The 51,064-nt window shown below is 61.2% G+C and overlaps 4 protein-coding genes across 11 annotated transcripts; 2 read left to right on the plus strand and 2 right to left on the minus strand.

Moving 5' to 3' along the window:
- Window positions 1-708: 708 nt before the first annotated feature.
- Window positions 709-4,446, plus strand: FGF22 (fibroblast growth factor 22). Of its 3 annotated transcripts, none has more exons than XM_002761515.6 (3): window positions 709-967; window positions 3,355-3,458; window positions 3,531-4,446. In XM_002761515.6, exons 1-3 carry the CDS (start codon window positions 754-756, stop codon window positions 3,723-3,725), a joined length of 513 nt encoding a protein of 170 aa, XP_002761561.1. In that variant the 5' UTR covers window positions 709-753; the 3' UTR covers window positions 3,726-4,446. The 3 variants fall into 3 exon arrangements, with proteins under 3 accessions (XP_002761561.1, XP_035141760.3, XP_054106189.1); XM_035285869.3 differs by having other exon boundaries at window positions 3,554-4,446; XM_054250214.2 differs by having other exon boundaries at window positions 3,355-3,874.
- A 2,675-nt stretch (window positions 4,447-7,121) lies between these two features.
- Window positions 7,122-22,553, minus strand: RNF126 (ring finger protein 126). Of its 4 annotated transcripts, none has more exons than XM_078361295.1 (10): window positions 22,386-22,553; window positions 11,902-11,960; window positions 11,238-11,301; window positions 10,648-10,811; window positions 9,375-9,437; window positions 9,189-9,258; window positions 8,555-8,648; window positions 7,931-8,046; window positions 7,659-7,843; window positions 7,122-7,370 (listed from the first exon to the last, which is right to left on the minus strand). In XM_078361295.1, the coding sequence occupies exons 1-9, from the start codon at window positions 22,458-22,460 to the stop codon at window positions 7,694-7,696; spliced, it is 855 nt and encodes a 284-aa protein (XP_078217421.1). In that variant the 5' UTR covers window positions 22,461-22,553; the 3' UTR covers window positions 7,122-7,370; window positions 7,659-7,693. The 4 variants fall into 4 exon arrangements, with proteins under 4 accessions (XP_078217421.1, XP_035141748.1, XP_035141749.1 ...); XM_035285857.3 differs by having other exon boundaries at window positions 10,567-10,811; XM_035285858.3 differs by having other exon boundaries at window positions 7,122-7,843.
- Window positions 22,554-34,305: 11,752 nt separating this feature from the next.
- On the plus strand, window positions 34,306-41,537 carry FSTL3 (follistatin like 3). Of its 2 annotated transcripts, XM_054249402.2 has the most exons (6): window positions 34,306-34,440; window positions 35,656-35,841; window positions 36,875-36,997; window positions 38,465-38,680; window positions 39,753-39,980; window positions 40,071-41,537. In XM_054249402.2, the coding sequence occupies exons 1-6, from the start codon at window positions 34,338-34,340 to the stop codon at window positions 40,139-40,141; spliced, it is 927 nt and encodes a 308-aa protein (XP_054105377.1). In that variant the 5' UTR covers window positions 34,306-34,337; the 3' UTR covers window positions 40,142-41,537. The 2 variants fall into 2 exon arrangements, with proteins under 2 accessions (XP_054105377.1, XP_008985109.1); XM_008986861.4 differs by lacking the exon at window positions 36,875-36,997.
- A 1,329-nt stretch (window positions 41,538-42,866) lies between these two features.
- On the minus strand, window positions 42,867-48,140 carry PRSS57 (serine protease 57). 2 transcript variants are annotated; one of them, XM_035285860.3, is made up of 5 exons: window positions 48,035-48,140; window positions 47,509-47,662; window positions 46,201-46,345; window positions 44,535-44,798; window positions 42,867-43,265 (listed from the first exon to the last, which is right to left on the minus strand). In XM_035285860.3, exons 1-5 carry the CDS (start codon window positions 48,111-48,113, stop codon window positions 43,059-43,061), a joined length of 849 nt encoding a protein of 282 aa, XP_035141751.1. In that variant the 5' UTR covers window positions 48,114-48,140; the 3' UTR covers window positions 42,867-43,058. The 2 variants fall into 2 exon arrangements, with proteins under 2 accessions (XP_035141751.1, XP_008985110.1); XM_008986862.5 differs by having other exon boundaries at window positions 42,955-43,265; window positions 47,509-47,672; window positions 48,042-48,140.
- Between the last annotated feature and the right edge of the window lie 2,924 nt (window positions 48,141-51,064).

Below are 51,064 nucleotides of genomic sequence, written 5' to 3' on the forward strand. Positions count from 1 at the left end.
CAGGGCATGGGGCAGGCAGGGGAGGGGTGGGGGCCAACCACCTTGCTGGGTGGTTCCCCGTGGGTCCCGGGGTGTGGCTTTGAGGAGCAAGTGTGGGTGTGAACAGGGCCGCCGCATTCCTGCCGCCTCCGATGTGCCCTGCCAGCCGGCTACCCACAGTCTACCTGGCCATCCTCCCTCCCGCCACCTACCTGCCCAAACACAGGTCCCCAGCCGTTGCCTGCCCCTATACCCGCATCCCCAACTCTGGTGAGCCTGGCTTTCAGGAAGGTGCCACCTGGGGGGGGAGAGGTCCCACCACGGCGTGCCCAGGAGCCTGGCTGGCAGGGGCTGGCAGGGGCAGGACCTTCCGCGTCCCTGTCTCTCGTTGCCATCTTCCCCGCGTTCCTCGTCTGGGTCGTTGGTCTCTCTTTTCCGTCTCGTCCGTCTCCCTCTGGGTCTCTGCGGCCTGCGTCCCACGCTCCTGCCCCCGCAGCCCGAGGTCCTAGCCCGCCCGGGGACTCGGCTGACTCACGGACACGCCCCGCGAGACAAACACACGCGCGGAGGCCGAGCGTCCTGCACGGCCGCGCCCCCTCCCGCCCGTGAGGCGCCCCATTGGTCAGCACCTTTTCCTGCCCCGCCCCCGAGGCGCCCCATTGGTCAGCTCCTCTGCCGGGCCCCGCCCCCGAAGCGTCCCATTGGCCCCGCCGAGCGAAGGTAGAACCCGGGACCCCAGGAGCGGAGAGCCCGCTGCGGACCGGGCGCCGGGCCATGCGCCGCCGTCTGTGGCTGGGCCTGGCCTGGCTGCTGCTGGCGCGGGCGCCGGGCGCCGCGAGAACCCCGAGCGCGCCGCGGAAACCGCGCAGCTACCCGCACCTGGAGGGCGACGTGCGCTGGCGGCGCCTCTTCTCTTCCACTCACTTCTTCCTGCGCGTGGACCCGCGCGGCCGCGTCCAGGGCACCCGCTGGCGCCACGGCCAGGACAGTGAGTGCGGGGCGGCGGGGGCCCGGGCGCGGGGTGGCGGGTGACGGCCAGCGGCATAACGGTGACCCGCGCCCGCGGGGGAGTCCCCGAGGCTCCTCCGTGCAGCGTCAGCCTCAGTTTCCCCCGACTGTGCGATGGACGCAGCCCGCCTCGTGGGAGGGTTGGGCTGTTAAAGCGAAGGCTGCAGTGGGGGGCCCGGCTCAGGGGTGGAGAGGGTCCGTGTGGAACAGTCCTGCGGGCGGGGCCACTCCATCCGCAGGTGGGAAACTGAGGCTCCAGAGGAGCTGGGGCAGGCCCAGCTGCATGGGGGCAGAGGTCTGGGTGACCTCCGGACCCCTGACATCACAAAGTCAAGTCACACGGCCCGAGTGGGGGCCTCTCTGCTTCTTCCCAGACACCCCACGTGGCAGGTGAGGACAAGGAGGCCACAGAAGGGACAGGACCTCCCCAGGGTCACACTGACGGGTGGCGAAGTGGGGTCCCCGTCCCCAGGGCCTGCCCAGCACACAGCAGGCACTCAGTGTGAGTGGACTGGAAGGAGAGGAGAGCCAGGCACAGCAGGGGATGTGGGCATAACCCAGAGGCCAGGGGAGTCTGTGTCCCTGCTGGGCAGGGGCACTGGGGAGGGGGCCAGGGCCACTGGCGGCTGCCTGAATCATCCTCTGCCCTTCCCAGCGCTTTCATCTGGGCGCCAAGGCCCTCATTAGGCTGCACGCGACGAGGGCGGATGGGGGACTGGCTGGGCCGGTCCATCCGTGGCGGGCATGGCCAGGCGGGGTGGCCTCGGGCCAGGGCAGAGGCCTGGCTCCCCTGCGTGGACTGCAATAGTGATGGGGTCAGGGCTAGCTGAGAGCTCTCCTGACATGCGTGCACTCGCTGGTCACCCATCGGCACCTCATGGGTGCTGTGCTGCACATGGGGGACCCAGCGGTGACAGATGGCCACTGCCCTGGGGCTCCCAGAGCAGGTAGACATGTGAACAGGGTGCAGGTGGGTGCACAGGAAAGAGAACGGTGGTGCTGGGACCACCCTGCTGGGGAGGGGAGGCGTGGAGCGAGGAACAGCGGGGCAGATGGTGACAGATGCCAATGGAACGGTCTCCAAAACATTCCCACGTGCTCTGGAAGGCTGGGCCGGGCTGCCCTGAGGAGCCTGCCCTTTGACAGGGAGCTGGCCAGGCACACGAAGAACTGTGCACCTGGCTGAGGCAGGGGCGGGCACCAGGGTGAGGAGTGCGGGCCGGGCCCAGGGTCCTTGCTGGACAAGACACTTCTGCTCAGGCTGGGGCAGGGCTCACCCAGGGCCACCCATGGATGATGGGTCCAAATCTGGCTTTGCCACTCCTGGGTCTGTCTGCCCCTCTGCAATGTGGGCACAGCTGGCACCTCCCACCTGGGGCTGCAGAGGGCACAGAACAACTGTCATACAGTCAGTGCTCCAAGCATGCTTGTGGTGTTCCATAAATCCCCGGCCTCCAGTCCAGAGCTCTGAGCCCCAGTGACTGCGTGGGCTGAGCTGCTGAGCTGTTAGCGCCGGGACTGGGGGCTCCATGGGGTGGCGCTTGTCACTGGGTCCATTTACTGTTAGCAGTCCGGGCAGGCCCTGCCCCGCTGACTCCCACATCCCTCTCCCAACCTTCCTTGTGTTTCTGCACCCCAGGTGTCCCTCTGGGTGTCTAGGACCCCCAACACCCCTGCACAGATGCTGCTCTTGTCTGAGCTGCAGGGACAGTGCTGACCTGGCTCGGTGGGCTCTCCCTTGGGGTCCTCATCAATCCCTGCACTCCCTCCAGCTTGTGGGGGCCATCCTACCTCCCGTTCCTTCCGACTGCGCCTTATTCCTCTCTCATGTGCTGGGGGTGCTCCTGGTGTCTGTTGTGGACCCAGGAGGATCCTGGGTGTCCCTCGTGGTCTCAAGGGTGCTCCTGGGTGTCCATCGTAGTCCCCTGGGTGTCCATCGTGGTCCAGGGGCAGGGGGGTTCTGGGTGTCTGTCATAGTCAAGAGAGAACTCGAGGTCCCAGGGGTGCTCCCGGGTGTCCATCGTGGTCCCCGAAAGGATCCTGGGTATCTGTCGTGGCCTGGGGGGGGTGCTCCCCCCAGTGTCCATCGTGGTCCGGAGGCTGGGCGGATTCCCAGGTATCCATCACCGTCTCGGGGTAGGGGGCTCCCGGGTGTCTGTTGTGGTCAGGAGAGGACTTGTGGTTCCAGGGGTGGTCCCGGGTGTCTGTCATGGTCTCGAGGCTGCTCCCGGGTATCCATCATGGTCTAAGGGTGGGGGGGTCTTCTGGTGCCTGTCGTGGTCCTGAGGACCCTGCACACAGCACGGTGGACACCCAGCAGCGCTCAGTGTGAGCAGGTGTGAGCCAGCAAAGCCCTGCCTCCCCCAGGCGTCCTGGAGATCCGCTCTGTACGCGTGGGTGTCGTGGCCATCAAAGCAGTGTCCTCAGGCTTCTACGTGGCCATGAACCGCCGGGGCCGCCTCTATGGGTCGGTGAGTGCCGGGCAGGGCTGGGCGGCGCGGGTGGGCGGGTGGGGAGGGTCGGCTGCCTCACCTCCCCATCAGCTGCTCTACACTGTCGACTGCAGGTTCCGGGAGCGCATCGAAGAGAACGGCCACAACACCTACGCCTCTCAGCGCTGGCGCCACCACGGCCAGCCCATGTTCCTGGCACTGGACAGGAGGGGGGAGCCCCGGCCGGGCAGCCAGACGCGGCGGCACCACCTGTCCACCCACTTCCTGCCTGTCCTGGTCTCCTGAGGCCCCAAGAGGCTCCCGAAGTTGCCTGGGCCGGTGGCGAGGGGCCCCAGCCATACCTGTTCTTCCCCCTGCTGGCTCCGTGAGCAGAGTGCCCACTGTGTGCATGCACTGGGGACACAGCACAGGAGCCCCTGGGGGAGCCCCAGCCTGAGGGGCAGGCGGGCGGCCACCAGTCAGGTCCAGTCCTGAGATGGGACCTCGAGGAGCGAACAGCGCCTCCTGGGCTGAAGATGCAGACGTTGAAAGGTGGAGGAGGCGTCCCAGGCAGGGCCCCACAGAGGCAAGCGCTCAGGGGAAGGAGCCGGGCTGGGCAGAAGAGAGGAGGGAAGGGGAAGGGTGACAAGGGGCCAAGGAGATGGTGACATAGACCCTGAAGCGTTCCTGTCCCGGGAATCTACAAATGCAGTGTCTGACGAGGACAAAAGGACCTGCAGGTGGGACGGAGACGGGCAGGCATCGGGGTGGGGGGTCCAGGGCCCCAGTGTCCTCACGGGGTCCCCATGCAGGAGGCAGAGGGTGAGAGCCAGAGAGAGATGGGAATGGGCTGTGCTGTGGCCATGACAGGCAGGAAGGGCCCCCAGCCGAGAGATATGGGTGCCTTCAGACGCTGGGAAAGGCGGGAAATGGTCCCCTGGAGCCCCCCCGGGGAGGGACAGGCCCTGCCCTGGACTCTGCTCTCCAGAACTGCCAGAAAAATAAATGTTTTGCTTTAAGCCGTCAACTGTGTGGTCCTTCGTTATAGCAATGTCAGAAATTCTGTGTCTGAAATTGTTTCAATGATGAAATAAGCCTGTGTTCCTCCGCCCCGGGAATGTCAGAGGCTGAGGGCAGGAGCCATGCTGGTGCAGGGCAGGCCTGGGGGCTCTGTGCCACCATCCTGCAGGGTGCAGGGAGGGTTGGTGGGGGTGGCCTCACTGGTGCCCAGCACCCTCCTGACATCCTGATTCTGCTGGGGCTTCTCCCTGCAGCCCTGGGAGTCATACTCTAGTCAGAGAAAAGGGCAGAGCCCAGAGCTCAGGTCCACCCCTGCTCCACAGCCTCGGGCCAAGCAGCGACCCCCTGGGCCCATCTCCGGGTGTGCCCATGGGGTGACAGCACCATTGCCCAGGCGGGGGGCATTCCTCCTGGTGAAGGGGACAGTCCCCGGGGATGGCCAGGGCCCCAGCCCCAGCCGCCGCCTTCCACAGACATCCAGGACAACTGGGCTGAGGCACCTGCCGGGAGGCACTTGGCAGCCTCAAAGAAAACACCCTCTGGGAAGGGAGGGCTGTGTCCACCCCGAGAGCCACGGCTCACCCTGCAGAGAAGGGGACCCCTCCCCAGGGGACGCTTCTGGCTGGCATGGAGTTGGTGGAGGCTGCGGCCGTGCTGGGCACCCTGCTGCACCCAGGACGGCCCCAGGGTGGCAGTGTGAGGGGAGCTCTGCCCCCGCTGGCAGCTCAGAGGGCATCGCTGTTTGAGTTCTCTTGCTTGGGGCTGTACAGGTCCATTGCGGAAGTAAACCCACGGCTGGCACCCACGCAGGAACATTACAGAACGTTACATGTACTGCAGAAAGAGGGTCAGCAGTTTGTTCTAAACCGGAACATGAAACGAGCGTGCAGCCAGCAGTTCTGGGCACCGACAACCCGGGACAGAGACCCCTGTTCAGAGAAGCCAGAACGCAGACGCTCTGAGCAGCTGATTCACAGGCCGGAACCTGGTTGCCTCCGGCCTCCTCAGGCAGTGGGGCAGGGGCCCCACAACAGAGAGAGCAGCAGCCCGGGGGGCAGAGCACCAGCTGCTCTCCAGGAAGTCGCCAGCAGCAAAAATGAGCCAACCCCAAACAGCTGCAAACTGTGCTCCCGCTTACGAAACTCCTGAGTGGCCGACAGGGAGAGGGTGGCAGCAGCGCCGGGGGCCGGGGACGCAGTACTGCGGGCCTCGAAGCGCCACCTCTGCCCGTGCAGCAGGCTCCCGGGGTGGTGAAGGCACCAGGGTCAGCCACTTGTTACCGCTGTCTCATCTTTCAGCAATGCGGCCTCACAGCCCCCACCAGGGTGCCAGTGTCCTCTGGGCACAGCACCCGGAGGCTCATGCCTGGGTTGGGCGACCTGGCCGGTCCTGCTCCTCCGGCCACCCCACAGGAGGAAAGTCCCAGCCTTGCGTGCAGGCATGTCCCCGAGGCACCTCAAACAATGGCCCTCCAGCTAGGTCCCCAGGCCTCACCTGCCCAGCTCTGCCCTCCAGCTCCAACTCCCAAGAGGCAACATAGACACCTAGAACCCAAGCCTCCCTCCCTAGATGCCCCCGACTCAAAGCTTCTGTCTTTCCAACAGGAAGCTGGCTTCGGCCTGCAGGAGCCCCCGCCGGCTGCTGCATGAATCTCGCAGACTGGGCGCCTGAAACACATTTGTTCTCTCAGTGCAGGGGTCAGAAGCCCTGAAGTCAAGGACAATCCGGTCGCCTCCCTACGTTGGCGTCCTCAAGGCAACCTCATCGTCGGGCGCCGAGTATGTTACCTTGTGAGGTGCTGAGTCTACGGGTCCCGGGCAGGCGGCCGGGCCATCCTCAGGGCTGGCACTCTGCCCTGCTGGCCACGGTCGCTGAAGTCACAAGACTTCTCTTGGGCTCCGTGACCGCGAGTGTGTCCACCCGGAGGGCTCCCATGGCACTGTTTCAGCAGCAGAAGCCCAGAAGCTGCCAGGGTGTGGTTCAGACAGGCGGGATCCGAGTTGCCCGGCCGAGGGGGCTGACACAGACACGTCTCGGGGCACGGCAGTGAAGAGCATGGAGGGAGTGGAGGGCAGGAGTCTCTGGAGAACAGGTGGGGGGCGGCGGGAGCACGTGCCTCCCACTCGCAGGAGCAGCCTGCAGCAGAGGGACACGGGTGGTCCTGCGGGGTCTCCTCTGTTATCCATCTGCACTGCCTGATGCTTGTGTCCTGGGATTGTGGGATCTTCAGCAACGGAGATGATCGCACCGCCCCGGCTCTCTGAGCCCGCACGTCCCCATGCCCCGCCAGCTGTGCCCACGCCCGCTGCGCCCCAGGCCAGGCATCCCACCGCCCTGGGCAGTGAGGCCCGGCTCTTCAGAAGGGGCGATCGAGGGGGAGGGGGAGGGGGAGGGGGAGGGGGAGGTGCAGGGCCTGACGCTTTAGCGCTGGTCTGCATTTCTGGTTTAAAGTTCACGGCCCAGAAGCACTGCCACCCTGCAGAGCATTGCCAGGGCGGCCCTCCTGGGCCCAAGCTTGGGAGCTCGCTAGTGAGCCCTGGGCCCCGAGCCCCAGGCCCCGCAGGAGGCACAGATGCCTGGCGGCAGACGCAGCCGTGCAGAGCCCAGCTAGCCTCGCATCTCTGTGGCCCTTTCCTGACACGCAGGCGCAGAAGGAAAGCCCAGCCACGCCACCTGCTTCTCTTTGTAAGTGGTGTATTTTAAATAGCTTTCAAGATACACATATTTTTTCCTTTAAAAAAGTCCGCTGGAGCAGTTTTGTTCTTGAATTTTGCTGGTCATCGTCATGGTCCCGAGCCCCCAAACTCTGGGTCGTGGAGGCAGCCGAGGTGGAGGCTGGGGGCCCACACAGCCTGTCCTGGCGGTGCTCGCAGCGCTGGTGGAGCAGCTGGGCCCCGTCTTGCCACAGATCATGCATGGCCGCCATCTGAGCTAAAACGTCCATTTATTTCAAAGCAGTAATAATTTAAAATTATAAAAATCTTTCCGCCGCTGAACGTTTAGAGGGTGAGGTTAGACAGAGGACGGGGAGGCTGGGGTGCCCCAGAGGGGACCGTGTGGCCCACGCCTTCCCAAGCCAGGGGGCCGGTGGGCCAGGCCCGGGTCTTGCCCTGGAACAGGCCGGGCCTGCAGTGCTGACCAGCCAAGAGCAGCACCGCTGGGGCACCCGGTCTGCGGGTGCCACGTGGCGCCGGCTGAGGGTGGGGGAAAGGCCCGCACCTTCCCTGCAGCCTCGGGCGCCAGCTGACGCGGGCTCAGGAGTTACTTGTGGCGTTCTCGGTGCTGGGCGAGCTGGAGGAGGAGGAGGACGGCGACGAGGAGAAGCTCACTGCAGTCAGGCCTGGGGGGTTCGTGGCCGTGTTCTGTCCCGTGAGGCTTTTTCGGCAGACGGGGCAGCTGTCGTGCTTTGTGGGGACAGAGGCGAGGGCGGGAGAAGGGGCGGGTTAGAGCGGGCAGGCGGTGGCGGCGAGGGCGGGCGGGCGGGCACTCACCTGCTCCAGCCAGGGCACAATGCAGCCATCGTGGAACAGGTGGTTGCAGGGCAGCTGCCGCACGTGCTCGCCCAGCGCATAGTCGTCCTTGCACACGGGGCACTCGAGCCCAGAGCCTGTGGCGGGGGGGAAGCGGTCACGGTGGCGTGGGGGCCTGCCAAGCCTTCCAGGGCGGGCTTCTCCACAGCCTCGGCCAGAGGCCACCCTCGAGCTCAGCCAGGGGAAGAAAAACTGTGTATGCCCCCTGGGCTGCTGGAAGGACCTGGACGGAACCCTGTCCTCTAAGCCGACCTTCAGAAAAATGCCCCAGGCCAGGCAAGGTGGCTCACACCTGTGATCCCAGCACTGTGAGAAGCCGAGGCGTTGGATCACCTGAGGTCAGGAGTTTGAGTCCTGCCTGGCCAACATGGTGAAACCCCATCTCTACTAAAATTACAAATATTAGGCAGGCATGGTGGCAGGTGCCTGTAGTCCCAGCTACTTGGGAGGCTGAGGCAAGAGAATTGCTTGAACCCAGGAGTTGGAGGTTCAACTCCTGCCCTCCCGCCTGGGAGACAGAGCGAGACTCCATCTCAATGAAGACAAACACCCTGAAAGCTGAGCGGTGCGGCTGGGCTCTCATACCTACGTGCTCCTCAGTGACGGGGACGGTGGGGAGGGCCTGGATTTTCTCTTTATCTGCCGGTGGGGGGCCCGTGTTTTCAAACTGATTGAGGAGCTGAAAGACAAGAGGCGACAGTGCGGGAGCTCCTCAGGGGCCCGGCCCAGGGCTCGGAAACTTGAGGCTGCAGAACCTGCAAAAGCACCGAGGCCGCGTTTGTCCTGAGTTCAGGGCCCCTGGAGCCCACCCCAGGTTGAAGGCCACCGTGGCACCACGTGGCACTGCCCTGCTCCCAGGTCCCTGCTGGCAGTGGTGGGGTGGGCTGCTGTGAGGACAGGTCCTGCCAGTGACCAAATGTTTCAAGGGCCCCTCAGTGAGGCCGGGAGTGGCAGCACTTGGAACCAGGTCAGGGTGCGGCTTCTCGGGAGAGGGGCTGAGGGACCGTGCGGCTGGGTGAGTCCTCTGTGTGGTTTTGCTACAGCGCTCCTCCGCGTGAGCTCAGGAGGAGAAGCCCCAAGGTTGCCGAGACTCAGATGCGGCAGGAGGAAGGCCGGAGCTGCCTCCATGCCTGATCCCCCTGACCTTGTGGGGCCTTCTTGGGTCTGGGCAGCCCAGCCCCGAACACAGCAGGCACTCCAGGCGGTGGCCACACTGTACCTGTGTGATGATGGCGTCCAGGCCATTGGCCCCCCAGGCGTAGTCCATAGGGTTTGAGTGCAGAACTCCCCTGGGGGTGGAAGGTGGGGTTCGAGTGGCTGATGGGCGGCTAGGGCAGGTGCCTCCCCCACCCCACTCACCAGGGGTACCGGCTGGGGGTGTGGACAGGAGCCCCCATCTACTCACCAAGGACCCAGGCTGGGGATGGTGGCGGGCGTGATGATGCCATTAACGAGCTGCTGGATGATCCTGGAACAGAGGGGGCAGTCACGGGGTGAGGCCACCCCACATGCAGGAGAGGACCAGGCCTGCCAGGTCCGTGGTGGGCACCCAGGGCAGAGCAAGCTTCGACTTCTAAATTAGCTTCGATTTCCTTGTTTTATCATGCACTCTGATGCCCACGCTGGAGAGCAGCTGCTCCATCCTGGCTCACTGCAGCCCCGGCCTGCTGGGCTTATCCTCCGCCTCAGCCTCCCGAGAAGCTGGGGCCACAGCAGAGCTCCACCGCTCCTGGCTACTTCTTTAGAGTTAGAAACAGGGTCCCTCAGGCCAGGCGCGGTGGCTCACGCCTGTAATCCCAGCACTTTGGGAGGCCGAGGAGGGTGGATCACAAGGTCAAGAGATCGAGACCATCCTGGTCAACATGGTGAAACCCCATCTCTACTAAAAATACAAAAAATTAGCTGGGCACGGTGGCGCATGCCTGTAATCCCAGCTACTCGGGAGGCTGAGGCAGGAGAATTGCCTGAACCCAGGAGGCGGACGTTGCGGTGAGCCGAGATCGCACCATTGCACTCCAGCCTGGGTAACAAGAGCGAAACTCCGTCTCAAAAAAAAAAAAAAAGAAAGAAACAGGGTCCCTCTATGTTGCTAGGCTGCTCGTGAAAGCCTGTTCTCAAGCCATCGTCCCTCCTCGACCTCCCAGAACACTGGGATCACAGTGCTGAGCCACACGCCTGGCAAAACTAGCCACTTTTAAAGATGACTTTTCCAGCAGGTGAGACACGCAACCACAGGAGCGGGGCCCCAGCGATGTCCCCCAGGCTCTGGTCCAGGCCAAGGCCAGGATAGCATTTGATCACATGCACGTGGACAGCAGCCTCCCATGCACGTGGGCTCCGCTCTACGGTCAGCCCACACACCGGAACCAGCACACTTCTGTCTCCAAAGGGCCGTGTGGGGCCCCTGCTCGCAACGGGACACATCCCGAGGCTCTCGGAGAGTATGGGGGACAGCGCTGGAGCGCCTGGCCAGGCAGTCTCTCAAGAGAGCCTACAGATGACATGGGGCTTCCATGGAACCCATGCTGGATTCTAAGCACCAGAACCTACAACCTCACAGTGTGGGGTCCTCTCAGCCACCCCCGGGGCCCCCTCACCCTTCCAGCGTGGGGACGCCTTCGTGTCGGCCGGTGGCCCGCCGCGTGGTGAGGCGGGCGCGGGGCTGCCGGGCGCCGTACCGGTGCCGGGACTGGTGCTCTCGCTCCCGCCGGCTCTCAGGGTCCCTGCCGTCATCAGCCTGTGCCCCAGGAGGGAACGCGGGGATCTCGAAGCTGTCGTCAAAGATGCCGAAAGCAAACTGTCCGTAGCCCTGAGGCAGCGTGAACAGGTGCTGGTCCACGTTCTGGGGAGAGGAGCGGGGTGTGACCTCGGAGCTGGCTCAGCGGCTGGGGCAGCCAAGGGGGCTCAGGCCCGTGCAGTCTGCTGGGGGTGCCAGGGGACCAATACAAAGGAGAAAGCACGCCGGGCCCTGCTGGTTGCCAGGTGGGTGGGAGAGAAAAAGGGAAGCGGGAATCGGGCGCAGCCTGCCCCGCCAATGTGAGATGGCGCAGGGAGACGCCTCGACAGAAGTTTCACTTTCACCTGAGAAACCATCAGCCCAACCAAGCAGCATGGGCCACCTGTGAGCCCCGGCCCTAGCCCCGGCCCTGGCCCCGGCAGGGACACATTTCCTCTGCTGTGCTGGCAGGGGGAGCCCTGGAAGGTGAGGTGGGTCCCAAGCAAGGCAGACAGGCTCAGGAGCACAGTGGGGTGGGGTGCCAAAACTCACCTCCAATGGCGGCCGGCTCTGGTCCGTGGGGGCTGCAGAGGGGGCAGAGCCATTTTCTGTGCTCCTGGGGAGAGAGTGCGTGTCAGCAGCAAGAGCCGCCCGGGTCCCCACGTGCCAGGCGCTCCCTCCCCTCAAAAGCCTGTGATGGGAAAGCAGAAACTGTCCTCTGCACAGCTTCCCGCCCACTACCACCTCAGGACGAAACCCTGCAGTCACCACGGAAACATCACAGACTTAGGGAGTCCCCTGGGCCACCCTCGCCACAGCGCCACATGGAGCCGACCCTGACGTGTGTGGGTGGCCTCACGCCAGCATTAGCGCCGTAACCCACTGTTTCTTCCCTCACCTGTAACCCACAAAGTGTCTCTGTAAACCGGTGCAGACCCCAGCAACCTCCCGGGTGTGAGGATGTGCACAGAGCCCCCGTGGCCCCTACCCCAGAGGGCCTGGGTCGCACATCAGGTGCTGAGGCTGGGTGAAGTGAGTGGCTGCACGGGGCCCTGGCCCCGTCCCGGCCATCACAGACGGGAACAGCATGCTATGGCCCGCACAGAGGAAAATGCTCTGAGAGCCACGGGCACCAGGCCCTGCTGGCCACAGACCCAGCGGGCTCCCCTCCTCCTACAGCGGCTCTTCCAGCCTCTTGAACGAGGGGCTGCATTACCTGGTCTCTTCCGGAAGCTCCTCGATGAAACCAGACTCGCATCTTGGGCAGATATAATCCTGCAGGAGAGAACAGGAGGCTCGGTCACAATGACGCCCGGCACCACCTCAAGGTCACCTGCAAAATCCCCTCAAGGGTGAGGACAGAGGGGCTCTTGACCCAGTGGTCTCTGGCTGGCCAGGCACTCGCAGGCAGGGGCCACTCCCAATCCGTGGGTCCTGGCGGGCAGGGCCTTCAACAAGGCCGAGGAAACCTGGCTGTGCTGGCCACCAACTGAGTCTGCTATGGCTCCCAGTGATCTAGGCTCCCCCCAACCTGCCCCCACCATGACAGACATCACCAGGGCCTTGGCACCTCCGTGCACAGGAGGCACTGCCTGGACGCCAGAGTGGCATTTCCAGAACGCTCTGACAGCCCCACACCGCCCATTCCCCTGGCTGGGGGGAGGCCATGCCCATGCTGGCCACACCCGTGCAAGACCCCATCCCCAGGTCCCCCTAGAGCCAAGGCCAACATGTTGATGTCCCAGAGAAGCTGCCAAAGGACAGCTGTGTGTGAGCCCCAAACCCAAGTTCACAGCTCCCCAGCACTGGCCTCAAGCCACAGCCTCGCCAAGCAGGCCACACACGGTTTGGATGCTGTACCCTGCAGACCTCGCCCTGGGCTGGAAGGGCTGCTGGAGGCGCCAGCTTGCGGGCAGGCCCCTCGTGGATGGCTTGGCCCTTGCTGATAGGGGACCACCAAGCATTCGTAGGACTTGGGCTGAAAAGTGTGTGGCGCCTCCAGCCTAGCAGGATCCAGGCAGATGCCAGCGCCACGCTTCCTATGTGGCCCGCAGAACTGGAAGCCACATCAACCTCTCTCTGTAAATGACCCGGTCTCAAGTGTTCCTTACAGCAATGTGAAAACGGCCTTAAAGAGCACGTATCATGTCAGGGACTCGCACCAGGGTCCCAGGTCATCTCCAGGTAAGAAACACAGACAGAAACAGGGAGAGGAGGCTCCCATGGTGTATGGGGCACTGCTGTGGGGGGAGCCAAGGCGAACCTCAGGCTCTATGGATGCAGGTTCCACAGGGAACCCCAAGCTATGGGGATGCAGGTTTCCCAGGGGACTCTACGCTCTGAGATGCAGGTTCCACGGGGAACCCCAGGCTATGGGGATGCAAGTTCCATGGGGACCCCAGGCTCTGAGATGCAGGTTCCATGAGGTCCCCAGGCTCTGAGATGCAGGTTCCACGAGGACCCCAGGGTCTGAAGATGCAGTTTCCATGGGGAACCCCAGGCTATGGGGATGCAGGTTTTGTGGGGGACCCCAGGGTCTGAAGATGCAGGTTCCATGGGGAACCCCAGGCTCTGGGGATGCAGGTTTCACAGGGGACCCTAGGCTCTGAGATGCAGGTTCCACAGGGAACCCCAGGCTATGGGGATGCAGGTTCTGTGGGGGACCCCAGGCTCCAGGGATGCAGGTTACACAGGGGACCCCAGGCTCCAGGGATGCAGGTTCCGTGGGGGACCCCAGGCTCCAGGGATGCAGGTTACACAGGGGACCCCAGGCTCCGGGGATGCAGGTTCCGTGGGGGACCCCAGGCTCCAGGGATGCAGGTTACACAGGGGACCCCAGGCTCCGGGAATGCAGGTTACACAGGGGACCCCAGGCTCCGGGGATGCAGGTTACACAGGGGACCCCAGGCTCCGGGGATGCAGGTTCCTTGGAGGACCCCAGGCTCCGGGGATGCAGGTTACACAGGGGACCCCAGGCTCCGGGGATGCAGGTTCCGTGGGGGACCCCAGGCTCTAGGGACACAAGTTTCTTGGTGGCTGGAACTTGGCCAGCTGTGGTCCCCTCTCCAGCAGGCAAGATCCCAGCCCCACTCGCTGACTCTGGGGCAAAACGGGGGCCTGGAGGGCAGTGCCCACGGGCAGAGCCAATAGCTGGGTCCTGCAGCCCACACTGCGCCATGCCCGCCTCACTGTTCCTGCTGCTGAAGCACAGGCTGGGCGGTTAGAAGGGGCTGAGGCCAGGTAAGCAAAGGACCCCAGGAGCACGCGAACCCAGCATGAGGGGAGAAGAATGGAGGGTGACGAGACATTATCTACAACAAATAGAAAGTGCTGGCTGGGTGTGACGTCTCACACCTGTGAGAGGCCGAGGTGGGTGGATCACCTGAGGTCAAGAGTTCAAGACCAGCCTCGCCAACATAGTGAAAGCCTGTCTCCACTGAAAATACAAAAATTAGCTGGGCGTGGTGGCGCTCGCCTGTACTCCCAGCCACTCAGGAGGCTGAGGCGGGAGAATCGCTAAAATCCGGGAGGCAGAGGTTGCAGTGAGCCGAGATTGAGCTACTGCACTCCAGCCTAGGAGACAGAAAGAGACTCTGTCTCAAGGACAAACAAACAAAAAAGACACCCTGGCTGGGTGCAGCGGCACACCCGTGACCCCAGCACTTTGGGAAGCTGAGGTGGGGAGATCATCTGAGGTCAGGAGCTTCAGATTAGCCCAGCCAATATGGCCAAACCCCATTTCTACAAAAAATACATTAGCTGGATGTGCTGGCGTGTCCCTGTAGTTCCAGCTACTAGGGAGGGGGAGGCAGGAGGATCGCCTGAGTCCAGGAAGTCGAGGCAGCAGTGAGCTGGGGTCCCACCACTGCACTATAGCCTGGGTGACAGAGCAAGACCCTGCCTCTAAAAAGAAAGAAAGAAAAAGAGCAATAGACAACCCAACTCAAAGCAGGCGAAGGACCCGTAAGGGGCACGCCTCCAAAAGCATGCACTGGAAAGCAGCTCCCACCACGAGTCCCGTGGAGCCGGCCAGCATCAGCGAGATGCCCCTTCCCAGGGCAAGTGAGGAGGAGGCGCACAACCCCGTCCAGGCCGGCTGGGAGCCCAGAAGTCCCCGAGATGGGATTACCCCACAACCCAGCATTTTCCCTCCAGGTACACATCAAAGAGGAAGAAGACACTTGTCATAGTGGATGGTCACAGTATCACCAGCAGGTGGAAACAGCTCAAAACAGGCTCAACCACAGAGAGGAGCGAGGTTGAGACCCCGGCCAGGGCAGTGGGGGGTGGCACACCCTGAGGATGTCCCGCCCAGTGAGGGACGCCAGACACAGAAGGCTTCACAGCGTGTGGTCCATTTCTATGAAATGTCCAGGACAGGTGGATCCAGAGACAGAAGGGATCATGAGTGCCGGGGCCTGGGGGAGGGGAAGGGGAATCACGGCTGACAGGGACCAGGCTGGTCGCTTTCTCGGGCGATGAGAACGCTCTGGAATTGGACTGCGGTGGTGGTTGTACAACTTTATTCATCAACCACAAACATTTTAAACAGATGGTACGGTGTGTGAAAATATCGAAATAAAGCTATTAGAATAAGTAGGCCCAGTGGTCCCAGCTACTAGGGAGGCTGAGGTGGTCGGATCGCTTGAACCCAGGAGGTAGAGGCTGCAGTGAGCCAAGATGGCTGCAACAGAGTGAGGCAGCGTCTCCAAAAGAAGAAAGGGCCAGGCGCGGTGGCTCACACCTGTAATCCCAGCATTTTGGGAAGCCAAGGTGGGCGGATCCCTTGAGGTTAAGAGTTCGAGACCAGCCTGGCCAACATGGTAAAACCCCGTCTCTACTGAAAATACAAAAATTAGCTAGACATAGTGACACATGCCTGTAGTCCCAGCTACTCAGGAGGCTGAGGCAGGAGAATCGCCTGAACCCGGAAAGCAGAGGATGCAGTGAGCTGAGACTGCACCATTGCACTCCAGCCTGAGTGACAGAGCAAGACTCTGCCACCAAAAAAAAAAAAGAGAGAGAGAGAAACAGAAAAAAGAGAGAGAGAAAAAGAAAGAAAAAAATGAAAGAAAGAAGCCAGAGGCGAGCCAACACCCACCACCCACAGTGCTCAGGAGCAGGGACGGCCCTGCCACAGTGGCTGTGGCTGTTTCCCACAGGCACAGGTTTCTTGGGGGTGTGTTTAGGGTGTCAGGACTTAGATGCCCCACTTAACTACCTGAACCCCTGGTTTTTGCTGATGTCGGGTTTATCAGGGCTCCTCTGGGCTGAGGGTCTGCAGGCATCCACCCGCCAGCTGACTGGGAGCCCAGGGCCACTCCATGGCCTGTGTGGCTCTCTGGGCCTGGCGTGGTGGGCTCAGGGCGCAGGCTCTCCCTGCATGGCTGGCTCCCAAGGCTATCGCCACCCAGTCCACCTGGAGCAGCTGCGCTGGCCCCCACTCAGGACAGGACGTGCGTCAGCTGTGCCACCACCCAGACTGCTCTCTCTCCTGCAGGTGCATCCACCGGGATGGGCAGCCCTGGAAGGACCTGAGAAAGAAGCCGTCTCCCTCTGAGGAACCAGGCTTGCCAGCCCCAGCCCCATATCTCTCCCAGACAAGCGCGGAGCCCCACGTGCGCTCAGAGGCCCTGCCGCTGTGGTCCTGACGTGCCGAGCTCAGCCCCTGCTCATCACCTGGTTTCCTATCCTGCTCCGTCACCTGCACTGCCGCTCGCAACAGCCCGACCTGGCCACATGTACACTTCTCTGCCCCAGCCCCGGCCTCCCCTCGTCCCCAGCTGTCCCGCCCACAGTAGCCGTAGGACCTGGTGCCACCGCGCTGCCCAGAACCCTCCCTGCAGCACCCATTCTGCGGTCAGGGCCTGTGCACATCCACCTGCTGCTGGGACACCCAACCCAGGGGGTTCAAAGGTCACCTCTTTGCTCCAAGCCTCCACCCTGTCATAGAGGATGGCCTCGACACTCACTGGTGTCTAAAATCCGGCTGTCGTCAAGGACACCAAGGGCTGCCACCCAACTCCTGGGCTCTGTCCCTCAGGCCCCCGGCCAGCCCCTCCAAAGACTGGAACCCAGGCTGCTGACAGGTGGATTGCAGATGCCCAGGGTGGAGGCTGAGCCTCTGCCTGCAGGTGGTGGGAGGGGCTGCACTTGGGGTCTCCAGCCACCCTCTTCCTCTAAGGGCACAGCCCAGAGACAGCTTGGTCTCATATCAAACCGCAGAGGCCACAGGTAGAAGCGCCCAGGCAAGGGGGCCTGGATGAGGAGCTGCTCCACCTTCTCCTGGGGGCGGTGTGCACTGGGGGCCCCCACAGAGGCCCCACTGGAGCCTCTGGTGCTAGCGGAAAGCAGCTCCCAGGAGTGAATCTGTTCACCTCTCCCTTGGAGGACAGGTGGAGGAGACCAGATCTCCCCACATCGTCACCATAGCGACAGCTGGCCAGGCAGCAAGGGTAGGAGGAGCTGCACAGCCCTGGGAGAGCCACCACCGCATCCCTGGTTGGGACCTGGCAGGGCGGCAGGGGCCCTTCATCCACAGAGCTTGCACGTCCTGAGGGCCCAGGGCCAGGCACGTGGAGAGTGGGCTGGGGAAATTGCTGGCCCCAGATGACCGCCCAGCGACGGTGACTCAGGCCCCGTGGGCAGCAGGCACCTCAGGCAGCTGTGCGCATCAGGAGGCCCCAGGAAAGGTCATGGTGCGGCCCTCGGCGGGAGCCCCAGAACTACTGCTTTCCCACAGGATGCCCAGAACTTCCCAGCTGATCCAGTGTGTGGGCCCCACAGCCCCAGAGGCATGGGCACGTGCAGTGCCTTGCACCCCCTCCTTCCCGCCCCAGCAGCAGCCACCACACCCCACATTCACACCTTCTGTCCCTGGGCCTCCTGGGATGGGCTGGACGGAGAAGGCATGAGCAAAGCCGCTGCCTGGACCTGCTGGGGCCTGTGGGTGCTCCGCCTCACATCCCAGAGGTGCCTAGGCCCAGGCCTGGAACTCTGCCTTCTCCTTTCCAGGCGGCTTCAGGCACTGCCGTAGAGACCGGGACCCCACACGTGCCCATACGTGCCAGTGCTTGGGTGCTACAGCTTGGCAGAGACTCAGAGGAAGGTCTTCATGGTGGCAGAGTTCCAAGTGGAAGGAAATTCGGCACCTGCCCGCTGCAGACCCCCGTGCCAGCCTGCCCAAGAGGGCGGGGCCAACATCCATAGGTTCCCTGGGTATTGCTAGCACCCGATCCCAACGCCAGGCTCCATGCTCACAGGGTGCTGTTGGGAGCCAGTTCCCGAGAACCCAGCCATGTGGAGCCACTCCAGGGTGCCGGCCGGAAGTCACCGTCACAGTGTCTGGCACAACCGCAGACACACACAGAGCAGGCGGCAGCCAGAGACAGACACCACACAGCCTGGGAGGACTCAGGCTGTCGTCTGAAGATTGTGGCCAGGGCTACTCAGGAGGCCCGGGAGGGCCAGGCCACTGCAGGGGTGAGGAGAAGACAGGGTGGGCTGGGGGGCAGAGGAGAGGGGGAGACAGGGTGGGCTTCGGGGCAGGGGAGAGGGAGAGACAGGGTGGGCTGGGGGGCAGGGGAGAGGGGGAGACAGGATGGGCTGGGGGGCAGGGGTGAGGAGAAGACAGGGTGGGCTGGGAGGCAGGGGAGAGGGGGAGACAGGGTGGGCTGCAGGGCACGGGAGAGGGGGAGACAGGGTGGGCTGCAGGGCACGGGAGAGGAGACAGGGTGGGCTGGGGGGAAGGGGAGAGGGGAGACAGGGTGGGCTGGGGGGCAGGGGAGAGGGGGATACAGGGTGGGCTGGGGGCAGGGGAGAGGGGGAGACAGGGTGGGCTGCGGGGCACAGGAGAGGGGGAGACCGGGTGGGCTGGGGGGCAGGGGAGAGGGGGAGACAGGGTGGGCTGGGGGGCAGAGGAGAGGGGGAGACAGGGTGAGCTGGGAGGCAGGGGAGAGGGGGAGACAGGGTGGGCTGCAGGGCACGGGAGAGGGGGAGACAGGGTGGGCTGCAGGGCACGGGAGAGAGGCAGCTGGGGAGACTTCCTGCCCAGCACCAATAGTGACACAAGCAGCAGCAGCCTTCACTTCCCGGAGGCTCCCCACCCACGCCAGCTCTTCCCCACCGCTGTGGGCAGCAGGATCTGTCCCCTGGCACTTGGGGACACTGAGGACGGTGCAGGTGCTGGGGGAGGGCGGTCAGCAGGCAGAGCTGGGACTGCCCTAGGGACCACCTGGAGACAGGGAATTCAGGGCTGAGGCTGGCACCCAGGGCCACCACCCACGCCCACTCGGCTATCGGGGGCTCAGTGCCTTCAGCGAGTCCCCGCCCACAGGGCACTCTCTCCCGCACCCCACAGCCACAGTACCGCAGCCAGCACCTCCTCAGCAGGGTCGAGTCTGGGTCTGTGCAGCAGCCGGCGGTTCCCGCAGCCACACGCCTCACTCCAGCTGAGGCTGCCTTTGCTCAGATACCCAGAGGCTCTTGTCATCGCCTTTCTTTTTTTTGAGACAGAGTCTCCCTCTGTCACCCAGGCTTGAGCACAGTGGCACGATCTCAGCTCACTGCAACCTCTGCCTCCTGGATCCAAGCAATTCTCCTGTCTTAGCCTCCGGAGTAGCTGGGATTACAGGTGCCCGCCACCACGGCAGCTAATTTTTTGCATTTTTAAGAGAGGGGTTTCACCATGTTGGCCAGGATGGTCTGGAACTCCTGACCTCAAGTGATCCACCCACCCCGGCCTCTCAAAGTGCTGGGATTACAGGCGTGAGCCACCGCACCTGGCCGTCACCGCCTTTCATGGGGACAACTGCCACCACCACCAGAGCCCCCTACTGCAAGAGGGGAATCTCTGCTCAGGGCGCCCTCACAACGAGCCACCAGGAGAGTGGCCAGGTACCAGCCACTCTGCACATGCACCCACTGGATGCCACGGGAGGAGATTGCATCACCAAACACGCCTGGCAGGTAAAAGACTGAGGCCAAGGCCGCACAGATCAGATTGGCCCAGCCGCTCAGGGCCTCAGCCTGATCCCAGAGCCCAGAATGGCAATGGAGGCCTGCAGCAGCCCAGCTGCCTGGGAGAAGCCACCACACACAGGCATTCAGCCCCGGCAGGCCTCCGGGTCAGAGGCCCGTAGGGGCTTCCTGACACCAGCCTAGGTGTTTCAGCAGCAGTGGCGCCACCTCAGACTCAGCCTCGGGGCAAGCTCACCACCGGCAGAGACGCCCATTTCGAGGGTGCTGGTGGTGGCTGGGGACTTTCCCCATCACCAGATTTGGAGCAGCCTTCCTGCCCCAGAACAGGTGCGCCCAACTCCCAGCACAGAAAATCCGTTTTTGTTTCTTTTTGAGACAGCGTCTTGCTCGTCACTCAGGCTGGAGTGCGGTGGCACCGTCACAGCTCCATGCGGCCTCCACCTCCCAGACTCAAGCGCTCCTCCCACCTCAGCCCCGACAGTGGCTGGGGCTCCAGGCGTGCAACAAGACACCCACCACTTGTTTTTATGTCTTGTAGGGACAGAGTCTTGCCCTGTACAATGAAGTCCTGACACCGCCACACTGTCTACTGGCACCATGTTACGTCCTGCTCCAAAGGCACGAGCAGGTGCCCTCGGGATCACTGCAGGGTGAAGACAGGCACTCCCCTCACCCACACACCCGCTCCCTGCACTTGTTTACCAACGTTCATGACCAAATATTTGTCAGCCGCGGTTCAATGCTGGCTCCCCGGCCAGCCTATAAATTCCGTGAGAGCCAAGACCAGGACTACCAGACACCACTGAGTTTCCATGACTAAAAGAAGGTCCTCCCCAGGCCCAGTGACAATCGGAAGAGGTCAGGGTCCTCCTTGTCCGAGGCCACAGGGCCAGGAAGTGGCTCCACCACACCAGGATCCAGCCCTGTGCAGGCTCCCAGAGCAGCCAAGTATCAACAGGTCAGGGCTAGCCACCTCCAACAGCCACAACTCCAGGCTTCCCAGGACCTGTCCCAGGGCTCACACAGCTGTCAGGGGCTGCCCTACAACTCACCCTGGCAGGCAGTCTGTCAGCCAACCAACCCCTTCTGCCACGGCCAGGGGGCACAGGAAACAGGAAGGGGCAGGAGTGAGAACCCTGAGAGGCACAGCAGCAAGACAAGGCTCAGCCTCAGCTCCCTAATCTTCGCCCCACACCCAGGATTTTACTTGATTTGTTCCTCCTGCTGGGGAGGGGAAGCCCTGTGGCTTCAGCAGAGAGGAAGCCACACCTCTCTACTCTCTCCACTCCTGGCCTGTGTCACTGCTCTCCCGTCATGCCCCAACTCTAGCACTGGTTCCTCCTCCGTGACCAAGAAAGCTGCTTCTCCTGACTCCCTCCAGCCCCTTCCGGGGTCTCTGCTCCCAAGGAACGCTACTGCTTCTGGAGGGCTTGGGCGCCTCTAATGGGTCAAACCGTAGCAACAGCCGGGTGGTAATGCACAGAGAGAGCACAGAAAATCCTCAACGCCTGCAGCCTCTTCCCGTGGGCACAGGGTAGGGAGTCCAGACACGGCTCCACCTCTTGCACCTGCTCCCCTCAAGTTGGCAGCTCCCGACTGAGCAGGCTCTGCCTTTTCTGCTGAGCCACCACGGACCTCAGTTTCCCCATCTGCAGGCGTGGCTCAAAGAAATCACCACTTTCCACATTAGCCTGAGAAAGGGAAACACTGGTCACAAATGCAGACCACCGCCGGGCACGGTGGCTCACACCTGTAATCCCAGCGCGTTGGGAGGCAGGGGGATCACTTGAGCCCAGGAGTTCAAGACCAGCCTGGGCCACACAGTGAGACCCTGTCCCTAAAAATAGTAATAGGAACGCCAACTGCCGAGCCCGTTCCAGACCTGCTGACTCCGAAACCCCGGAGAAGGGGCCTGGAAATAGCACGTTCCACGAGCACCGCTCCCACCTGCCCCCAAGGTGACATCAGGTCCGCGTGGGAAACATCGCCCTAAATAAGCAGGAAGTAACACTCGGAACACCCAGGCCCGGGGTCCCCTTGAGCCAAGGGTGGCTGTAAACACTTCGAGAAAGGGTGGGCTGCTCAACCCAGCCCCGGGAAGGGAAGAACGCAGGCTCGGGTCACAAAGCCCTGCCGGAGGGCCGCGGTCGGAGCCCGGGACGGTGCCTGGAGCCTTCCGGGCCTGGGCCTGACTCCCAGGCGGCGGCCAGGGCCCCACGAGGCGAGCCTAGGGCGCCCCGGACTGCGCGCTCGGCGGGGGTCCCCTGGCGTTATTCTCGGGGTCTGCGCCCCGCCAGGCCCGGCCCGTGGCCCGCACCGCGCCCCTGGGCAATACCCTCTGCTCGCCGGGCCTCACTTTCTCCGTTTTACAGAACCAGGCTCACGGGGTTCGGAGGAGCGTTCCCACCTGGGGTCCCCGCGGCCTCTCGGATCGAGAAGGCAGAGGATGTGGGATCACCCGACCCAGCTGCGCCGCCCCGGCCAGGCCCCGCCTCCCCCCTTCCGGGCCTCAGTTTCCCGCATGTGCAGGACGGGGTTCGCGCCCGCACCGCCCGGGCTCCCCGCGGATCCACCCTGGGCCGGCGCTGTCCCCACCCTCAGTTTCCCCGTCGTGGCCACCTCGCGCGAGGAGCGGGCACCGGCGACCTCCACCCCGGCCCGGGCCTTGCCTCAGGCCTGCGGCACAGACCCTACCGCCCGCCGCCCCGGCCCGGGCCTCACCGGCAGGCGCGGGACGATCTCCACGGAGCAGCAGTGGCAGAAGTACCGTCCGGGCTGCGGCGACGCCTCGGCCATGGCCGCCGCCGCCTACTCCGTGCCGCCCGCCCCCTGCGCGGCGCCCGCCGCCGGCCGTTTGCGGCTCCCTCGCCGGCCGACGCGCCCACGCACGCTCACGCACGGCACGCACGGCACGTGGGGCGGGACGCGGGCGCGGCGTAATGCTGCGCACTCGGCGGGCGGCGGGCGGGGCGACGGTGGCCGCTGAGAGACAAACTAGGCCCGGCCGATGGGCGGGGCTCCGAGCGGGGGCGGGGTTCTGGAGGGGCGGGGTTCTGGAGGGGCGGGGCCAAGCCCCGGCGGAAGAGACGAGGAGCGAAGCCCTCCTCGCCATTCAATCCTGCCAAGGCCCTCCTTTCCTTCGGAGCTTCCCTACCTTATCGTCCTCTCCCCTCACGGTACTGCAGACCCCTGTCCCCACTGCTCCCGGGGCTCTCCAGGCGCTCTCTCCGCTCCGGGCGTCTGCACCGGCCTAGTCCCCCTACCCCGCCCGGTGCCCCTCCCCCGACGCCCACGTGGCTTTCTTCCAGGCCTTTGCTCAAATGTCAGCTCACGGGGTCTTCTCTGCCGCCCTCCTGCCCCGCGGCACTGATTCCCACCCCGTGCACTGTAAGGCCAGCCGCGCGGCCAAGGGGTGTTCGCACCCGCAGTAGCGCCTGACACCCGGCAGGCGTTCCATCAGCGCTGCGAAACGCCTGCAGACCGGGGACTCGGCTACCGGCTGTGCCTCACCGGGACCCGGGGGTCAGACAGAGGCTGAGGTCTGTGGGGTGCGGCCTTGCTTTCCAAGATGTTTTATGCCCAGGCGCCTTTGGAGGGAGGAGGAGGCAGGAAACCTAACCCCGCTTCCAAAATTAAGCAGTAGAGGCCGGGCGCGGTGGCTCACGCCTGTCGGAGGCCGAGGTGGGCGGATCACTAGGTCATGAGTTCGAGACCAGGCTGGCCGATATGATGAAACCCTGTCTTTACTAAAAATACAAAAATTACCCGGGCGTGTCAGCGCTCACCCGTAATCCCAGCTACTCAGGAGCCCGAGGCAGGAGAATCGCTTGAACCCAGGAGGCGGAGGTGGCAGTGAGCTGAGATCCAGCCACTGCACTCCAGCCTGGGCAACAGAGCAAGCAAGACTCCCTCTCAAAAAAAAAAAAAAATTTTTTTTTTTTTTAGAAAGAAAATTAAGCAGTAGAAACAGTAGCATCACCCAGCGCAGGATGATTTCTGAGGTCAGCTCTGGCCCAATCGTGCATTTATTTTTTTATTCACTCAACATTCACCGCACACCAGACCCCGTGCTGAATGCACGCAGACACCTCCAGCCCCATGAGATTGGACCGGAGGATGGGACTCGACGGTGGCCCTGGCTCTGCCTGGGGAGACAAAAAAGGTGTCCGAGGGGAAACTACATTGGATTCAGGGCTTTGAGGGATGAATAGAGTTTCGCTGGAGTTGGACATCCTGCAAAATGAGGCATTGGAGCCAGACTGTTGAGGAATTAAGAGTTGGAGACTGGGCATTTAGAGTTTGTTTTTGTTTTTGAGATGGAGCCTCGCTCTGTCGCCCAGGCTGGAGTGCAGTGGCATGATCTCGGCTCACTGCAACCTCTGCCTCCCGGGTTCAAGAGATTCTCCTCCTCAGCCTCCTGAGTAGCTGGAATTACCGGCTGGGCACCACCACACTCTGCTAATTTTTGTATTTTTAGTGAAGATGAGGTTTCACCATGTTGGCCAGGCTGGTCTCGATCTCATGACCTCAGGTAATCCACCTGCCTCGACCTTCCAAAGTGCTGGGATTACAGGCGTGAGCCACCACACCAGGCCTGCGTTTAGGGTTTTGAAGGTCCAGAGGCTGGGGACAGGGACTTGAGCCTCCTTTCTTCCTGTTTGTCTTTTCTTTCTTTCTTTCTTTCTTTCTTTTGAGACGGAGTTTCACTCTTGTTACCCAGGCTGGAGTGCAATGACGCGATCTCGGCTCATCGCAACCTCCGCCTCCTGGGTTCAGGCAATTCTCCTGCCTCAGCCTCCTGAGTACCTGGGATTACAGGCACGCGCCACCACACCCAGCTAATTTTTTGTATTTTTAGTAGAGACGGGGTTTCACCATGTTGACCAGGATGGTCTCGATCTCTTGACCTCGTGATCCACCCTCCTCGGCCTCCCAAAGTGGTGCAGGCTTGAGCCACCGCCCCCTCTCCCCTTCGTGTTTTCAGCGGTGGGAATCCAGTCATTCCTGCTCTGACCACCAGGGAGCGCATGGGCTCCGTCCCTGGGAATCCAGGAAACCCTAGCCCAGGAGAGGCAAGGTTGGGAGAGTCAACCCCAGTCCTCCCGGCCCCAGCCCGGGCACCAGCCTTCACTCTGTAGGAGGAGCAACAGGCCTGCTTCAAACGATACCAAACCGCAAACTGGCTGTGTGTCCCTGGACAAGTGGCTTAGCCTCTCTGAGCATGCAGCAGAACATGCTGGTTTTCTGTAGGCTCGGGGCAGACAGGAGGACCCCCGGCCCCTCCCGAGTCCTCCTGCGCTCTGCCTCTCTACCGCCCGCCCTGAGTCACTTGGACCTCGCCGACCCCTCCCCGGCCTCACCGGCCCCCTTCTGTGGGCTCAGCAGGTTCACCCCTCTGGACCTTGCAAGGCCATACCCTCTGCTGGTAGTTCCTGTCCCCAAGTCCCCTCTCCTTCTCTGCTTTATTTATTTTTATTTTTTTTTACAGACAGAGTCTTGCTCTGTCACCCAGGCTGGAGTGCAGTGGGGTGATCTCGGCTCACTGCAACCTCCACCTCCCGGGTTCAAGCGATTCCCGTCCCTCAGCCTCCCACGTAGCTGGCACTACAGACACATGCCACCATGCCCGGCTACTTTTTTTGTATTTTTAGTAGAGACCATGTTGGTCAGGCTGAGGCTGGTCTCGAACTCCTGACCTCAGGTGATCCGCCCACCTTGACCTCTCAAAGTGCTGGGGTTACAGGCATGAGCCACAGCGCCTGGCCGTTCCCCCTGCTTTTAATTGTATTTTATTTGAGATGGAGTCTGGCTCTGAGTACAGTGTCACAGGGTTTCTCTGAGACACTGCGCCTGACCAGACCCCTGCTTTTTTTTAGAGACAGTCTTGCTCTGTCACCCAGGCTGGAGTGCAATGGCGCGATCTTGGCTCACTGCAACCTCCGCCTCCTGGGTTCAAGCAATTCTCCTGCCTCAGACTCCCGAGTAGCTGGGATTACAGGCACGCGGCACCATGCCCGGCTAATTGTTGTATTTTTAGTAGGGACGGGGTTTCACCATGTTGACCAAGATGGTCTCAATCTCTTGACCTCGTGATCCACCCACCTCGGCCTCCCAAAGTGCTGGGATTATAGGCGTGAGCCACCACGCCCAGCCCCTCTCCTGCTTTTTAGGAGGCTGCCCCACTCCCTTCCTGGGGGCTACCCCATCCCCCACTGCACTCCACTTCTCAGCCCCTTTCCCTCCCCCACAGTCATCCTCAAATTCGTGGGTTATCAATGGCATCTCCCCATATGTGAGGCCCATACCCAGTGCACCGTAGGGGAACAGCTGGTGAGCATCTACTGTGGGCTGGGCTCAGGTAGGTGCTGGAAACAGTGGGAACGAGGAGGAACCTACAGATTTCTTTTTTTTTTGAGATGGAGTCTCACTCTGTCGCCCAGGCTGGAGTATAATGGTACAATCTCAGCTCACTGCAACCTCCACCTCCCGGGTCCTGGTTCAAGCAATTCTCCTGCCTCAGCCTCCCGAGTAGCTGGGATTACAGGCACGCGCCACCATGCCCAGCTAATTTTTGTATTTTTAATAGAGATGGGGTTTCACCATGTTGACCAGGATGGTCTCGATCTCTTGACCTCGTGATCCACCCGCCTTGGCCTCCTAAAGTGCTGAGATGACAGGCGTGAGCCACCTCGCCCAGCCTAATTAATTTATTTTTCTGAGACTGAGTGCCCCTCTGTCGCCCAGACTGCAGTGCAGTGGCTGGATCTCCACTCACCTTGCAGTGATCCTTCAAGTGATTCTCCTGCCTCAGCCTCCCGAGTAGCTGGGATTACAGGCATGCGTCATCTCGCCCAGCTAATCTTTGTATTTCTGTATTTTTTGTAGAGATGGGGTCTCACCATGTTGGCCAGACTGGTCTTAAATTCCTGACCTCAAATGATCTGCTCGCCTGGGCCTCCCAAAGTGCTGGGATGACAGGTGTGACCACCACACCTGGCTGCTTTAAGTAGTTTCCAGGTTGCAGAAAAGCTGCAGGGCTACTACAAAGGGCCCGGGGAACTCCAACCCTCAACCCCATTGTTCACAATTTGCCTTTTTTTTTTTTTTTTTTGCGACAGAGTCACTCTATTGCCCAGGCTGGAGTGCAGTGGCGTGATCTCAGCTCACTGCAATCTCCACCTCTCGGGTTCAAGCGATTCTCCTGCCTCAGCCTCCAGAGTAGCTGGGATTACAGGCGACCGCCAACACACCTGTCTAAATTTCGTATTTTTAGTAGAGACAGGGTTTCACCATGTTGGCCAGGTTGGTCTCGAACTCCTGACCTCAGGTGATCCACCCGCCTCGGCCTCCCAAAGTGCTGGGATCACAGTCATGAGCCACAGCGCCCGACAAATTTTTTTTAATTTTCATTTTGTAGAGATAGGATCTTGCTGTGTTGCCCAGACGATCTCCAATCCCTGGGCTCAAAGGATTCTCCCACCTTGGCCTCCCGAAGTGCAGGATTACAGGGGAGCGCCACAGTGCCAGACACCCCTTTATAGGAAACACACCAAAAAGCCACTGCTCTTCCCCGAAGGGGCAGCATGTTGGTCAAGCCAGGCCAGTGAGCACCAATGCAGCCGCGACGGACGCACAGACTCGCAGCCTGCCCCGAGCCCCACGGCCGCCCTGCTTCCACACACAGGCACCCTGCTGTCTCCTAGCTCCTCTCCCCAGAGACCTCAACATGTGTGGGATCAGGGCCGTGAGCTCTCCTGGCCCCTTTTTCCATTCAGGATCCGGTCCCGTGGAGCCCGGGAGACTCTGCCCACAGGAGCCTCAATGACTCATGAAGGAGTGACAGGGACCCCTCCTGCCAGGACAGGGAAGTCTGCTGACAGCTCTTGTCACATCCCAGGTAAACCAAGTCCCGGGGTCATCACTGTGCAGTCACTCCTCCCAATCCCCCTGCCCCAGCCCCAACTACCCCCATTTCACAGATAGGGAAACTCAGGCCCCCAGAGGAGGCCGACTGCCCGAGGCAGGCTGGACTGGCTGCCTCCTGGGGAAGGAAACAGTCCCTCCCCCTGTCATCCTGGCAGGGGCTGTGTCCCATCCCTCCATCAAGCGCCGTGGAGCCTCTGCTGTGTGCCAGGGCAGGGAGCCCGTGCAGCAAACGGCTGCCTGAAACCGGCCCTCCACCCAACCAGTGGTGAGCGCCAGAAGAATAAAGGCCCCAAACAGGGCCAGGGCCAGGCGTGGAGGCTCTCACCTGCAATCCCAGCACTTAGGAGGGCCGAGGCGGGTGGATCATTTGAGGTCAGGAGTTTGAGGTCAGCCTGGCCACCGTGGTGAAACCCCGTCTCTACTAAAAACACATGAAAAGGCCGGACGCGGTGGCTCAAGCCTGTAATCCCAGCACTTTGGGAGGCCGAGGCGGGTGGATCACGAGGTCAACAGATCGAGACCATCTTGGTCAACATGGTGAAACCCCGTCTCTACTAAAAATACAAAAAATTAGCTGGGCATGGTGGCGCGTGCCTGTAATCCCAGCTGCTCGGGAGGCTGAGACAGGAGAATTGCCTGAACCCAGGAGGTGGAGACTGCGGTGAGCCGAGATCGCGCCATTGCACTCCAGCCTGGGTAACAAGAGCGAAAACTCCGTCTCAAAAAAAAAAAAAAACACGAAAAAATAGCCAGGTGCGGTGGCGGGCACCTGTCATCCCAGCACTTTGGGAAGCCGAGGCGGGTGGATCACGAGGTTAAGAGATCAAGACCATCCTGGCCAACACGGTGAAACCCCGTCTCTACTAAAAATACAAAAATTAGCTGGGCACGGTGGCGCGTGCCTGTAATCCCAGCTACTCAGGAGGCTGAGGCAGGAGAATTGCCTGAACCCAGGAGGCGGAGGTTGTGGTGAGCCAAGATTGCGCCCTTGCACTCCAGCCTGGGTAACGAGAGCGAAACTCTGTCTCAACATAAATAAATAAATAAAATAAAAGTTTAAGTTGTCAGCCAATCGGATTTTAGTTTAGATTGTGAGGTCTGGCTCCAGCCAACGGAGATCACACCCAGCAGTGAGGACCGCCCCAAACGCATAAGGGATACATTTGCGTGTTTTCCTTTGTTCTTTGTACTCTTGCAGCAAGACGGCTAGTGAGGGTCCCCTTCCTGCATTCCGGGAAGTAAAAGCTGCGTTGCTGAAAGACCTTTGTCTCAGTGCTGAGTTTCTCTGCGGCACCGAGCGTTTATTTCCAGCACAATGACTAGCAAGGGGAATGACTGACATCACTGTGACCTCTTTTGGCCAATCAGGATTCACCTCTGGACCTTCTTTTTCTTTTTTTGAGATGGAGTTTAGCTCGTTTCCCAGGCTGGAGTGCAATGGCGCGATCTTGGCTCACCACAACCTCCGCCTCCTGGGTTCAGGCAATTCTCCTGCCTCAGCCTCCCGAGTAGCTGGGATTACAGGCACGCGCCACCATGCCCAGCTAATTTTTTGTATTTTTAGTAGAGATGGGGTTTCACCACCTTGTCCAGGCTGGTCTCGATCACCTGATCTCAAATGATCCACCTGCCTTGGCCTCCCAAAGTGCTGGGATTACAGGCGGGAGCCACTGTGCCTGGCTTGGTTTTCTGTGTGCCAGATAAGCCTCACTAATTGGCTGGGAGTGAGTGGGTGGGTGTCCACTCCTGAGGTCCCTTGGGCTGGGAGGATAGGAGATAATTCCCCAAAGGACAATAAGGTGCTGCGGGCAGCAGGGAATCCAGCCCTGGGCTTGCCCTCATCGTGCTGTCTGTGGGAGGCACACGGGTCCTGGAATCTTGCACACCTGGTGCTGACCCCAGGTCTGACTCTGCAGGGCTCTGTGACTCCGAGAAAATCACCTCCCAGCCTCCAACCTCATTTGGGCAGCTGTAAATTGGGTGCCTGCCTAGCGTCCCGGCACGCAGCAAAGGGGCCTCATCATGGGCCCGACCTGGGCGAGCACCTATTAACCAGGTGATTAACAGAAAAATTAGCTGAGGCACGAGAATCCCTTGAACCCGGGAGGCAGAGGTTGCAGTGAGCTGAGACTTTGCCACTGCACTCCAGCCTGGGCGACAAGAGCAAAATTCTGTCTCAAAAAAAAAAAAAAAAAAGATGCTGGGCGTGGTGGCTCATGCCTCTGATCCCGGTACTTTGGGAGGGTGAGGCAGGCAGATCACCTGAGGTCAGGAGTTCAAGACCAGCCTGGTTAACATGGTGAAACCCTGTCTCTTCTAAAAATACAGAAATTAGCTGGGCAGGGTGGCACGTGCCTGTAAATCCCAGCTACTCAGGAGGCTGAGACAGGAGAATCACTTGAACCCGGGAGGTGGAGGTTGCAGTGAGCTGAGATCGCGCCATTGCACTCCAGCCTGGGTGACAAGAGCGAAACTCCGTCTCAAAAAAAAAAAAAAAACATAAAAAATTAAAAAAAGAAAAGTAAAGAAACAGGCATAGAGGGGTCCCAGGGCCTGGTACACAGTGGGCACCAACAGCTGCACAAACTACGTGGCTTAAAGCAACACACCAGTGGGGCGGTGTCTCACGCCTGTGATCCCAGCACCTTGTGAGACCGAGGTGGGCGGATCACCTGAGGTCAGGAGTTCGAGACCAGTCTGGCCAACATGGCGAAACCCGGTCTCTACTAAAAATACAAAAATTAGCCAATCACAGTGGCAGGCGCCTGTAATCCCAGCTACTCGGGAAGCTGAGGCAGGAGAATCACTGGAACCCAGGGGGCGGAGGTTGCGGTGAGCTGAGATCTCACAACTGCACTCCAGCCTGGCTGGCAGAGCGAGACTCCATCTGAAAAAAAACAAACAGAGAAAAGAGTTCCACATGGGTCTGGCTGGGGGAAGATCAAGGTATTGGCAGAGCTTCGTTCCTTCTGGCGCTTGCAGGAGAGAATCTGTTCCACGCCTTTCCCGGCTTCCAGAGGCCGCCACATTCCCTGGCTCCAGCCCCTCCCTTCATGTCCAAATCCCCCAACAGCAGCCAAGTTCTTCTCTAGTGCTGTCTCTAACCATAGCAAGAAGGTGGTCTCTTTTTTTTTTTTTGAGACGGAGTTTCGCTCTCGTTACCCAGGCTGGAGTGCAATGGTGCGATCTCGGCTCACTGCGACCTCCGCCTCCTGGGTTCAGGCGATTCTCCTGCCTCAGCCTCCCGAGTAGCTGGGATTACAGGCACGCGCCACCATGCCCAGCTAATTTTGTATTTTTGGTAGAGACGGGGTTTCTCCATGTTGGTCAGGCTGGTCTTGAACTCCTGACCTCAGGTGATCCGCCCACCTTGGCCTCCCAAAGTGCTGGGACTACAGGCGCGAGCCGCCGCGCCGGGTCTGAGATGGAGTCTCACTGTGTCATCACCATAGAGTGTAATGGCATGATCTCAGATCACCGCAACCTCTGCCTTCTGGGTTCAAGCCACTCCCCTGCCTCAGCCTCCCAAGCAGCTGGGATTACAGGCGCACGCCACCATGCCCAGCGATTCTTTTTCTTTGTTTTTTGAGACGGAGTTTCCCTCTTGTTACCCAGGCTGGAGTGCAATGGCGCGATCTCGGCTCACCGCAACCTCCACCTCCTGGGTTCAGGCAATTCTCCTGCCTCAGCCTCCCGAGTAGCTGGGATTACAGGCACGCGCCACCATGCCCAGCTAATTTTTTGTATTTTTAGTAGAGACGGGGTTTCACCATGTTGACCAGGATGGTCTCGATCTCTTGACCTTGCGATCCACCCGCCTCGGCCTCCCAAAGTGCTGGGATGACAGGCGTGAGCCACCGCGCCCGGCCAGGCCCAGCTATTTTTTATTGCATTTCTAGTAGACGGGGTTTCACCACATTGGCCAGGCTGGTTTCAAACTCCTGATCTCAAGTGATCTGCCCATCCAGTGTGCTAGAACCACAAGGGTGAGCCACTGCACCTGGCCAGGCGTCTCCTCCTCCAAGGACCCTTTGAGGACAGTGGGCCACCCAGAGAACCCAGGATGAGCTCCTCTCTCAAAGTCCTCAACTCGGTCCCATCTGAAGAGCCCTCATGGCCAGGGAGGGTGGGACACCCACGGGTTCGGAGGACCCTGTGGTCTCTGGGGCTGTGTTCTGCTGACCAACCCCGACTGCACTGTCACAGTGCGAGAGTCTGGGCCCAGTGCACACCCCGGCCGTTCCACGAGTCTCAACGTCCACGTCCCTTTCCTCTGGAAAGTCTTCCTCAGTGTCCCCCAGGCTGGGTCAGGCCTGGGGTACCTTTGCTATCTGGGCATCCTCTGACACACAACGGCATGGGGTTCTCACTGTCTGTTTCCCTGTCCAGGTTTACCTCAAGGGAGATGAAACTCTGGAGAGGTGAGCAGGGACACGGGGCGCCGCGGTGGGAGTCTGAGCCAGGGAGAAGGCTTACGGCTGGGGTGAGAGGCGGGCTGCAGGGGCCAGGCTGGGGGCTGGAAGTCCTAGGATGAACCTCAGGCCTGGACAGGCGGGGGAGAGGGGCAGAGGCGGGAGCGGGGAGACTGCCCCAGAGAGGGGTTTCAGGAGGAGGGGGCGCCCCAGAAAGGGTCGGTGACCTATTTGAGGTCACCCCGCATACAGCCTCTGGGTTAGGGAGGAAGACAGAGCAGGGAGCAGGAGGCCACTGGCAGCGAGCCTCGGTTTCCCCGGAGAGGCCGGAACCCACGTCAGCCAGACAATGACCCTTTGATTCGCACAGCCCAGGCCGGAGCGGCTGAGCTACAGCGGGGTCAGGTTTTGGCCGAGGTCACACTGTCCAGCCCCCACATACCCTCAGTGAGAACACAGGGTCCTGTCCCTGCCCCACTCCCCAACTCGGGGAGAATCCCGGGGGAATGCCAGGGGCCAAGGCCAGGGCAAGACAGCGGGGTGCCCTCCCTCAGTGCCACTAGGGCAGGAACTTGGCCCCTGGCCACTGGCTGCTGGGGGACACAGTCTGGCTGGGCAGCTAAGGTCACGGAAAGGGTATGGGTGTGGCTTCTGTAGGCACGGATCTCACGCCAGGCAAAGAGGCTGTGCTGTGAGGCTGCTGGACACCTCGGTTTCCACACTTGGGGGGCCGTGCTGGAATAGCGGACGACCAGACTCAGGCGTCCCCAGGAGATGCCCAAATGTTCGCCACCACATCAACCTTTTTTATTTCCCTTGAAGCATTTACCACTCTTTGAAACTATAGATTAATCTGTGTTTGAGGCCGGGCGCGGTGGCTCAGGCCTGCGATCCCAGCACTTTGGGAGGCCGAGACGGGTGGATCACGAGGTCAGGAGATCCAGACCATCCTGGCAAACATGGTGAAACCCCGTATCTACTAAAAAAACAAAAAGTTACCCGGGCATGGGGGTGGACAACTGTAGTCCCAGCTACTCGGGAGGCTGAGGCAGGAGAATCACTTGAACCCAGGAGGCGGAGGTTGCGGTGAGCCGAGATGGCACCACTGCACTTCAGCGCGGGCAACAGAGCAAGACTCTTGTCTCAAAAAAAAAAAAAAAAAGATTGATTTGTCTTCGTATTGCCTTGTCTATGGCTCCTCCAAACCAGGAGCCCGGTGAGGGAGTGACGGGGGTCTGCCTTGGTCCCCACGGTACCCCAGCCCCCTGCAGGGTCCTTCCTGCCACCAGATGTTCTCCTACTGTTCCCTAGAAGCAGGAGGAGTACCGAGGGCCTCCGCAGAACCCTGGAGCTCGTCAAGGGCGCCCTGACAAATCCAGAGGCCCCCAGGCCCGAAATCAGCTCCAAAGTAGGAAAGGCCAGCGGCTGCGCCAGAGCCCCCTCGGGCGCAGCGCCTCCGGGCCCACGCAGATGTCGCTGTCATCAATTGTGGGAAACGCCTCTGCTGGAAACAGCGTCTGCTGAATCTCAGAGGGAGAGGGGAAAAAAACCCAGTAAACATTCTTGTTGACGTGACCCACGGGAACGTTGGCAAAGGCTTGGCGGGCTGGGGGCGGCGTTGCCTGGGGGCCCGGGGCAGAAGCCAGGCGTGCGCACACATGCGGGAGGCGCACCCGCGCGCACGCACAGGCAGAGGCCTCCCCGGGGGCCTTGGCTGGGCGAGGCCTGCTGTTGTCCACGATGCTGGAAGGAGCTGTGTCTCTGGATCTGTCCCGGCCACACCCCGTCTGTCCCACACCCAGCCTCTCCCCACCCACACGCCGGCTCCAGCGGCCAGGTGGATGGGTGGGCGGCTTGCACTGTGAGCAGGGAACCATGTCTGGCTGAGGTCTTCGGTGCGCGGGTTGGGGGCTCAGGACCATGAAAGTGACCACATGGAAATCACAGAAGCGGGGTGCAGGGATCCCCAGATGCGCTCCTCCCGGGGTCCTGCTAGCTAGTGGCCACCCCTGCAAATGAAGACCCCCAAACCCACTTTGACCCCTGGAGGAGGCCCCTCAATCCACCCAAAAGGCCGCCACCACCTCGAACTCACACCCCCATCCCATTTCCGCCTGGGAACAGCCACATCTCCCCAGACGCATTCCCTGGCTCTGGGAGGGGACCCAGGCGCGCGCCCCCAGCTGCCCACCCCGCGCGGGACACGGCCTCGCCCCCGCCACTCCCGCGCCGCGCCCCGCCCCGCGGCCCGCCCCGCCCGCGGCCCGCGGGACCTTTATAGGGAGCGCCCGCCGCGCGCCGGGAAGTCGGTGCCGCTGCCGTCTCCGCGTTCGCCATGCGTCCCGGGGCGCCAGGGCCACTCTGGCCTCTGCCCTGGGGGGCCCTTGCTTGGGCCGTGGGCTTCGTGGGCTCCATGGGCTCGGGGGACCCCGCGCCCGGTGAGTGGGGCGGCCGGAGGGGAGGGCGGGGCGGGCCACCCACGTGGGGCTGCCCGGATTGTCAGCTGGGGGATGTCGGGGGGTGCGGGCTGTGCCCAGCGGGAGCTGAAGCCAGGAGGGCCTGAAGGGGTTCACCAGGAGGTCACCAGGGCACAGGTTTCTCACCACAACGACCGCTGACATTTATTGGGCGCTTAGTGTCTACCTCTTCCCTCCCTGAACCCCGACGACCCCAGTAGTGCTGGGGACTCTCTTCATCTCCGTCTTCCAGATGGGGAAACTGAGGCTCGGGGTCACACAGCCTGTGGGCGGCAAAGCCAGGATTCAAGCTGCGACCATCTGGGTCGGTCCTGGCGTCCCAAGAGGCACCTCTGGGTGTCTGGAGCCCGGCCTTCCAGCTGGGGCTGAGAGCCTCCCCAAATCCTGGGTAGACGGGACATGGAGACTCACAGCTGCGACTTGCTGGGAGGTGCCAGGCAGGAGACAGCCCCACTTCTGGCCTCAGTTTCCCCTCCTATGATGGGTGCCAAGTTCCCCAGCAAGTGCTCTGGGAAGGGGGCTGTGGCCATTCGTGCCCCCAGGGATGGGGGACGAAACTGGGGGCTCTCTGCCTCCCCACCCCCATCCCTGCAGCCCCACCCCACCCCAGCCCCACGCCAAAGGGAGAGCAGAGCCCCCTCCCCGAAGGCCACATCCCTGGGGAGACAGTGAGCTCATGCAAGGGGAATGTTCCCAAGTTGGAGTGAGTAAGAGGCGGGCCCGGCGGTGGGGGGGCTGCCAGGCGCGGGGCTCCCGAGTGCCTTCGTCCTCGTCCTCGTCCTCGGCTGCTGTCTAGACAGAGGGCAGAGGTGGGAGAAGCGGCTCCCGGGCCCGCTGACCCTGACATGCCCAGTGCCTGGTGTTTGGTGGTGTTTGAGGGGTTGGGCAGGGTGCCAGTCCCCGGTCTGGGGGCTTGGAGGGAAAGGGGAGGGCCTCCCTGGATGGGTGGGGGTTGGTGGTGAGGCTGCAGGGGGCCTTGGAGCTCAGAGGGGAGGAGGGATCCCTAGGATCCACAGCCAGGGTAGGGACAGCCATGTGGTTTCCTGTTCCTTCTTCCTGGGTTGGGGTAGATCATCCCTACGTAACTACTGAGCACAACCTGCAATGCATCTGTGGGGGGCTGGAGGCTGGGTGTCAGGAGTGGCCCAGGAGAGCACCCCGTCCCTGTGCCCGCAGCTGGTGTCTGCTGGCTGCAGCAGGGCCAGGAGGCCACCTGCAGCCTGGTGCTCCAGACTAACATCACCCGGGCCGAGTGCTGCGCCTCCGGCAACATTGACACCGCCTGGTCCAACGTCACCCACCCGGGGAACAAGATCAACCTCCTTGGCTTCTTGGGACTTGTCCACTGCCTCCCCTGCAAAGGTGAGACTGCACTGGCCCCAGGCCAGAAGCAGGGCAGGCATCTCAGCTCAGGATCAGCCAACAACAGTCAAGGTGGTCGAGGGCAGGACGTCCGGGAGTGAGCTCCCCGTCCCAGGGGTATGCAGGAGGCTGCAGGGGGGGATCCCAGCCTCAGAAACAGATTAGGGGGGACTTCCCAGGTCCCACATTTCAGCCTCTTACAGCTCAGGACTCAGGAAGAGGCTCTGAGGACTCCCCAGTTGACTCCTGCCTTTTCGGGGGCTGAGCTCTCTGCCTGGGTGGCTCTTCCCACCTGGTCGACAGAGGCCTGCTTACAGCTCCTGGGAAGGTGGGTTTGCCATTTTGCCCTGTGACCCCCAAATGTCCACACCAGGGCCCTTCACTGCAGACTCCAGGGTCTGCGGTGGGGTCACAGCTGCGTGTTTAATGAGCATTTGCTGTTCTGAGACGATGCCTCCCACATAACACCAGGCTCTTGGTGGGTGGCACAGAACAAATGAATGAGTTAGGATACACTCTCCGAACTGGAGGATAACGGTTTTGTCTTCCCCCCGCCCCCCTGCCCCCCGAGACGGAGCTTCCCTCTTGCCACCCAGGTCGGAGCGTAGTGGTGCAATCTCGGCTCACCAGAACCTCCACCTCCCAGGTTCAAGCGATTCTCCTGCCTCAGCCTCCCAAGTAGCCGGGATTGCAGGCACCCACCAGCACGCCCAGCTATTTTTGTATTTTGAGTAGAGAGGGGCTTTATCCCCGTTGGTCAGGCTGGTCTCAAACTCCCAACCTCAAGTGATCCACCCACCTGGGTCTCCTGAAGTGTTGGGATTACAAGCTTGAGGCACCGTGCCCCGGCCCCTTTTTTCTTTGAGATGAAGTCTCGCTCTGTCACCCCCAGGCTACGGTGCACTGGCGGGATCTTGGCTCACTGCAACCTTCGCCTCCTGGGTTCAAGCCATTCTCCTTCCTTGGACTCTCCAGTTCTGGGACTACAGTCATCCCCGCCACCATGCCCGACTAACTTTTATATTTTTGGCAGAGACAGGGGTTCACCACATTGGCCAGGCTGGTCTCAAACTCCTGACCTCAAGTGATCTGCCAGCCTTGACCTCCCAAAGTGCTGGGATTACGGGCGTGTGCCACCGTGCTCGGCCTGTTGGAGGTGGGCATTACAGGGGGATGAGGAGGAATTTGCCAGATGGAGCTGGTATGGGAGAGGGGATCAGGCTGGGTCCTGGTGGGTGGGGTCAGGGAGACCAGGGGGAGGCTGGAGCTGAGGGCTGAAGACAGGCAGGCCAGGGTGAGAAACTCCGCTGGCCTCTGAGAAGTGATTAATCCCACATCAGCCTGGCTGGGTGGTCCTGAACTCACTGCCACAGACTCCTGCTCCCTCCAGACCCCGCTCTGGCTTCTGGGAGGACAGACTTCAAAAAGTGCCTGGCCTGGGTGTAAGACGGCCTAGGACCCCCCACCCCCAACCTCATCTGGCCCCGGGGATGGGAGCTCAGGCCCCCTTCCGTTCTCGAGTGCATGAAACCACCCTGGCAGAGCATCTCCAGATGTGCCTGTGAGTCACTGTGTGTGGGGGCGCCCAGGTGCGGCCCACATGCCCTGTCGGGGCTGCGTGGGGGGACGCTGACAATCCTCTAAGTGGGACTCACTCCCCGGTCAGTCCCGCTTTACACACAGAGAAACTGAGGCTGGCACATAACTCAAAAGCCGTGTTCAGAGGCCCCACCAGACCCCCGGACAACAGAAAGGGGGTCGGTCATCTGTGTTCAAAGGCCCCACCAGACCCCCAGACAACAGAAGGGGGGTCGGTCATCTGTGTTCAGAGGCCCCACCAGACCCCCAGACAACAGAAGGGGGGTCGGTCATCTGTGTTCAGAGGCCCCACCAGACTCCCAGACAACAGAAAGGGGGTCCTGGCTGCAGCTTTCAAGCTGAGGTGCTTGGTCCCCTGCACTCACATCTGCCACCAGGCCTCAGTTTCCCCATCTGTAAAATGACGACTTGGGAGGCGATGGGCGGCGTATTAAAAGCAGGGGCGGGGACCCCAGAGTTTCCCTAGCAGGACCTCAGTATCCCTGCCTGAGCACACTCGGGGTGCAGGGGAACTCCTGGTTCGGAGGCCTAGGGCTGTGGAGGACCCCCCTCCCCTGGAAACGCTCCCCAGGCCAGGAGGGGCGTCCAGCGTCCCGCCCTCCGCGACGCCTCCTGGGGGAAGGTCCTGGCAGCCCCAGACTCGCGCCCGGCGAGGACGGAACACCCGGGGCTGACGCAGCCGGGCCCCCTCCGGCCTTCCCAGAAGAGCGCGTGCATCGGCACAGAGGTCAGCCAGCCGCGAGGGGGAGCGGCCCAGGGCCGTGCAGCTCGGCCGGACCCCGATTCTGGGCGGAGACCCCAGCCCTCGCCCCCCAGCGCAGGCGCACCCGGGACCGGGGACCCCGGAACCGCCCCCGCCCCCGGGAGCCCGAGCGCCCGGACTCCGGCGGACCCTGACCTGGGACGGCGCCCCCGCCTCCGCCCTGCAGGGGGCGCGCGGGGAAGGGCCCCGAGGTCTCCGCGCGGCCCCGCGCCCCGGGACCCTCCCCGCGCCCGACCCCACGCGCGTGTCCTGTGTCCGCAGATTCGTGCGACGGGGTGGACTGCGGCCCGGGCAAGGCGTGCCGCCTGCTGGGGGGCCGCCCGCGCTGCGAGTGCACGCCCGACTGCGCGGAGCTCCCGGTGCGCCTGCAGGTCTGCGGCTCGGACGGCGCCACCTACCGAGACCAGTGCGAACTGCGCGCCGCGCGCTGCCGCGGCCACCCGGACCTGCGCCTCATGTACCCGGGCAGCTGCCGCAGTACGTGGGGGAGGGGCATGGGGCGGGGCCGCCCGGACCTGCGCATCACGTACCCGGGCTGCTGCCGCAATGCGTGAGGGCGGGGCCGGCTGGAGGGGCGTGGCCACTGCCGCAGTGCTTAGGGGCGGGGCCTCTGGCCGAGTGTAGGCCACATGGGTTGGGGTGGGGCCTAATTAAGGATTAAGGGCGCTTTTATACCTCCGAGGGGCCTCTGGGGCTCACATTGGGCAGGAGATATGTGGCATGATTGGAGTGGGAGCATGACTCAGAGAGGGGCTTGTGGGGGCAACCAGAGTGGCAAGATGGAACCGCGGGTGAGACTGTAAGGGGCGGGGCTCTTGGCAGGGGCGTGGTTCCTGGGTGGAGACGGGCGGGGCCTATGGGTGGAGCTTTAGTAGGCGGGGCTCGAGGAGGGCGGGGTTGTGGGCAACACAAAGGGCGGGGCTCATGAAAAAGGTGCGGCTCCTAAGGGGCAGCGCTTGTGGGTGAAGCCTGATGTGTGGACGGAGCTGGTGGAGCCTTTGTGGTTGGTAAGGGGTGGGGCTTATGGCTAATGTAATAGATGGGCCTTGTGGAAGGGGAGTGACCCCCTGGGTACGATCGAGGGGCGGGGTTTGTTGGTAACAAGGGGCGAGGCTCATGGAAGGGGTGTGACTCCTGGGTACAATGGGAGGAGCAAGGCTTGGGGGTGGAGCCTGATGTGGGCGGGGCTTTGCGGGTGGTAAGCGGGTGGGGCCTATGGCTAATACAAGGGATGGGGCTTCTGGAAGGGGAGTGACTCCTGGGTACAATCGGGGACGGGGCTTGTGGGAGCTATAGGGGGTGGGACTTGTGGGTAACAAGGAGCGGAGCTCTTGAAAGGGGTGTGGCTCCTGGGTACAATCGGAGGGGCAGGGCGGGTGGGTGGAGCCCGAGGGGTCGGGTGGAGGGGGGCTTACGGAGGTGGCGGGGCTTGTCTCCCCCACCAGAGGGTTCTCGAAACTTGGGGGTCAAGGGCAGGTCTTGGGGCCAAGAGCCCTTCGGGGTTCTCAGCGAGTTGCCCCCTGAACCGCCCCTGGCACCTGGCCTGCAGAGTCCTGTGATCGTGTGGTGTGCTCACGGCCGCAGTCGTGCGTCGTGGACCAGACTGGCAGTGCCCACTGCGTGGTGTGTCGGGCGGCACCCTGCCCTGTGCCCGCCAGCCCCGGCCAGGAGCTCTGCGGCAACAACAACGTCACCTACATCTCCTCGTGCCACCTGCGCCGGGCCACCTGCTTTCTGGGCCGCTCCATCGGCGTGCGCCACTCAGGCAGCTGCACAGGTGCAGACGTAGGGCGGGGGAGACAGGCCTGTCCCGGGGAACAGAGAGCCCCCTGTCCTGCGCTCTCATTGCTCTTATCGACACTTGCAGGCACCTTTGCAGGCACCCCTGAGGAGCCCCCAGATGATGAATCGGCGGAGGAGAAAGAGAACTTCGTGTGAGCCTGCAGGACAGGCCTGGGCCTGGCGCCCAAGGCCCCCCACCACCCCCTGTTATTTATTGCCACAGCAGAGTCTAATTTATATCCCACAGACACTCCCTAAACCTGGATTCAGAGCACTTGGGGATCCCAAAGCCCCCTGACCATATCCTGGAAGGATTGAGGAATGGAGGCCTGGGGCCGGCTGGTGGGTGGGATAGACCTGCCTCCTGGGCACTGAGGGCTCATTTTAGCCCCTACCCTGAGTGCTATTGCCAGGGAGGACCCCACACTTCTGCTCCTTTGGGGATAAACCTATTAATTGTTGCTACCATCAGGAGGGCTGGGCATTCCCTGCTGGTAATTCCTGAAGAGGTATGATTGCTTTTCTTAGCCCCAAGCCTCCTAGAACAGGGGCCTTGGGCTTAGGCCAGGAGGAGCAGAGGAGGTCTAGCCTGGGTGTGAATGGATGGTCTAGCCTGGGTGTGTATGGATGGACCTCAGAACATTGTGACCTTACCCAGCAGGAGAGACCCTTCATGAAGGTCAGGAAGGCTGCCACTGTTCCCTCCTACCAGCCCATGAACTCCAACCTCCCCACTGCCTCTGTGTGCCCCTTTGCGTACTGTGAAGGCCACTGAGAAATGCCCAGTGTGCCCCTGGGAAAGGGCACCGCCAGTGCTCGGGATATGGGCCACGTTCAGCCACAGAACTGCCCAGCGCCTTCCCCGCTGCGGTCCACATCAGTTTATGAGGCGACATCGCATAGTCTCAGACGTGGAGCAGCCAGCAGCAGCTCAGAACAGGGCACCGTGTCTGGTGGAGCCCCGTCCACTTTGGGGGGTGTCTCTGGGAGGAACCTCGGGCCCCTGCTCACCCACCTGCCTTGAGGGGGGGTATAGGCACCAAGACTCACACATGTGTAGCATCCCGGAGACCTGGAGCCGGGGGTCCCAGTAGCACCCCCGGGTGCCTGCTGCCTCCACATCAGCATTCACACACAGGACTCCCGTGTCCCCGCACAGCCCGCCTGGCCAGGCCTGCAGACCCAGGCTCCAGCCAGACCCACCTCACCCATCAGCATAGCTGGACCCGCCTCACCACACCAGCCAGGTGCTGGTCATGGGCCAGCTCCTCCTCGGCATGGGCTGACGCTCAGAATCCCCCGCCCGTGCCTGTTTGTAGATCAGAACCTCAAACCAGCTATGGGGAGGGGACGACATGGAGGAAATGCCGCTCCCCCTTTGGGGTGAGGGGAGCTTACTCATCCTCCTACAGCCCCCCCTAGGCAGTGCCTTACCTGTGGTACCCAGAAAAGTGCCCCTGGGCTGGGGGGGTCTATGGGAGCCTCCGACCAGGCTGCCCTCCCCACCCTGGGGTCCGGCCTCACCAAAGAAATAAAGACTCAAAGAAACCACTTTGAGGGTCCAGGTTTCAATTTGTGTCCTCTCTCGGGGCTTCCAGCCACCCCCCCTCAGGCTGTGGGGTTGGCAGCCTGGGGCCTGGGATGCTGCGTGGGGCTCCAGAGGCACCCCGAAGAGAGACCCCGGAGACCCGGCGTCTCAAGGCAGTGGATGAGCCCAGGAGGGGCTGAGGCGGTGTGGGAGGGGAGGGAGAGAAAATAGGCCCTTTGGGAGGGGCACCCAGGATGGCCAAGATGGCTTAGGGCAGCCCTAAGAAACCAGCTGGCGTGGGGCCCAGGAATGGAGGCTCGGCTCGAAGGACTTGAGTGTAGCAACAGCAAGAATAATAACAGGATTAGGGTCGGGCCGCAGCTCACCCAGGTAATCCCAGAGCTTTGGGAGGCTAAGGTGGGCAGATCGCTTGAGGACAGGAGTTCCAGATCAGCCTGGGCAACACAGTGAGACCCCCGTCTCTACAAAAACAAGAAAAATGACCCAGGCATGGGACCATGCCCCGGTAGGCCTAGCTACTCAGGAGGCTGAAGTGGAAGGATGGCTTGAGCCCAGGGTGTCAGGCTGCGGCGAGCTGTGATCGCACCACCGCACTCCGGCCTGGGTGACCGAGTGAGACACTGTTTCTAAAATAACACAATTGGCCGGGTGCGGTGGCTCGCGCCTGTAATCCCAGCACTTTGGGAGACCGAGGCGGGTGGACCATGAGGTCGGGAGTTTGAGATCAGCCTGGTGATCTCAATATGGTGAAACCCCGTCTCTACTAAAACGACAAAAATTGGCCGGGTGTGGTGGCGCGTGCCTCTAATCCCAGCTACTCAGGAGGCTGAGGTGGGAGAATCGCCGGAACCCGGGAGGCGGAGGTTGCGGTGAGCCGAGATCGCGCCACTGCACTCCAGCCCGGGCGACAGAGCGAGACTCTGTCTCAAAATAACGGTAATAACAATAAAATCTAAAAATAAAATAAAATGACACAATATAACCAGCCGTGACAATAACATCAGCTGGGACTTGGTGTGCACCCAGAGCCCTTCTCTGTGGTTTTCGGAGGATGAACACCAGGCCTGATGGGAGGCCAGGCCTCCTGGGATTCCACCGCGTGGCCGTCTCGGCTCCCACACCCTGCAGGGGAGCCCAGAGTTTCCCCGCCTACTCGTGGAGAACGGGGCATCGGCGGAGGCTTCCGAGTGTGGGTTGCAGGGCAGGGGTGCGGAGGGAGACCCCGAGGTGTTCATGGTGGGGGACGTGGCAGGGTGGAAAGAGGCTGTGGACAAGGAGACACAACGGGACTGGAGGTGGGACCAGGGGGAGCTGACGAGGGGGAGGCTGGATGTCACTTAACATTTTACTTGGCTCCGTTCAGCCCTCTGCATGTGGAATGGGTGCCCCCACCCATCACCCGCCGCACCCCAATCCTGCACATCAGGTTTTCTGGTGTCTGCGGCCCCACGGAACCCCTACCCTGGCCACGGAACATTCCAGGCCTGCAGGGAAGATTTCATTTGCATGCCACAAGGCAGTGGCTCAGGGGGCTCCTTCCCAGGGCCTGGCAGTCCCAGGTAGGGGGCCCGGCTGGGGACCACCCCGTCCAACCACATCCCAGATCCAAGCCACAAAGGCGGACACCTGCGTGTACACGTCGGGGGTCCTGGGGTCGCCGCACCAGAGGCCCGAGAAGGAGACGACGCCGTGGGCCCGGTTTCTGCACACAAGGGGCCCCCCCGAGTCGGCCTGGAGTAAAAGGAGAGGTGAGGTCAGGGCCTCTGGGAGCTGCTGCAGGCACAGCTGACCACCACCCTCCCTGCCTGAGAACCCTCTGTAGCTCCCTAGTGCTCTCCGAGCAGAAAGTGAACTCACCTCTTCATTCCAGGCCCTGAGGACCCAGCCCCCACCCACTTCTCTGCCCTCCCCCACCAGCCTCCTCAGTGATCCAGCCTTCGTATAGCCTGGAAACTTGTTCCCACCTCGGTCTGGATGCTGCCTGTGTAAACAGTGCACAATGCACACAGCTATACATGGCAGCCCTCCACTAACGGGTCTCTCTGCCTTGCCTGTGTTTCCTCAGATCTTCTAAGGATTCCTTCAAGTCTCAGCTGAAAGGTGCTGTCCTTGGAGAGGGCTCCCCAAATACTCACCCTAAAACCCCTCATCCTACACTCCTAACTGGCATCTGGAATCAGCTCCAACACCATCAAGTAGACACTAGAAGTGTGAAAAAGAGGCCCAGAGGGCCGGGCGCGGTGGCTCAGGCCTGTCATCCCACCACTTTGGGAGGCCGAGGCGGGTGGATCACGAGGTCAAGAGATGGAGACCATCCTGGTCAACATGGTGAAACCCCGTCTCTACTAAAAATACAAAAATTAGCTGGGCACGGTGGCGCGTGCCTGTAATCCCAGCTACTCGGGAGGCTGAGGCAGGAGAATTGCCTGAACCCAGGAGGCGGAGGCTGCGGTGAGCGGAGATCGCGCCATTGCACTCCAGCCTGGGTAACAAGAGTGAAACTCCGTCTCAAAAAAAAAAAAGAGGCCCAGAGGAGTCGGGCGACTTTTCCAAGGTCACACATCGGGAAAGTGGACAGTCTCCTTCCTCCTGGACTCAGGCTGTTTGGCTCCAGAGCGTGTGGCTTGAACCACGTCTCTCTCTTGCCTGCGGCGAAAGACCCTCCAGGCCCAGTGTCTCCCGTGGCACCAGGAGGTTCGTTTATCTGACAGGGTTTTATGAGTGGGAGCTGCTTCCTGTCAATCTGTTACTTCCCTCTGCTGAACGCTGCTTGTCTAAATACTCAAGCGCGCGGTAGTTTGTGCAGTGCACAACCTGCACAGCCGGACATGGGAGCCCGGTGAGACCGTCGCCAACTCCCTGCCTGTCCTGGGCTTCAGCTTCTCGGTCTGGTCCAACGTCAATGGGACTCAGTTCCCAAGGCCCTTCCTGGCCCTGCCCCTCTCTGTGTGCCTTGGTTTCCCCATATAGTAAGTGGGTGGAGCTGGGAGGGGATCTTACCGAGCAGAAGCCCCTCCTGTGACTGTCCCCACTGTGGGTGCAGAACATGGCAGGGCTCAGAAGGCCCCTCCAGGAGCCGTTGCAGACGTCCAGCCCCAGCACTCGGACCTCGGCTTCCATCAGTCCGGGCGGCAGCTCCTCAAAGTCAGACACGAAGCCCCAGCCGGCCACCCGGCACCGTGTCCCGGCCGCGGGGGGTCTGGCCCCTCTCCTTGGCAGCCCCAGCAGCCCCACTGCAGGGCCCAGGACAGCAGACCTGTTCAGCTGCACAGAGACCACAAGTTCAGGCCACCTCTGCTCCTGCCTGCCTCAGTTTATCCATGTGACCCCTGGTCCTGCCCTTGTGAAGAGAAACCAATGTCAACCGCCGTGAGGCTGGGTTAGGAGGCCCTGCTGCTTCAGTCAACACAGCAACACCCCTCAGGCCTCCAGTCTCACCCTTCAGCTCCCCAAAGGGTCTTTCCCTTTTTTTTTTTTTTTTGAGACGGAGTTTCGCTCTTGTCACCCAGGCTGGAGTCCAATGGCGCGATCTCGGCTCAGCGCAACCTCCACCTCCTGGGTTCAGACGATTCTCCCGCCTCAGCCTCCTGAGTAGCTGGGATTACAGGCACGCGCCACCGTGCCCAGCTAATTTTTGTATTTTTAGTAGAGACGGGGTTTCACCATGTTGACCAGGATGGTCTCGATCTCTTGACCTCGTGATCCACCCGCCTCGGCCTCCCGAAGTGCTGGAACTACAGGCATGAGCCACCATGACCGGCCACGACTTTTTTTTTTCTTTTGACACAGTCTCACTCCGCCACCCTGGCTGGAGCACAGTTGTGCGATCTCAGCTCACTGCCACCTCCGCCTCCCGGGTTCAAGTGATTCTCACAGGCGCATGCCACCACGCTCGGCTAATTTTTGTATCTTCAGTGGAAATGGGGTTTTTGCCGTGTTGCTCAGGGTGGTCGACATCTGCCCACCTCAGCCCCCGCAAAGTGCTGGGATTCCGGGTGTGAGCTGCCACACCCAGCCGTGCCTTTAAAAAGTAGGTCCTGGCCGGCCTCGGGGCTCAAGCCTGTAATCCCAGCACTTTGGGAGGACAAGGCGGGTGGATCACGAGGTCAAGAGATCGAGACCATCCCGGTCAACATGGTGAAACCCCACCTCTACTAAAAATACAAAAATTAGCTGGGCACGGTGGCGCGTGCCTGTAATCCCAGCTGCTCGGGAGGCTGAGGCAGGAGAATTGCCTGAACCCAGGAGGCGGAGGTTGCGGTGAGCCGAGATCACGCCATTGCACCAGCCTGGGTAACAAGAGCGAAACTCCGTCTCAAAAAAAAAAAAAAAAAAAAAAATAGGTCCAACTAGGTCCTGCCTGTAATCTCAGCACTTTGGAAGGCCGAGGCAGGTGGATCACCTGAAGTCAGGAGTTTGAGACCAGCCTCGCCAACATAGTGAAACCCCATCTTTACTAAAAATACAAAAAATTTGCCGGACGTGGTGGCGCACGCCTGCAATCCCAGCTACTCGGGAGGCCGAGGGAGGAGAATCGCTTGAACCCGGGAGGCGGAGGTTGCGGTGAGCCAAGATCACGCCATTGAGCTCCAGCCTGGGCAACACAGGGAGACTCTCTAAAAAAATAAATGTGCCACCCATCGGCCACCCCAGCCCCGGGGCTCACCCGCAGCAGGCAGATGTCGTTGGCGTGGGTCACGGGATGGTAGTCGGGGTGCCTGGTGACGGCATCGATGCCAAACACCTGCTGGGTAGGCTCTGCGGCACGGAGGTCATGAGCGCCCAGCACCACCAGGCCCTTGCGGAGGTCTCTTCGGGGAGGAGGGGGCAGGGGAGATGGGGGTGAGGGCTGCCCGTCCTGGGCCGCCGTCCCCTCATGCATGAAATGGAGGCCCAGCCATCCATTTAACGCTCATGCCGGCCCCGTGATAATCTTAGGAGGGTACAGAAATGATCGCACACACACACAAAAAAAAACGAAACGGCAAAATCCGCAATACTTTTGCACCAGCAGATCACCTGAGATCGGGAGTTCAAGACCAGCCTGACCAACATGGTGAAACCCTATCTTAAAAATATATATATAATTATTTTTTTTTTTCACGCCTGTAATCCAAACACTTTGGAGGCCAAGGTGGGTGGATCACCTGAGGGCGGGAGTTCAAGACCAGCCTGACCAACATGGTGAAACCCCGTCTTAAAAATATATATATATTCTTTTTTTTTTTTTTTTTTTTTGAGACAGAGTCTCACCCTGTTCCCCAGGCTGGAGCGCGACCTCGGCTCACTGCGACCTCCGCATCCTGGGTTCAAGTGATTCTCCTGCCTCAGTCCTCCAAGCAGCTAGGACTACAGGCAGGAGAATCGTTTGAACCTGGCAGGTGGAAGTTACAGTGAGCTGAGATTGCGCCACTGCACTCCAGCCTGCCGGACAGAGACTGTCCCCTACCCCCCCCAAAAAAAGACGAACATAGTAATTATTAGAAGATGTACTTCTTGGCTGGGCGCGGTGGCTCACGCCTGTAATCCCAGCACTTTGGGAGACCGAGGCGGGCGGATCACGAGGTCAAGAGATCGAGACCATCCTGGCCAACGTAGTGAGACCCCATCTCTACTAAAATAAAAAAATTAGCTGGGTGTGGTGGCGCGTGCCTGTAGTCCCAGCTACTCGGGAGGCTGAGGCAGGAGAATTGCTTGAACTGGGAGGTGGAGGTTGCGGTGAGCCGAGATCGCGCCATTGCACTCCAGCCTGGTGCCTGGTGACAGAGCAAGACTCTCTCTCTCTCAAAAAACAGAAAAAAAGATGTACCTCTCGCTCCTGCTGCAGCTTCTGAGTTTCTCTTGATTTTCCCAGCTGAGATGCCCCCTCCTGCAGGAGCCCCCACCAGGCAAGGGCTGCCACCTCCCCAGCTCTCTGCCAGCCTGGAGTCCCCCTCAAGTGTCCGGAGAGAAGGGGCGGGACAGGTGAGCTCACCTGTGGCTGAGGCAGTGGGCGGCCGAGACCACCCAGCGGTCTTGCAGCACGAAGCCCCCGCAGTGGTGCTGGCCCTGGAAGCGTAAGGATGCCATGTACGGCCGGGAGTGGGGCCTCACCTCGCGGCCCCCGACGATCTGGGCCCCCCAGGAACCTGCGGGAGGGACGGCCAAGTCAGGGACGAGGCAGGGCAGGAGGAAGGGCTGGCGGGGCTGGGGTCAGGGCAGCGGGAGCAGGAGAGGCCGAGACAGAGACGGGTGAGAGGCGAGACCGGGAGACACAGGGAGCAGGAGACAAAGCGGACAGGCCCCCCAAGGGCGCTGGAAGGGACTCGGAGCCTGGGCGACCCCGGGCTGGGCCGAGCCGAGACCCCAGCTGCACTTGCACCCTCTTCCAGCTGAGGCAGCTGTGGGGACTCAGCAGATGGACCAGGTGGGGCCCTCCTGTGGGTTCTCCGTGGACTGGGGGTTCCTGGGTGCAGCCCCCGCACGGGGGCCTGGTTGGGGGTCCCGGGGGGGCTCCTCACTGGGGGGCTTCATGGGCAGCATCAGGGCGGTGGCCACGGTCAGCAGCGGACGTCCCCAGCCCCCCGACCCAGGCCCCATGGCAGACGCAGGCTGGTGTCTCACTGCAGAGGTCTTGGGGCCTTGGCTCCCACCCTCAGCCAACGGCCGGAAAGGGGGAACCTGACTGTGGCCTGTGGTCGAGAGGCCCCACCAGCAACGCCTGGAGCCAGCTGGGCATTTCTGGGAAATCGATCATCTCAGGAGGTGGCTGGTAATAATCATGTTGATAATAATCATTATCCCATAGGGCCAGAAACAGGGCGGGGGAGGAGACCGGCTCTGGGGCTGCCAGTGACCTCGGGAAGGCGCTTGACCCCTCTGTGCCTCGGTTTACCCTGCCTCCACGCAGCTGCACACGTGTGGGAGCTCCCCTCTGGCCCCTGCCCATCAAACTCCAGTCTCCCCGTCTGCAGCCCCAGTGCTGACCTCAGGGCTGTGGGGACAATGAGGAAGGCCGGTGTCCTGGGTAGCTCTGATGATTTCTGCCTTTATTTTATTTTCATCTTTTTTTATTTTTTATTTTTTTGATACGGAGTTTCACTCTTGTTACCCAGGCTCGAGTGCAATGGCGCGATCCCGGCTCACCGCAACCTCCACCTCCTGGGTTCAGGCAGTTTTCCTGCCTCAGCCTCCCAAGTAGCTGGGATTACAGGCACACGCCACCATGTCCAGCTAATTTTTGTATTTTTAGTAGCGATGGGGTTTCACCGTGTTGGCCGGGATGGTCTCGATCTCTTGACCTCGTGATCCACCCGCCTCGGCCTCCCAAAGTGCTGGGATTACAAGTGTGAGCCACCACGCCCGGCTAATATTGTATTTTTAGTAGAGTTTCTCCATGTTGGTCAGGCTGGTCTTGAACTCCTGACCTCAGGTGTTCTGCCCTCCTTGGCCTCCCAAAGTGCTGGGATTACAGGCGTGAGCCACCGCGCCCGACTATTAAGCAGTTACTGAGTACCTAGTGTATACCAGACCTCCTCCTAGGAGGTGAGGGTGCAGCAGTGACCGAGACCCACCCTGTGGTGCTGACATTCTATGGGGTCCAGACTGCAGTGGGACATGGCTGTGGGGTCTTCACCTTTCGGTGAGAGCATTCTGAGCGGCAAAGATCAGGTCACAAAGTGAAGCTTGCATAGCTGGTGCTGGTGAGCCTGGACCTGCTTTTACTTTTTAGAGCTAGGGTCTTGCTCTGTCACCCAGGCTGGAGTGCAGTGGTGTGATCTCGGCTCACTGCAGCCTCTACCTCCTTGGTTCAAGCCAGTCTCCTGCCTCAGCCTCCCGAGCAACTGGGATTGCAGGTCCCACCATCACGCCCGGCTACGTTTTGTTTTCTTTTGTTTTTGGTAGAGATTATGGGGTTTTATCATATTGCCCAGGCTGGTCTCAAACTCCTGAGCTCAGGTAATCTGTCCACTTTGGCCTCCCAAAGTGCTGGGATGACAGGGGTGAGCTGCCGCGCCCGGCTGTCCGTCAATACTCTTGAATGCCTGGGCAGAAGACACTTTGGTCTCCACGGCCATCACATCAGCACAGGTGGGTCCCCTGGGCTACCCCCTACCTCCCCTGCTGCCTGGGATTACAGGCACGGGCCACGGCACCCCGCTAATTTTTTGTATTTTTAGTAGAGACGGAGTTTCTCCACGTTGGTCAGGCTGGTCTCGAACTCCCGACCTCAGGTGATCTGATGCCTCGGCCTCCCAATGTGCTGCCCTCAGAGAGCCCTGAGGCAGAGCATGGAAAACCCAGCTCCACGGGCATGGGAAGGACGATTGCCTGGAGCTGCTGGAACTTCATTCCCGAGGATGCTGCCCCCGTCCTGGTGGCCGACGGACAGGGTGCGGAGAGGGTCAGCGCCTGAGCCTCATGACGCGGTGAGGAGCCGGGACCAGGGCTGCAGCCTCAGAGGAGCCCCCACTGCCTCTTGGGCCGATTCTACCCAGAGCTGGGCCGTTTCCTTCCCTTCTGGTGAATGGTTGTGAAATCAATAACCGTCCTCAGGGACTGAGAACACCGAGCTCCTGGCAGCCCTGAGGAGGGGGCTGAGTGAAGGTCAGTGTTCCCGCTTCCCGAGCTGAGGCCCGGAGAAGGGAGCCGATCTGTCTGGGGCCGCACAGCCCCGTGAACCCCTCGACTGCGATTCTCCTGGAGGGTCTCTCCACGGTGGGTTTGCGTGGCTCTTCTGGAGCTCGGCCGCCGAAAGGAGTCAGCGGCAAGGTCACAGCAGCTTCATTTATTTTATTTAATTTTAAACGTTTTATTTATTTTTATTTATTTATTTTTTGAGATGGAGTTTCGCTCTTGTGACCCAGGCTGGAGCGCAATGGCGCGATCTCGGCTCACCGCAACCTCCGCCTCCTGGGTTCAGGCAATTCTCCTGCCTCAGCCTCCCGAGTAGCTGGGATTACACGCGTGAGCCCCCACGCCTGGCTCAAATTTATTTTTATGGTTTCGGTCTTACTATGTTGCCTAGGCTGGTCTTGAACTCTTGGCCTTAAGTGATCCTCCCACCTTGGCCTCCCGAAGCACTGGGATTTCAGGCGTGAGCCCCCAAACCTGGTGATCCATTTATTTATTTTTTTTTTTTTGAGACACAGTCTCCCTCTTGTTTCCCAGGCTGGAGTGCGGTGGCGTGATATCGGCTCACTGCAACCTCGGCCTCCCGGGTTCAAGCAATTCTCCCGCCTCAGCCTTCTGAGTTGCTGGGACTGTAGGCGCTTGTCACCACGCCCAGCTAATTTTTTGTATTTTTAGTAGAGATGGGGTTTCACTGTGTTAGCCAGGATGGTCTCGATCTCCTGACCTTGTGATCCACCCGCCTTGGCCTCCCAAAGTGCTGGGATTACAGGCATGAGCCACCGCGCCCGGTCTGAATGCTTTTGTCATTGACTTGTTGGTGCTCTTTATATGTTGAGGACATTAACTCTTGGTCATATCAGCTTCTTTTCCTCAGCAACTCTCAGGTACAGAGGACATAGCCCCGCTTGGGAGTGAGT

This window comes from Callithrix jacchus, chromosome 22, assembly GCF_049354715.1.
Source record: "Callithrix jacchus isolate 240 chromosome 22, calJac240_pri, whole genome shotgun sequence".
Taxonomy (NCBI): Eukaryota; Metazoa; Chordata; class Mammalia; order Primates; family Cebidae; genus Callithrix; species Callithrix jacchus.

What these genes read in the sequence shown, in the direction of transcription:
- FGF22 (XM_054250214.2), top strand. Translation starts at nt 754, where the DNA reads ATGCGCCGCCGTCTGTGGCTGGGCCTGGCCTGGCTGCTGCTGGCGCGG. An exon ending in CTGGCGCCACGGCCAGGACA is followed by an intron (nt 968 to 3,354) that starts GTGAGTGCGGGG and finishes TGCCTCCCCCAG; the next exon opens with GCGTCCTGGAGATCCGCTCT.
- RNF126 (XM_035285857.3), bottom strand. Translation starts at nt 22,460, where the DNA reads ATGGCCGAGGCGTCGCCGCAGCCCGGACGGTACTTCTGCCACTGCTGC. An exon ending in ATCCCCAGCCTGGGTCCTTG is followed by an intron (nt 9,259 to 9,374) that starts GTGAGTAGATGG and finishes TTCCACCCCCAG; the next exon opens with GGGAGTTCTGCACTCAAACC. An exon ending in TTGTGCCCTGGCTGGAGCAG is followed by an intron (nt 7,844 to 7,930) that starts GTGAGTGCCCGC and finishes GTCCCCACAAAG; the next exon opens with CACGACAGCTGCCCCGTCTG.
- FSTL3 (XM_054249402.2), top strand. Translation starts at nt 34,338, where the DNA reads ATGCGTCCCGGGGCGCCAGGGCCACTCTGGCCTCTGCCCTGGGGGGCC. An exon ending in CTCGGGGGACCCCGCGCCCG is followed by an intron (nt 34,441 to 35,655) that starts GTGAGTGGGGCG and finishes CTGTGCCCGCAG; the next exon opens with CTGGTGTCTGCTGGCTGCAG. An exon ending in CCGTGCTCGGCCTGTTGGAG is followed by an intron (nt 36,998 to 38,464) that starts GTGGGCATTACA and finishes CTGTGTCCGCAG; the next exon opens with ATTCGTGCGACGGGGTGGAC.
- PRSS57 (XM_008986862.5), bottom strand. Translation starts at nt 48,113, where the DNA reads ATGGGGCCTGGGTCGGGGGGCTGGGGACGTCCGCTGCTGACCGTGGCC. An exon ending in CCCTGATGCTGCCCATGAAG is followed by an intron (nt 47,673 to 48,041) that starts CCCCCCAGTGAG and finishes GACTTGGCCGTC; the next exon opens with CCTCCCGCAGGTTCCTGGGG. An exon ending in GCCCACTGCCTCAGCCACAG is followed by an intron (nt 46,346 to 47,508) that starts GTGAGCTCACCT and finishes TCCTCCCCGAAG; the next exon opens with AGACCTCCGCAAGGGCCTGG.